Raw genomic sequence first — 72,089 nt, forward strand, 5'->3', positions numbered from 1 at the left:
TATTTACGTCGCCACCTGAACACCAAGCATGCCAGTGCAAGTCAAAAGCCCCTTACATTGTTTATATCGAAATTGGAGGAGTTACAAAACAGCCAAAAACAACTGGAGTCTCATTCATGTGTTGGTCTATAAATGACGCACTATGGGCTTCATATCTGGTTACAGAATAGTGAGAAAGGGGCTACCGCACACAATCACTGAAGACGTGTGCTTGCCAGCTGCCAGAGAGATGGTGGAATGTATGATTGGGGAGAAAGAAGCAAAAAAGTTGTGCATGATCCCGGTGTCCAACAACACTGTGTCGCGCCGCATCGATGCTTTGTCCGAAGACATCCTGGCTACATTAGTCGGTCATTAATTGTAAATTAAATGTGATAATCTGCCTCTGAGCCTGTGCGTGTGTCCTCGCATCCGTATTGCTCTTTAAAAGTGACGCCTTGTGTCACTGAAAGTTATTGAAACTTTGTTGCAGTGTTTCAGGGCGTTTTCACACCTTCAGTTCGTTTGTTCTGATTCAGGGATTAATATGATACAATGTTGCAGTTTGTGTTCACACTGCAACATTTAACAGTGGACTAAATATTGTAAACAAATGCCACGCGCGAGCAAACTGTTCTCTCATTGGTCCGCTTCTTATGCGGCTATAAAGGCTTAAAAGGCTCTGTTGCTTTTTTTATTTTTTTTTATTAAGGGGGGGGGGGGTGCGCGAACCCGGTCGGGATGTAGAAGGGGTTGCGCGGCCTAAAAAGTTTGGGAACCGCTGGACTAGAGGATGTAGAGGGCAAATGCATAATATTATGTTCAGCAAAACATATCCACTTGATGCATCAGGTCAGTGTTTAGAGAAAGGACACCTGCCTTGTAAACTCCTATGGGCCTGATTTGAACACAATAGGCAAAGGTTTTGCTCAAGCTGAATCTGCAATTGGGCGACTGCTACCATCATAACTCCATCTGATCATCCACAACATGACTCAAATATCAAAACATGATCAATACTAAAGCAGCACCGAAAGGAACCCAGTCATTACTTGAAACTGAAACATGTCCTGTTCATCTTCAAAAGAAGTTGGTTTTCAAAATTGTGAGAATTCAGTCTCGCTCTTCTTGGGCTGAAGACTAGTCCTGCGATGCTAAATAGTCTTTCACAGGCTGCTGAGGCAGGTAGAGGTGTGTTCAGCGTCACAGACAGCTTGCACACAGCTGCGAAGGATTCCCCTAATGCTAACGCTAATGCTAACACTAATGCTAACGGCTCCCGTCAATCCTATGGTGTGGTGGTTAGCTATAGCTAACGTTAGCCAACTAGTGCTGCACAACTGTCAACACTTCCTCAGCTCACTAACTCACCAGCGATCCACGGGTGTTGGTCTTCGTCGCCACCGTCGTTTGTTGCGGGAGTAGCAGGTGCTTCCATTTCTGCTTCCATCATGAAATCAGTCATCGTAGAGTGGAATTCTACTCAGGTAGTCGCCCGCTAGCTTATAGCATGTAGCATCCTGGGCATCACTGGGAATCAAAACACCGCGGCTTTGAGAGCACTTGTTTGCAATTGTGCATTAACGTGATTAACCAATGATTTAACTTGCTGCTAGGACCACTGATTCACCAAACCTGCTTGCTTGCAAGTCTGTGTTCCACCACAGTCCCCGACGCTGCTCTCATGATTCATTTTGTTTCTGAAGATAGATTTGATTTTGTAGCGAGTAACGAAGGTTTCAGGGGAAATGTATCGGAGTCAAAGTATCAGTTTTCTTTGCAAAATGTAGTGAAGTAAAAGTAAAAGTCAACAGAAATATAAGTAGTAAAGTAAAGTACAGATACCCAAAAAAACTACTTAAGTACAGTAACGAAGTATTTCTACTTCGTTACTATACACCACTGAATTGTTGGAAATGAAAAATAATATCTGATCTTTTTAATGCACCGCCACCTATAGACAATGAGTAGTATTGTTATAACTGCAGTTTATTCTTTTTGATTGTTCCTGTATTTTTTATGTCTATATATACTTTTAATACTTTGCAATAAACTGCATTAAGGTAAGGGTCACACATACCTGCAGTGGATATTGAAAACCTTAATTAAAAAGCGCCAAATGTTAGCATTTAAACCTTTTGTAAATCATTATCCCACTTATGAACCATCCCGACCCCTCAGGTCGTCTGGGACCGGTCTACTTTCTGTTCCCAGAGATGTCCAGATGTGTGGAGCAGAAAAAAATAATAAAATCTTGCAATTTTACTTTTACTCTGCAGAAATATAAGTGATTGACATGAGATGACTGACATTGTGTGAAGTCTCTGTTATCAGAAAGCACTAATAATGACTTTGTCCAATAGAGCAGCTTGAGTCCACAGTGGTGAAATGTAACTAAATGCATTCAGTCAAGTACTTCTGTACAATGTTGAGGTTCCCATACTTTACTTTCTTGTACTACTTTAGTACATTTCAGAGGCTAATATTGTACTTTTTACTCTTCGACACTCATTTGATATTTAGTTACTTTACAGATTCAGAATACTAAAAATAAATAGAATTAACAAATAATGGATGATGTAGACTTCATTGATCCCTTTACCTGGCAGTAAATTTATACAAAAAAACTGCATCATTAAAGCAATGCACATATTCATGCATTATTATAATCCAATAATAAGTAATGTAGGACTTTAACGTGTATTTATATACTGTGGTACTGCACCTTTGACTTGACTGGAGTCAGAGATCTGAGTAGGTGATGAAAGGTGATGAAAACACATGAAAACACTCAAAGTGAAGTTTCTATAGAGTCTGAAGCAAACACACTTCATATGCAAAGTTGTCTTTATTGAAAAGCAGGAAATGTGCAGAATAATGTGATACAGAGACTTAATATTCAATCATTCATTAACAGTGTTAAAAAACAATGTGAAATAGTTTGATTAATTTCATTGACATCAGGTTTAACAGGAGAAATCATATACTAATGATACTTTCTGATATTACCAGTAGTATTACTGCACGATAATAATCACATTGTTATATAGTGAAAAAGAGAAAAAAGTGAAAGAATCCATCACCAAAAAGATTGAACTGCATTGTTGTATTGAGCCTTTTCATATCAGTCTGATCTCCTTCACCTTCTATTCCATCCTGTCCTCGAATAAAACAGGACTCTTTGATCTAATCAGCAAGTTTAACATTAAACCCATAAACCTTTGATACTTTGTGATACTATTGAGTGACTAATATAATGAATCATCATTTTTACATTGAAAAAGAGAAAAAAAGTGAAAGAGTCCATCACCAAAAAGATTTAACTGCATTGCTGGACTTTTCTTCCCACTTCAGTGAGTGTTGGGAATTCTCAGCTCTGCTACCATGAAGATGGCTTTTTGCTTTCACTGATACACACACAGGTACTGATCGTGGCAACAATTGCATGCGTTGAGATCTTTCTCGATTACAGTGAGACCAGCCTTCGTGTAGTCATCAGCCAAAGCTGTGTTGAGAAGCAGGGCGATGGTCTTAATGGGATTGCTGGATTCCTCCTTCTTGTACCACAGATACACTGGCTTACCACAGGATCCATCGTTGAGGTTGACATTCACAATACTGTAATCTTGCTGCTGATATTCACGATACTCCTTGTCATTGATGGACACTTTCAGATCAGCGAGGGCACCGTTGGGGTCGGTGGTCTGACGGTACCAGATGAAGACCTTGGATCCTCCTGTTCCCCTGTTGGTATTTTCATCCACACGGATGTAATGGTTTCCAAACAGGTCGCCATCTGATCCGTAGGAATCAGTGGCAGTGATGTCGCAGATGTAGGTTTGTTTCTCTCTCTTCACCCAGATGTGGATCAAGGCCCCTTCGGCCTTGCGGTTCAGATTACAGGCCATTCTCTCCCAGCCGAAGCCAAACTTCGAAGCTTCATTGTTTGCATCTGTAGTGACATCAATCTCCACTATGGGAGTATCAAACTCTCCAGACCCTTGGTAGGACCAAAGGTAGATGCAATCACCTCCTGCTCCAGCATTGAGATTTTTATGGATCTTTTTGTACCCTGCACGTGACAATCCAGGAGTCATGTCATCGTTGAATGTAAGTTGAAGGCTAGTGATTGCTTTCCGCCCCTCTTTGTACCAAAGATAGATGCAATTTCCACCTGCTTCTTTGTTCAGATTACCTCGGAGCCGCTTGAAGCCCTTGCCGCTGAGATTTTGCTGCTCTACATCACTCAGGGACACATCAAGTTCTGAGATGTAGGTGGTCATGATGGGTAACTGCATTAAAGAAAGACACATCATGAGTAAACAGTTAGCAGCATGACTACTCCCACCAAGAGAGAAGACGCGCAGACAGTTGTAAAGTGGCTGCAGACAGAACTGATTCCCCGTTACGGAGTGCCGAGATGCATCCGCTCTGATAACGGATCACACTTTAGCAACACCATGCTCGCACAGGTAGAGCAATTTCTGGGAATCACACACCGATTCGGGTCAGTCTATCACCCGCAATCTCAGGGCCTGGTGGAACGAGCGAATCAGACCCTTAAGGCCAAAATTGCCAAAGTTTGCGCGGGCTCCAAATTAACATGGGTTGAGGCCCTGCCCCTGGCCCTTATGGCCATGAGGTCCGGAAAAGGGGGAGAAACACATCTCTCCCCACACGAGATCATGACTGGCCGGCCGATGCCAGGTCCACCCAGAGATGGAGGTCATATGCCACCTCTGGATGTACAGCAGATTGAAATGTCTGACTATATGAGTGCCCTAACTTCTCTTACTGAAGCTCTCTTCAAACAGATCGAGAGGACTCGAGCAGTACCTGAAGCAGCGGCAGCTGGAAAGCAGATACAAGTAGGTGATTGGGTCAGGGTCAAGGTTCACAAGCGCAAGTGGACTGACCCCAGGTGGACTGGGCCGTACGAGGTGAAGGAGGTTACTTCACACTCGGTCCAGGTCAAGGGCAAATCAGGCGCCCCTTGGCACCACCTGACACATTGTGTCCCAGCACCGGTACCAACCAGAACACTGGGAAAAATTCGCACTAATTTGGAAAAATGCACCGAGAGTCTAGACGCTCTCTAGGGGCCCCTCATGTAGACCCCGCCGAGGTGAAGAAAACTATGATGGGGGTGGGGGTGGGTATGGGGATACTTGCTGCCCTCATGTTGTGGGGACTACAAACCATGTATCAGACACACCAGCACCCATCTAATTCTACCGCCCCTTTCCCGAATCAGACTTCTAATTCACCTGCCCCTTTTTCCTGTCCATCCCCAATGACTCACAGCCGAACAAGACGTAACACCCCAACATTGGTCCATACAACAGCATGTAGATCCAAACTCGTTCTGAACTACACAGCCGGTTCCACCAGTGCATACACATTTGATCTGTGCGACGTTGTAACCTGTAACGGCAATATAAGGGGTTGGCGGGGCTATAATGTTTATCTTTGTGGCACACCCCCAATAGTGAAAAGCTGCGAGACTAGCGGCACGCCCCGACCAGTTACGGGCGGGTGGTGCAGTCATTGGGGTCTTGTAACTAAGTACACCGGAAGATGGGTCCCCAATGGTTTGACAACCACCAGCCCAGCGTATAGGTGGTGGAGCAAAATTAGCCTACAGAGAGATTTTAGCGCCACAACTAACCCTCTTACCCTCTCGATAAACAACATCACAGCAAGTCTTTACGGTAACACCAGGGCATGGATCATCTTAGGCGTCGACATCGCACACAAAGATCCCTTGGTCGGTATCCAGATCAACATATTCCCCCAGGTAGAGAATGAACACACCCAGCCCAAGTCTGCCCTAGCATTGGCATCTCCAGCTGCCAACACTCCCGTAGTGTTTTCTCAAGATTATACTGGAATGACTCCCCTGCAGGTCTTGCGAAGGTCCACAGGTTATGGCAATGATAATGTTTGGTTAAATTAGATCACTGATAATGCTAACAGACAAAATATGACAGGGTGCGTGGCCTGCGCCTCCGCCCGACCTGCCATGTTCACCGAACCAGCCCCTCTCTACCCGCAAACTGATCCTCAGGGCTATGCCTGTATGATAGGTCTCACACGACAAGCTACGCCCACAAATTGTACCACACTTGCCGCGATATTTCCACCTATCGTAAATGAAACAAAATTGGGCCAATTTTGAGAGGTCAGGCTAACAGGTACATGTGTTTTAATTTCACAGCAGTCAGACCACAGCTGAATGTGGGCAAAATTTCCCCTGATTGGTGTAATGAGACCCGCGATGGCTCAGACATTGGGCCCTGGGCCAGAGCAGGTTTATTCTACTACTGCGGAGACCTGCGCTTGGTACCTAGAATAGAAGCTAGCAAAACCGTCGGAACTTGTGCAATGGTCAGACTCGGAATGCCCCTTACCCTAATAGGTCATAGATTAGCACGAGCGGACGGTCTAGCCGTTTCTCTCACCAAACGCAGAAGGCAACACATCATCAAGAGAGAAGTTGCCTCAGGCTCCTTCGAGCTTACTGGAGGCCCCACCTATATAGACTCAATAGGCATCCCACAAGGCATTCCTAACGAATACAAACTAGCTGACCAAGTCGCCGCAGGTTTTGAAAACATTCCCATAATCGCATCCTTCTTTCCGATCACTCCCAACAAAAACGTGGACCGCATAAACTATGTCCATTACAATGTCTTGCGTCTTGTTAACCTCACTAGGGACGCCGTTGAAGGCTTAGCCGCACAACTCGCGCCGACCTCTCTTATGGCTATGCAGAATAGAATGGCTTTGGACATGTTGTTAGCTGAAAAAGGGGGTGTCTGCTCAATGTTTGGAGAAATGTGTTGTACCATCATTCCGAACAACACTGCCCCAGATGGTTCGGTCACTCGGGCTTTAAATAGTCTGCGCACCCTCTCGGAAGAAATGCATGCGGCATCAGGCATAGACAATCCCTTCTCTGATTGGATGGAATCCATGTTTGGCAAATGGAAGGCCCTCATCATGTCCATAGCGGTTTCCATTGCGGTTTTCTTAGCTATTCTCATCACCTGTGGCTGTTGTTGCATCCCCTGCCTCCGAACTTTGATAGGCCGTCTTATTACCACAGCTCTCTCCAAGGAAAGGCAGCCGCCTCCACATGGTGCTTATCCACTGTTGAATGGAGACCTGCCGGCCCCTGACCCAGAGGGGTCATGGGACCAGGAAGAAGAACCAGAGTTGTGTTCATTGACTAACTCCCAGTTAGACGACGACACACCAGTCTAAGAAGTTCACACCTAGCAGGTGTGAAAAGGGGGATTTGTAAATAAAATATATTCATTCACTGTTAAATAATATGCGCTATACTTGTAAAGCTTATATTGCGGAGTTGTGAGGTCACTGTAAGTAGGTCAAAAACGCCGAATGGGGCATTCCGTCACCCGTTCGTACGATAGAAACAGATACAGTGGCCCTGAAAGTAACGCTTGCTTAAACCACCAGATTAGGGCAGAAACTGCCATCTTAGAGTAGGAGAAGAGCTCTTTTTATCTATTCACACAGAGACTTCGAAATAGTTTAGAACTGCACCCTTTTCTTTTCTGCACCTTAAGTGTTAACAATATGCTGTACATCAACATTTCACACACACTGACGTTCCAGAGAAGGCGGGTTCCGGACGTGAGCCATTGTGGGTGACGTTGCCCAGTGCTCCATCAGGCTATTTGAATGCTAAAAACAAATCCGCCTCTGCTTTGATTTTGACCAATGGCTCCACAAGAGGAACCAGATGGACACGCCTGCTTACTCTGTATAAGCGCTTTTAGGTTTCACTTTTGCACTCTTTGCCTTTGCTAGGGTCCGTGCACGTTTAACTGCTGGACATAATACTTCTGTCACAAATAAATGTTATTGCTTGAATTGAGCTAAACGCCTCGATCTCAGTCTGTTCACTCGATCTTCATTCTTAACAATACCTCATATCAACAGAGAGCGGACCAAACTATGTGTATGCATGTGTGTGTGTAAACCATACGGTACAAACAATGAATAGACGCTGCCGTATTTACGTCTACGTGACGTTATTGAGTGCTGGTGGAGCTGCTACGATGTTAGCATAGCCTAGCACCGATCCATCAGAGCTCCATTGAGAAGACCAGTAGCCTACAAATCGGGATCATTACGTAGTTATTTCGGAGTCCCTTTTTGTCGGTTTATTGCCGTTGAATCACAGCCAAATCAGTTTATTTAGTGTTCCTACAGCTGTAGTAAACAGCGACCGGTGGCTTGCTAGACAGTGAATACAGCTCGATACAATCCACGGAGCTCCTCTGAACAATATTATGAACCAGACATGACGGCGTTTGGCATTCCGACGTTTGAGGGACTTCCACAACACGTACAAAGCAGCAATTGTCCTTATTCCTTTCATGGTTGACAGCGGAAAGAAATGGCGGCCAGGTGAACGGCTTGCCGGACATTTCAGGGAAAAGCAACTATTCATGAACCATCAAGAGGATCTTGCAATGTCGCTTAGCATCAGACTAGCTTAGCTCCAGTTTACAATTCAAAACAATCCAACACTGCAGACTCCATACAGCACTCAACTTACTCTACCATATGCCAACAAAGGAACATTTAACAAGGCAATATGTCCCCAAAACACAACTTCCAGCTGCCGAAACCCGGGATTGAACCAGACATTTAGATCTTCAGTCTAAAGCTGCGTTCACACCGAACGCGACGAAAATGTCTGTACGTTTTGAAATTGTGACTGTGACGTCATTATTAAATAACCCAGAATATGATTATGCATGACTCATGATTATGAGTGCAACGTGACTGAATGAAATGATGATAAATTATGTAAAAAGTGTTTAGTCTCTCTGACTTTAATTGTATTCATAATAAAAGTTATTGAGGGAAATATCAGATCATGAAAACACAAATCTTTCTAATAAATGAAGAAAGTTGTTTGTGGTCGTTTTGTTGTTCAGACTACAATGAACGTTTATTTAAACCAGATGGTGAATCAGAAACCTAATCGAATATAAAGTTTGAGTTTATTCTGTGATCCGTCCAATCACATAACTGATGAACAATGAGGTGGCTTGTAGGCTGTTCCCGTGCTTCCGCGCTCATGGCTCCTCGGAGATCCCTTCTCCATCCTCGCTCCGCTGAGCTAAATAAGAGCTTTGGGACGGCCGTCAATATGGCGGAGCAGAACAAGTTCCGGTTCAAGCGAGGATCGAGGAGCGAGGATATAACAATTAAGAGACTTGGGATGTACCCTTGGGCTATAGAGAGTCGAAGCTGTGACGTCATGTCCGGGCCAGCCTCTGTTCAGCTTCTGTAGTTCAAATTGAATGAAAGAAATGCTGAATGAGAGACAGCATTGAACTGTTCAATGCTGTCTCTCATTCAGCATTTCTTTCCTCTGTGTCTCTGGTCAAATGTAGACTGTTTCTGGGGTTTAATGTTTGTTGTTGGATGTCCCACAAGCACATGTCTCTGGTCTCCGAGTTTGTCCTCCTTGTCCTCTCTCTTCACTCAGGCTTAATTGTGCTGGGCTATCTTCAAGCCTTGTGTTTGGCAGGACTTTGAGGAAGATGTAAGGATGAAGGAAAAAAAAGGCAACTATAACAAGCACGCGAGGAAGAGAGAATGAGAATGACTTTTATTCCTGTACTTGCTTCAAAAGTGACGATGAATGAAATACTGTTTTATTTTTTATATTGAAGTTAATGTAAAGACATCGGATTAAAATCAACTCAAGTTTAAAATGTTATGTTATACAATGAATAACACTGTTAGGTGTCTCTTGTTTGTGTGGATTAGAACACCATCTGGTGTGCACACAGGATTACTCAAATAGTCCCTTACATGTGGAGATGTGGTTCTGTATGGATTCTGTATGATGACTTTCAGCTGAAATGCACCTTTATTGTAATGCCATACAATCCATGATCTCTCTGAAGCGTAATAGAAAATAGTGGAGCAGTGAGGAAGTTCTGCTGCTGGTGGATGAGCTACATCAGAGAAATCATATAATATTATATAATAATTTGATCAGAAACAAAAGGATCAGGGCTGAAAAAAAGAAGTACTGTGTTAACATGCCCGAGCAGCCATGGAGGCAAATGAGCAGATCAGGAGTACAGAAGAGGTTTCAGCCGCAGCTTCATTTATGTTTACATTCTAATATCACACCAAAGTTTCTACCAGTCTCTCTACACAAACAAAACAAGCTCCTTATAAACACCTTGTCACTCCAATTAGCCCAGCCATACCATCTACAGGTAAGTATACAGATACCAACAATATATGTACAATACATATTTACATGATTTCACCAACCCAAAGATATCATTAATAATTTACAAACATTTACACTCCCTATAAATAGAGGAAATTATCAATACAATTGAACTAAATAAACAGAGCAACACATATCTTTACTTCCCCCCTACCCGCTTCCTGTTGTTGGTACCTTCTGGAACTATAAATGGATGTTCAAGACCCCAGGAAGCTATTTTGCCCGAACACCCTGGGAAGAAGAAACAGGTAGAGGTGAGTTGTTGCAATAGTTATACGAACTTATCTTTAGCTTGGCAATATATATACACTATATTGTTCTGCCACATAACTAATTAGACAGTATTACAATCTGGCCTGTTCAATCAGTCATTGACTGCCGTTGTCTTGTGTTTGTCGTCATAAGGAGATGCACTTATGACTTCTGGTGACTAGTTGTTCTCTCGAAAACCGATGTTGAATACACTTATTGTAAGTCACTTTGGATAAAAGCGTCTGCTAAATCAGGGGTTCTTAACCTTTTTTACCTCGGGGCCCAACTTTTCAAGTACAAAGTGTCCCGGGGCCCACTCTGACTATATGCATCAAAAGTGTCAGACAACCTGTAGGTCATACAGAAACAGAGCAGTGGGCCTTTGGAGTCAGTAAAAATTTAAAATTTTTGTCCGCATAAAATAAAAAAGTATCTTTCAGTATAAATAACTGCCGGTGGCTGTATCTGTACAGGTAAAGGACTGTATAGGGCTGTAACTACACTATCAGTGAACAACTGCCTCAAATTTGAATAAGATTGGACAAAGTATGACCATTCTACAGTGTTTCTTCATGAAGAGATCCAGGCGGAGCTCTAAAAGGACATTTGGAGACCCAAATGGACACATGGTAACCACATGATATTCTGACACACTAAAGGTGTTTCTCCCTTTATATTTTGATATTATATTATTTTCCTTTTATTATTAGCCTTTGCAAATTGCAAAAACTATGTATATATGGTCGAAGACATGGTGTGTGAGTAGCGGACTTGCTGTGCTTAATGGCTGCGACCGAGCGCACGAACGAGAATGAGAATAGCTCAGTTACGCAAACGTTGGTTGACGGCTTATGGAAGAGGAGGATAAGGGTTGTACTATAAGTACTAGCGTTTTCTGAAGCCAGTAGCTCCATGGTAACATCCGCTAGCACGTTGTAATGTGTGTAATGTGTCTTTTTCCGTCGAAATGCTGCAAGATCCGACTTGCAGCGGTTATGGCGACTTTGGACAGTGTGTGTGAGGGCTCCTTTTGTGGAGAAACTATAAGAAATGAAAGAAAATCGATGATTTCTTTGCAAAGATGAGGATTTTGGGCATGCTGGGATACCAAACACGGACATGTTTTGTGACGTATTTGCGCAAACAAGCCGTAGGAACGGGAGGGTATCGAGGATGCCGGTGTTGAACAGGCAAAACCCTTGTTAAATAAATGAGATGATACAATGTGATGATCACAAAGACATTTATTATCATGTGTATGTAAACCTGCATACACAACAAGAAGCCCAACAGGCTTTCCCACGAGCGTTGGATGTTTCGTCGCTTGGTGTCGCTTTATTTTTGAAGGCTTCAGTGCTTCGTTTGATAGCATTATCTCACATTCCACACACTGAGCCCTCGGCTCTGCCTCGTTGCCTCCGTTCACAAAGCCGTACTTAAGAAAGTCAGGGTTGTACTTGCACACACATTTAGACTTTTGGGGGGTATGGCACCACTGTCGTCTTCATTTTTTCTTTTTAATAACTTATCCATAACTTTCGCTACAGGCTAGCGGCTAGCTGAGTGTCTTCTTCTGCTTATTGCAGCTTGTTAAACAACTGACTGACGCATTACCGCCACCAGGTGGTGGGAAGTTATATCGTAACTGAGCGTCTCATGGATAACAGTAATATCTCTGGTGTCTTCAATTGATAACCTATGCGGTCCCGCGGCCCTCGCGGCCCACAGGTGCAAAACTGAAAGTTTTTCGCGGCCCTCTAGGTGGCGCTCGCGGCCCAATCATGGGCCGCGGCCCTATGGTTAAGCATCACTGTGCTAAATGTACATCATAACCTGTTCATTGAAAGTAAAAGTACAAGTAAATGCTGTTAATAAAAAAGCAAAGGGTCAGAATTGTGAGAATTATGAAGTGTATTCTTTTAAGTGCTGTGGCACCATGACCAAGGACATGGAGCTGTGTTGAACATAATTGGGTTGGCTGTGATCCATCCAGGAGCAACAATGTTCAACATAATATATTGTACATAAGTATACTTTTGCATCTACTATGAACTTATCATCATAATTCTCCGAAAAGCAATCTGATACTATGAAGGAGTTGTAACAGTGCGTTTATAAGTATGCTCATTAGACTAGAGCAGGGATTCCCAAAGTGTGGTGCGCGCACCCCTGGGGGTGCGCGAGCTGCCTCTAGGGGGTGCGCGAGAGGAAAAGTGTAATGGCGGTCTGATGGTGTAATAATATTAAATATAAAAAAAAATGTAATTTTAATTTAAAAAGTGGGATTTTTCACAAAATAAAAACATGAATTATAAAAATTCCCTTTGTAAGATTTTAAATTAAAAACGTACAATTTAATAAATGCACTTGAGCTCCTTCCGGCAGTCTTGCCACCTGCCGCCAGTCGTACACACTAGCGAGCCTAGCTTGTGCAGCTAACGTCAGCTAACAGCGAACTTCATGCATTCAGCAACATTCATTTAAACATGCTAAACTGGCTGAAATCGGGGAAACTGTCAAGTGGGACATCTGAAGCTATCAGTCGTAAAAGAGGAGAGGGACAGAGAGAGAGAGAGGAATCGGAGGCGAGGGGAACGGAGAGGTGCGTTGGGGAGAGACCGGGAGAAGAAATCGAGCCAGAGTCAGAGGAAGATGAGACGGAGGAAACCGAAAAGGAGGAAGGGATAGCACAGACAAATCGGGAGCACATCGGCCCATCGCGGAGTCAAGGTGAAGAAAGAGGAAACGAGAGTGAGCATCAGACTGGGAAAACAAGAGGAAATATGATGAAAAGTATCTGTGTCTGGGCTTCACTTGGATTGGCAACGCAGATTGCCCAAAGCCACAGTGCGTGGTGTGCAGCGAGGTTCTGGCTAACAGTCTGAAGCTCTTATTTACGTCGCCACCTGAACACCAAGCATGCCAGTGCAAGTCAAAAGCCCCTTACATTGTTTATATCGAAATTGGAGGAGTTACAAAACAGCCAAAAACAACTGGAGTCTCATTCATGTGTTGGTCTATAAATGACGCACTATGGGCTTCATATCTGGTTACAGAATAGTGAGAAAGGGGCTACCGCACACAATCACTGAAGACGTGTGCTTGCCAGCTGCCAGAGAGATGGTGGAATGTATGATTGGGGAGAAAGAAGCAAAAAAGTTGTGCATGATCCCGGTGTCCAACAACACTGTGTCGCGCCGCATCGATGCTTTGTCCGAAGACATCCTGGCTACATTAGTCGGTCATTAATTGTAAATTAAATGTGATAATCTGCCTCTGAGCCTGTGCGTGTGTCCTCGCATCCGTATTGCTCTTTAAAAGTGACGCCTTGTGTCACTGAAAGTTATTGAAACTTTGTTGCAGTGTTTCAGGGCGTTTTCACACCTTCAGTTCGTTTGTTCTGATTCAGGGATTAATATGATACAATGTTGCAGTTTGTGTTCACACTGCAACATTTAACAGTGGACTAAATATTGTAAACAAATGCCACGCGCGAGCAAACTGTTCTCTCATTGGTCCGCTTCTTATGCGGCTATAAAGGCTTAAAAGGCTCTGTTGCTTTTTTTATTTTTTTTTATTAAGGGGGGGGGGGGTGCGCGAACCCGGTCGGGATGTAGAAGGGGTTGCGCGGCCTAAAAAGTTTGGGAACCGCTGGACTAGAGGATGTAGAGGGCAAATGCATAATATTATGTTCAGCAAAACATATCCACTTGATGCATCAGGTCAGTGTTTAGAGAAAGGACACCTGCCTTGTAAACTCCTATGGGCCTGATTTGAACACAATAGGCAAAGGTTTTGCTCAAGCTGAATCTGCAATTGGGCGACTGCTACCATCATAACTCCATCTGATCATCCACAACATGACTCAAATATCAAAACATGATCAATACTAAAGCAGCACCGAAAGGAACCCAGTCATTACTTGAAACTGAAACATGTCCTGTTCATCTTCAAAAGAAGTTGGTTTTCAAAATTGTGAGAATTCAGTCTCGCTCTTCTTGGGCTGAAGACTAGTCCTGCGATGCTAAATAGTCTTTCACAGGCTGCTGAGGCAGGTAGAGGTGTGTTCAGCGTCACAGACAGCTTGCACACAGCTGCGAAGGATTCCCCTAATGCTAACGCTAATGCTAACACTAATGCTAACGGCTCCCGTCAATCCTATGGTGTGGTGGTTAGCTATAGCTAACGTTAGCCAACTAGTGCTGCACAACTGTCAACACTTCCTCAGCTCACTAACTCACCAGCGATCCACGGGTGTTGGTCTTCGTCGCCACCGTCGTTTGTTGCGGGAGTAGCAGGTGCTTCCATTTCTGCTTCCATCATGAAATCAGTCATCGTAGAGTGGAATTCTACTCAGGTAGTCGCCCGCTAGCTTATAGCATGTAGCATCCTGGGCATCACTGGGAATCAAAACACCGCGGCTTTGAGAGCACTTGTTTGCAATTGTGCATTAACGTGATTAACCAATGATTTAACTTGCTGCTAGGACCACTGATTCACCAAACCTGCTTGCTTGCAAGTCTGTGTTCCACCACAGTCCCCGACGCTGCTCTCATGATTCATTTTGTTTCTGAAGATAGATTTGATTTTGTAGCGAGTAACGAAGGTTTCAGGGGAAATGTATCGGAGTCAAAGTATCAGTTTTCTTTGCAAAATGTAGTGAAGTAAAAGTAAAAGTCAACAGAAATATAAGTAGTAAAGTAAAGTACAGATACCCAAAAAAACTACTTAAGTACAGTAACGAAGTATTTCTACTTCGTTACTATACACCACTGAATTGTTGGAAATGAAAAATAATATCTGATCTTTTTAATGCACCGCCACCTATAGACAATGAGTAGTATTGTTATAACTGCAGTTTATTCTTTTTGATTGTTCCTGTATTTTTTATGTCTATATATACTTTTAATACTTTGCAATAAACTGCATTAAGGTAAGGGTCACACATACCTGCAGTGGATATTGAAAACCTTAATTAAAAAGCGCCAAATGTTAGCATTTAAACCTTTTGTAAATCATTATCCCACTTATGAACCATCCCGACCCCTCAGGTCGTCTGGGACCGGTCTACTTTCTGTTCCCAGAGATGTCCAGATGTGTGGAGCAGAAAAAAATAATAAAATCTTGCAATTTTACTTTTACTCTGCAGAAATATAAGTGATTGACATGAGATGACTGACATTGTGTGAAGTCTCTGTTATCAGAAAGCACTAATAATGACTTTGTCCAATAGAGCAGCTTGAGTCCACAGTGGTGAAATGTAACTAAATGCATTCAGTCAAGTACTTCTGTACAATGTTGAGGTTCCCATACTTTACTTTCTTGTACTACTTTAGTACATTTCAGAGGCTAATATTGTACTTTTTACTCTTCGACACTCATTTGATATTTAGTTACTTTACAGATTCAGAATACTAAAAATAAATAGAATTAACAAATAATGGATGATGTAGACTTCATTGATCCCTTTACCTGGCAGTAAATTTATACAAAAAAACTGCATCATTAAAGCAATGCACATATTCATGCATTATTATAATCCAATAATAAGTAATGTAGGACTTTAACGTGTATTTATATACTGTGGTACTGCACCTTTGACTTGACTGGAGTCAGAGATCTGAGTAGGTGATGAAAGGTGATGAAAACACATGAAAACACTCAAAGTGAAGTTTCTATAGAGTCTGAAGCAAACACACTTCATATGCAAAGTTGTCTTTATTGAAAAGCAGGAAATGTGCAGAATAATGTGATACAGAGACTTAATATTCAATCATTCATTAACAGTGTTAAAAAACAATGTGAAATAGTTTGATTAATTTCATTGACATCAGGTTTAACAGGAGAAATCATATACTAATGATACTTTCTGATATTACCAGTAGTATTACTGCACGATAATAATCACATTGTTATATAGTGAAAAAGAGAAAAAAGTGAAAGAATCCATCACCAAAAAGATTGAACTGCATTGTTGTATTGAGCCTTTTCATATCAGTCTGATCTCCTTCACCTTCTATTCCATCCTGTCCTCGAATAAAACAGGACTCTTTGATCTAATCAGCAAGTTTAACATTAAACCCATAAACCTTTGATACTTTGTGATACTATTGAGTGACTAATATAATGAATCATCATTTTTACATTGAAAAAGAGAAAAAAAGTGAAAGAGTCCATCACCAAAAAGATTTAACTGCATTGCTGGACTTTTCTTCCCACTTCAGTGAGTGTTGGGAATTCTCAGCTCTGCTACCATGAAGATGGCTTTTTGCTTTCACTGATACACACACAGGTACTGATCGTGGCAACAATTGCATGCGTTGAGATCTTTCTCGATTACAGTGAGACCAGCCTTCGTGTAGTCATCAGCCAAAGCTGTGTTGAGAAGCAGGGCGATGGTCTTAATGGGATTGCTGGATTCCTCCTTCTTGTACCACAGATACACTGGCTTACCACAGGATCCATCGTTGAGGTTGACATTCACAATACTGTAATCTTGCTGCTGATATTCACGATACTCCTTGTCATTGATGGACACTTTCAGATCAGCGAGGGCACCGTTGGGGTCGGTGGTCTGACGGTACCAGATGAAGACCTTGGATCCTCCTGTTCCCCTGTTGGTATTTTCATCCACACGGATGTAATGGTTTCCAAACAGGTCGCCATCTGATCCGTAGGAATCAGTGGCAGTGATGTCGCAGATGTAGGTTTGTTTCTCTCTCTTCACCCAGATGTGGATCAAGGCCCCTTCGGCCTTGCGGTTCAGATTACAGGCCATTCTCTCCCAGCCGAAGCCAAACTTCGAAGCTTCATTGTTTGCATCTGTAGTGACATCAATCTCCACTATGGGAGTATCAAACTCTCCAGACCCTTGGTAGGACCAAAGGTAGATGCAATCACCTCCTGCTCCAGCATTGAGATTTTTATGGATCTTTTTGTACCCTGCACGTGACAATCCAGGAGTCATGTCATCGTTGAATGTAAGTTGAAGGCTAGTGATTGCTTTCCGCCCCTCTTTGTACCAAAGATAGATGCAATTTCCACCTGCTTCTTTGTTCAGATTACCTCGGAGCCGCTTGAAGCCCTTGCCGCTGAGATTTTGCTGCTCTACATCACTCAGGGACACATCAAGTTCTGAGATGTAGGTGGTCATGATGGGTAACTGCATTAAAGAAAGACACATCATGAGTAAACAGTTAGCAGCATGACTGTGCGTCTTCAGGTGAGCTCCAATATCATCACTACAAATTTAAATATCAGTGCTGAAATATGGATCACCATAATGACATCTAACGTAAATAGCTTTTTAAATGTGCATGCATAATGCCACCATTTACACTATTCACAGTGAATATAGTCAATTAAGATCTGAAATAGAAAACTTTATGTTCCACAACCATAAAACATGACATTCTTGAAGACTTACGTGTGTGCTGATAGTCAGTGATAGAGCGGCAGGAAGAAGTCAGCTGGTCCTCTGGATTCTGTTGTACTCACTGCAGGTCAGCTGCCTTTATATAGAGAGATGCTCTTTCCCATTGTGCAAGTCTTTCCTGTCATGAGTCATATTCCAAAGAAAGTAGTATGTTGTCAAACCAGAGTGGTACCTTGATAACCTTTAAGTAATATCAACAAACTCCACCTCTAAACTCTTGCCAAATCAAGCACAACAAATCCCTTGTTCCACGGCTCATGTGTGTTGCCTTAACCTTCCAGCAGGTCAGTCATTGTGCAATCGTTACCTGTAGGAGTCATATTCCAAAGAATTTCTTATTTTTCTAAATACCGTGTCATAACAGATACAACACACGTTAGTTACCTTGAATTACATTCTCACGCTCAGCCTCTGACTTTCTGCCATCCACGGCCAGTGATGTTTGGATCTCACTGCTTGTGTTTGCTTGAACCTGAATCATTATCCTTCTCACGGGCCAGTCTCAGTCTCAAAGACCCAAATAAGTCCAGCACTTGAAGTCAATGTCTGTCCTGCTGACCAGAACATAGTAAACGTCCTGAAAAGCATTGCATCTCTCTGAGCCTGTGTTTGTTTGTTGTCCCACAAACACATGAGCATCCAAGCTGTGTGCCTCTCTCTCTCTCTCTCTCTCTCTCTCTCTCTCTCGCGTGTCCTGTGCTGGTCCATCAGCACGCTTTGTGTTCTTATCAAGTGTTTGGTCCAGTTCTGTGTAAGTCACACCTGCTTTGAGAAAGTAACTGTTTCCTTGTTGGGACAGAATCAGCTTTATTCTTGTTGCTTGCACTCCTGACGAATGCCAACAATATTATAAATAATTGGGAAATATATTATCCAAAGTTCAAATCAATGAAAATAATCCAATAAAACTACCCTTTTTATGAACTCTACATGTTGAATCAGCTAACTTATTATTTTTTTATTTAAATAATTTCGACGTCATAAGGAATTCTCAAGGTAATGTTGTTTTTACAAGGAATAAAAGTAAAGTATTTTTCATTAATTTTTCACACAAGTGAAAAATGTCCCTTCATCAGTTTATTAAATGATGTCCTACAAGCACATGTCTCTGGTCTGGCACATGTCTATGCCCACCAGGACTAACTAACATTCACACACATTCACACACCGTAGTCAGAGCTACGAGTGTCTTGCCCAAGGACACATCGACATGCGGCAAGTGGAGCCGGAGATCGAACCGCCGATTCTCTGATTGAACGACGACCCTGCTCTCCACTGAGCCACAATCACCCTTGTAAGTACACTTTTGAATGCAGTACTTGTACTGGTATTTCTACAACATGTAGCTGATTGTTTCATTTGTTATCTGTGAGGAGTCATATTCTAAAGTATATAATATCTTATCAAACTATTGATATCTTGATTACCTTTCAGTAAATATCATCAAACTCAACCTCTGAATTCTTTCCAAAACAATCACCAGAGCTACCTTGTTCCAATGCTCATGTGTTTATTGTGTGTTTATTGATATGTGTTCATATGAACCAGTCCAACCTTCCATGCACAATGGGACACATGGGTGACCCCCGTGTCTGTTGGACACGTCCTCAGCGGGGCTGCTGGTAAACAAACAGTGAGTTATTTGAAGACGTCTGAAGACAAAAGTGTTTATTTATTCACCAACGCTCTCTTCTGACGTCATGTTTCAAACTTCTTATCTGTGACCTCGGCTGTGTAAAGCTCTCTACAGTGTTGGGCCCTCTCTGTGCTGCTGTTACCCTTCTGACGGGTCAGTCTCAATGAATCGAATGAGTCTGGCTCTTAAAGTCAATGTCTGTCATGCTGATGAGATCATAGGTTCTCCTTCTTGTCCTGTGCTGGTCCATCAGCACGCTTTGGGTTCTTCTCATGTGTTTGGTCCAGTTCTGTGTAAGTCACACCTGCTTTGAATAAGTTAACAACTGTTTCCTTGTTGGGCCAGAATCAGCTTTATTCTTGTTGTTTGCATTCAGCTAACGTGTTAATCATCATGACTAATGATAGTTTGTTCAAACATGCAGCTTGAAAGAAGTCTGAGCTCTCTTAAAAAGCATTTTTACATCATGAGGAACTTCTTAAGTTAAAAGACTGGGTAAAGGATTTTCACTTGTATTTGTTACACTTTTTACAAAGTTGTCTTCATTGAAATGTGCAGAATAAAGTGATACAGAGACGTAACATTCAATCATTCATAAACATTTTCCGATCACATCCCCTTCCTCAGGAATGACCTTTCTGCTCACATCAAACAGTGAGGCCTTTAAATCCTGAATTAAAACTCATCTTTTGGTCTTAACCTTCAGTTATTTGCTTTTTCTTTGATGACTTCAGGCCTCTTATCTGTTGCCAGTAATGCAATTGTTCCCTGTCTGAGGATTCCAAAGAATATTTCATTGTACCTGTTGCCATTAACCTTCCAGCAGATCAGTCATTGTGCATTCATTACCTGTAGGAGTCATGTTCCAAAGAATTGTTATTTTCTAAAGACTGTGTCACAACAGATAAAACACACCTTAGTTACCTTTAATTCCATTCTCACACTCAGCCTGTGACTTCCTGCCATAAGTCCTGAAGCTATCTTGGTCCACGGCCAGTGATGTTTGGATCTCACTGCTTGTTTGTTTCCTTTCTCCTATGAGTGAATGGTGGGCTTGAGTTTTGCCTCTTGTGTGTTTCTGTAGTCTTTCTTCTTCCAGAGGAGTGAACTATGAAGGGAGATTGACGTCGTAGTGAGCTATGTTGAGCCTAAAGCTGGAGTTTTTGATGTCACGATGGTGACTTTATTTTAACCACTAGATCACCATGGTAACTTACGACTAATCTGCTCCGGTGTAAAAATGTTCAGTGTATCAGTTATACTTACTTCTTCAGCATTTCTTTCCTCTGTGTCTCTGATCAAATGTTTCTGGGGTTTACTGTTTGTTGTTGGATGTCGTACATGCACATGTCTCTGGTCTCCTAGTTTGTCCTCTCTTGTCACTCAGGCCTAATTGTGCTGACATATATTCAAGCCTTGTGTTTGGCAGGAGTTTGAGGAAGAAGGAAGGATGAAGGGGAGAACCCAACTATAACAAACACGCCTACAAATGGTCCCTTTTAGTGTTGTTCAGTTCTGTGTAAGGTTAGTTATTGTGAACGTACTGAAACCCTGGACCATTTATCACAGAATTCCACTTTTCTTCCTGTACTGGCTTCAAAACTGAAAACACAAGAAATAAACTTTTGGTTTGTTGTATAGAAACAAAGCATTAGCTTTAATATTGTGTTCTCGACCACGTCGGGTAGACACAAGACATCCGTTTTAAATTATCTTAAGTTTCAAGATGTTATGTTCCACTATAAATAACACCATTGATTACATGTCACTTGTTTGTATGGAATTAAAGACCATCTGGTGTGCACACAGAGGATTACTCAAATAGTCCCTTACATGTGGATAGTTAGAAATGTTTAGTTTTCTATATGTTTTTGGGTTAAATGCAACATGATTGTAAGTAATAGGAAAGTGAATTAGTAAAGTAATTTAACAACATTGTTGGACTGTGCCTTTTCATATCTGTCTGATATCAGTTGCTTACTCTTTGATTTAATCAGCAAGTTTAACATTAAAACCCATAAACCATTGTCACTTTGTGATATTGTTGAGGGACTGTAGTATAATCAATCATCATTTTAATATAATGAATATAATCATTTTTACATTGCCATTGTTATGCCGATGACACCCAGCTGGTCTTGTCATAGCACCCCGGTTGTCACGCCCGAGGGGCAGATCGGAGACTCAAGTGCAGACACAGACACTGGAGACGAGGTGGAGTTTAAAGTGAAAGTTCTTTACTTAAAAAGTCAAACACAAACTCAAAGTTACTTTAAAAGGGAGCAGGCAGAAATAGAAAAAGAATATAAAAAATTGGCTGATTCCAACCCGCCACAGGGCTCTGGGGGACAGGCAGGAGGGCGGTCGGACGGGAAGGAGGAATCCGGACACAGGATCTCGGGTGGGCGACCTGACTGCCAGAGTTGCTCTGGACCCAGGTGCTCAGGCGGATTTTTTATCTGTGAGGAGTCATATTCTAAAGTATATAATATCTTATCAAACTATTGATATCTTGATTACCTTTCAGTAAATATCATCAAACTCAACCTCTGAATTCTTTCCAAAACAATCACCAGAGCTACCTTGTTCCAATGCTCATGTGTTTATTGTGTGTTTATTGATATGTGTTCATATGAACCAGTCCAACCTTCCATGCACAATGGGACACATGGGTGACCCCGTGTCTGTTGGACACGTCCTCAGCGGGGCTGCTGGTAAACAAACAGTGAGTTATTTGAAGACGTCTGAAGACAAAAGTGTTTATTTATTCACCAACGCTCTCTTCTGACGTCATGTTTCAAACTTCTTATCTGTGACCTCGGCTGTGTAAAGCTCTCTACAGTGTTGGGCCCTCTCTGTGCTGCTGTTACCCTTCTGACGGGTCAGTCTCAATGAATCGAATGAGTCTGGCTCTTAAAGTCAATGTCTGTCATGCTGATGAGATCATAGGTTCTCCTTCTTGTCCTGTGCTGGTCCATCAGCACGCTTTGGGTTCTTCTCATGTGTTTGGTCCAGTTCTGTGTAAGTCACACCTGCTTTGAATAAGTTAACAACTGTTTCCTTGTTGGGCCAGAATCAGCTTTATTCTTGTTGTTTGCATTCAGCTAACGTGTTAATCATCATGACTAATGATAGTTTGTTCAAACATGCAGCTTGAAAGAAGTCTGAGCTCTCTTAAAAAGCATTTTTACATCATGAGGAACTTCTTAAGTTAAAAGACTGGGTAAAGGATTTTCACTTGTATTTGTTACACTTTTTACAAAGTTGTCTTCATTGAAATGTGCAGAATAAAGTGATACAGAGACGTAACATTCAATCATTCATAAACATTTTCCGATCACATCCCCTTCCTCAGGAATGACCTTTCTGCTCACATCAAACAGTTGAGGCCTTTAAATCCTGAATTAAAACTCATCTTTTGGTCTTAACCTTCAGTTATTTGCTTTTTCTTTGATGACTTCAGGCCTCTTATCTGTTGCCAGTAATGCAATTGTTCCCTGTCTGAGGATTCCAAAGAATATTTCATTGTACCTGTTGCCATTAACCTTCCAGCAGATCAGTCATTGTGCAATCATTACCTGTAGGAGTCATGTTCCAAAGAATTGTTATTTTCTAAAGACTGTGTCACAACAGATAAAACACACCTTAGTTACCTTTAATTCCATTCTCACACTCAGCCTGTGACTTCCTGCCATAAGTCCTGAAGCTATCTTGGTCCACGGCCAGTGATGTTTGGATCTCACTGCGTGTTTGTTTCCTTTCTCCTATGAGTGAATGGTGGGCTTGAGTTTTGCCTCTTGTGTGTTTCTGTAGTCTTTCTTCTTCCAGAGGAGTGAACTATGAAGGGAGATTGACGTCGTAGTGAGCTATGTTGAGCCTAAAGTTGGAGTTTTTGATGTCACGATGGTGACTTTATTTGAACCACTAGATCACCATGGTAACTTACGACTAATCTGCTCCGGTGTAAAAATGTTCAGTGTATCAGTTATACTTACTTCTTCAGCATTTCTTTCCTCTGTGTCTCTGATCAAATGTTTCTGGGGTTTACTGTTTGTTGTTGGATGTCGTACATGCACATGTCTCTGGTCTCCTAGTTTGTCCTCTCTTGTCACTCAGGCCTAATTGTGCTGACATATATTCAAGCCTTGTGTTTGGCAGGAGTTTGAGGAAGAAGGAAGGATGAAGGGGAGAACCCAACTATAACAAACACGCCTACAAATGGTCCCTTTTAGTGTTGTTCAGTTCTGTGTAAGGTTAGTTATTGTGAACGTACTGAAACCCTGGACCATTTATCACAGAATTCCACTTTTCTTCCTGTACTGGCTTCAAAACTGAAAACACAAGAAATAAACTTTTGGTTTGTTGTATAGAAACAAAGCATGAGCTTTAATATTGTGTTCTCGACTGCGTCGGGTAGACACAAGACATCTCAAGTTTAAAAATGTTGTTTTAATTCAATTTATTTTTGTATAGCCCAAAATCACAAATTACAAATTTCCCAAATACAAATATCATAGGTTTAGATATCCTCTGTCCCAGGACCCTCACATCAGAACAGGAAGAACTCCCCCAAAAAACCCTTTAACAGGGAGAAAAGAGGGAGAGACCTTAGGGAGAGAGGAGGGAGGAGGGATCCTTCTCCCAGGATGGACTGAAGTGCAATAGAATACAGTACAATAGAGTACAATAGTGTACAGAATGAACAACATAACAGAGTTACAACACATTCGATGTATATGACAGAACCACGGCAGGAGGCACGACCAGGTCCAGGTGTAACCAGGATCCACAGAACCTGTGAGGTGAGAAAGCACAGAGACTCTGGTGAAGAATAAGCATGTTACATGTTGCTTGTTCGGATGGATTAGAACACCATCTGGTGTGCACACAGAGGATTACTCAAATAGTCCCTTACATGTGGAGATGTGGTTAGAAAGGTTTATTCTGTATGATGACTTTCAGCTGAAATGCACCTTTATTGTATTCATTTCTAATCCACAAACTCTACTCTCTAAAGTGTAATATAGCAAAGACAATGGTAAGTAACTAAGTAATGCAGTTTTTTTTGTAAAAACTGCATTATTTCTCTATTTTCCTCCGTGACTTTTCTTTTTTTGGATTTATCCATTGATAGTTTACCGAGGGCGAGGGTCTGAAAATCATGATTAGCCACCTGCAGGGAAAGGCTTGACATGTCAAACATACTTTTAAGGCCACCGTCACTTCCAATCTCCAGCAGCTGATCTTCCTGTCGCCACATGCAGAGCGGGGTTGGCACATCAGAATTACTCCTGATGTTGTCTGTTAAATGAAGATTTCTTTTTTCTTGGAAGTTGTAGCTCTTCTTCTGTCTCCTTAGTGGCCTTTCCCTCTTTGCAAAGAAGCTCTCCAAAAGTTATTTACTCATTTTCGCTAGTTTGTGGGCTTCATTTTTGAGGTTACGTATCACGTGACCGAGACAAACGTCTTGACATGTCAAGAGGCACAGGCGGATGAAATTGCAAGAGAATCCGGTCAGTTTTCAAAATAAAACTTCTTTCAGACTCTGATAATCAATAAAACGGAAATATTATAATATTTATTATTTCTGTGCGGCCCGGTACCAAATGATCCACGGCCCGGTACCGGTCCGCGGCCCGGTTGGGGACCACTGACTTAGAAAATGATGCTGAAACTTGTGGACGGAGATTGTTTAAAAAAAAAACGTATTCGTGTGGATGTAGACTCAGGGAGCCGCAACAGAGGGGCTGAAGAGCCGCATGCAGCTCGCGAGCCGCAGGTTGCCGACCCCTGGACTAGGGGAAGGATTGGAAGGAGAGGGGGTGAGAGAGGGAGCCTTATTTTTTGTTGACCGCTATTTCACGCTGTTTCATGTTATTTTTACACGTTATTCACATTAATACTGACAAATTATTTGAGTTATGATTGTATGCTATCTAGAAACAACATTTATTTGTTGCCCACAAATAAACACTCGAAACTCATCCACTGGATTCCGGAAGTCATTTACGTTACAGCCACCGCGTCCGCAAGTTTAAATCTCCCCTGCTCAGCCTCTCGGTGACTAATGGAAAGTTGCCGATCGTCACCTACACAGAGTATAGTTATTGTTATTCAATGGTGTCATTATTTACCAATAATAAACCACACGGGGAGATACAGATACAGTCTTCTTATAAAAGTAAGGTGTCTCAGAAATATGCGACATTGCAAATGTTTTTTTTCTGTTTTTTTCAGAGCATCCAAAACCTGTTACAGTACACAACCAGTCCTCATCTTTCAGCATCAACATCTTCATCACTGAACTGCATAATCATTCAGAAAACAGGTCATTGTGTTTTTTGCAATACAACCCCAAGTCCTCATGGTTTTTTTCGTCTTCCTCTCACTTTTTTGATCCCTTTTTGCATTATTTTACAACGAGATGGTCACAGTCGGCAAATATATCGAGACAAAAAGAGTGGCACTATTGCAAACTTGCAGGAGTATGGAACGATCAACTGTGTCCTAATACTGAGCATGCGTTTTGTCAATCTGCTCCTGCCATGTTATCATTTTTTATATATATTTTTCAGACAGGTTTTATTTATAAGACTAAAATCTACCATTTGTCATGCAGAGAACGCACAATTCACATCACTTGGAATGCAATGTCTAATACAGCTACAGAGAGTCTAGTTGCACATTGTCTAAACAGTAACTCAGGGTGATTGCGATGAAGGAAAATGTACCAACGACTGCCTTTTGATTGTAAGTGCTCTATGCGATCCCATTCGTCTTTACCATCGCTGAGTCAACCATTACTCCCGTTTGTCCCCTCAGTCTTGTTGGGACGTAAAGGAGCGTGTTTGGGTTATCAGCATTTAAGAAACTGAATTCTTGACATCAATAGAATTATTGATGTATGTAACAATTATTAATGACTATTAATAACAACGGGGCACCACCCTGCGAACAGGGACCAATAACCAAACGATAAAACTAAGTCTCATAATTAGTAGTCACTCATAATGTCAATAGTCTGCGTATGACTATACATTCAGTGACAGTGAAGGTTTTAAGTTCGAGCACAGGCTACTACATACAGTCTTATCAAATACATATGCACAAGTAATCACAGACGACTGCTCCTTAAAGTATAACAGAGTTTATTAAATCAAAATAATAAATGATCAAATCAATTAATATTGCAACCAACAAACGTTATCATACAATTTTATATGCCTAAACTAAAGAATGAATAAAATGGATGAGGGTGTATGTCTGTGTGTGTGTGTGTGTGTATGTGTGGGTCTGTGGGTGAAAAGGAAGGCGAGTCTTACAGCTACCGCTAAAGACTACAAAGATGGCGGCGTCGAGTGACGCGGGCCAAAAGGGGAGGGGCCTTAAGATACTACAGCTAAAAACTACAAAGATGGCGGAGTCGAGTGACGCGGGCCAAAATGGCAGTGAGACTGCTGTACGTAATCACGTGTGCCTGGGCACACATGTGTTGTGAGGCGATCGTTTGAACGGGGTTTCCCCAGGGGCAGAGATAGGAGCTGTGTGTGCGTGTTACGTGAGAGGAGGAAGAAAGAAAAAAAAGGAGCGAGAACTCGACGTGCGTCACACTTCGGCGTGCGATGTTGTAGGGAGCCTGAGTTTGCTGGTTCTATCACGCATAAGTATACCGCTGTCGTCTTTGAACTGCCAGTAACATATGCCGTGATAAGCCACGCACCTCAGCTCACTCACAGAGTCGAGTTAATGAAAAGAGAACTCCCACACGGAGTGGAAGACAATGAATGAAAATAATCCCAAATAAACAGTCATAGCAGTTAATACACTAATACAGCGGAGCTTCTCTGGTCCGTAATGATTGCGCAATATCTCAATATCACGCGACAGTAACTTAAACACACAAAAACACGGGAATATCAACATATAAATGAATGGCCTGAATTAAACTTACGTTAATTTAAGCTAAGCTATGCCCAGATGCCAAGAATTGTCGATGCGTCGTTGCAACGTTGAAGTGTGTTCGTGGCAAAGCGGTCCGTTTTCCTCATCGGGAAGGGGGAGCAGGGGGAGCTTGCTTGCAACGCGGCTTTGCCGGCGCTGTGTTGTCGTGGCGTGAGCTCGCTCTGGAGCGAAACGCAGATGTGATCTATCCTCGCTGCAGGGAGGACAGTTTAACTTCGGCTGAGACGACGTGGTCCGTACGTCTCCCGGTAATCATCGGTCAGGAGAGGATTAGACGTCTTCCTGCCGGAGTGTGCACAAAAAGAAAAAGAAGCAAAAAGCGGAGAACGGCTCGCTGAAGCGGATTCGTTATCGCGGGCGGAGTGGGCCTTTACTCAGCGTGGAACACGGCTGTTTCGTCCAGCGAAATGGCTTGTGACCTGTCAGGGTTTGAGGAGGGGAGAAGGGCCGCTGCTTCCTCGTGGCCAGCGTCGCGCTGGCGGGGAAGCTGGATCGTCTGTGGCCTGGACGGGGGGTCCGGGCGAAGAGAGTGTTTGCGTGCCTCCTGTTACCCCGGAGGGATAGTTGGAAAAAGCATGGAGGTGTGATCTGCAGGCACTTTTGTTGGACAGTGGTTGAACAACAGGGGTCCTGGGGTCTCTTGGCCTTCGGCCAATGAGATTGCAGCGGTGCATTCAGGTGACCATGGTTTTTTGGGGGGGGGGGGGGGGGGGAATTTACACCAGAGTGTGAAATTCCTCCCGAGGAGGTTTGCTCTTATCAAACTACAAATCAGGATGAAACCTTTGCTTGACAAAGTGAAGGCCTGATTCTCTTTGTTCACAGCACATGTTTAAGCCATATGGTCAGACCCCAACAGTCTCAACACCAAAATAAGGAGCATGCCAGTAGCCTACATGGAATGACATAGTTCGACTAAGACGATACTGAGATACTGAAAAGAAAAAAAGAATCAAAACAAACAGCTTGTAAGGCAAGGCAAGTTTATTTGTATAGCACATTTCAACAACAAGGTAATTCAAAGTGCTTCACATAAAACCATTAAAAGCATCAAAACATAAGGCAAAAGAAAAGGAGATTTAAAAACAATTAAAGAAACCGTGTAAGAAATAAAATGCAGTAGTAAAATGCAGAAATGCAGGAAATTGATGAATATATTAATTGAATGTGGTTCAATTAAAGGCAGCAGCAAACAGAAAAGTCTTCAATCTTGATTTAAAGGAGCTGAGGGTCTCAGCAGACCTGCAGCTTTCTGGGACTTTGTTCCAGATATGTGGAGCAGAAAAACTGAACGCTGCTTCTCCATGTTTAGTTCTGACTCTGGGAACAGAAAGTAGACCGGTCCCAGACGACCTGAGGGGTCGGGATGGTTCATAAGGTAGCAGCAGATCAGAGATGTAGTTTGGCCCTAAACCATTCAGTGCTTTGTAAACCAACAGCAGGATTTTAAAGTCAATTCTTTGTTGGACAGGAAGCCAGTGCAAAGACATCAGAACTGGGGTGATGTGATCCACCCTCCTGGTCTTAGTGAGGACTCGAGCTGCAGCGTTCTGAATCAGCTGCAGCTTTCTGACGGACTTTTTACAGAGACCTGTAAACACACCGTTACAGTAGTCCAGTCTGCTGAAGATAAATGCGTGGACAAGTTTTTTGTATTGCATTAAAGAAAGACAAATCATGAGGAAACATGACAAGTTAGCAGCATGACTGTGCCTTTTCAGGTGTGCTGCAATATAATCACAACAAATTAAAATTCACAAATTAAAATGATGTATAAAATAAAATTATAAAAAATTAATAAATAAATAAAAACATGAAATGAAGGAGGTGCCAGCCTAAGAGCAGCATAAAAAGCAGCAGAAAAACTGAGAGTGGGGGGGCCTTCTCCCCACCCCAAATAGAGAATGGGAACGTCAGAGAGCTGACAGAAGAAGACCTCATTACAAAATCAGCAAAGGCTGACAGAGAGGAATGCTAGAATGAGTTCTTGTAGCCACTGATACTGTTTCATTGAATTGAAATTGTTGTTTGTGAATCTTGTGTGAAAAACCAGAAATAAAAACACAGCCTTACCATTAGTAAGTGACTGAAACCAAAACAGTGTTCTGGTCCTTTAAAACAATGTACCCCTCTTCCCCTGTCCGTTAATAGTGCGATAAGATGTGACGACTGAAACATGCAGATGAGTTTAAGGTGAGTTCCCTGGGTGAAGACTTGGCAGTGTTAGGGGCAGGAGTATGAAGGTAGATTTGTGTCTTTATTTTTCAAAAGCAAAAAAAAGTTTCAAAAGCAAAAGAAAGTTTCAAAAGCAAAAATAAAAGTTTTAAAAGCAAAAAAAAAAAGTTTCAAAAGCAAAAAAAAAAGTTTTAAAAGCAAATATATAAACTGAGAATAATTTATTTGTTCAAAAAATAAAAGCTTTGGTTTTGAATCCAAAAGTTTTGAAACTAAAAGTTTTGAAACTCAAAGTTTTGAAACTCAAAGTTTTGAAACTAAAAGTTGTGAAACCAAAAGTTTTGAAGCCAAAAGCTGAGTTGGGTGTAGTGGGCGGGGCATACGCTGCTGAATGTATCAGGAGTTTCTATTGGTCCGTTTGACTTGCGTCTCGTATCTGCATCATCTACACAAACGGGAGGTTACGTGACATGGAGGTAAGTTGACTGCTCTGTTTTGTCAAAATGATTGTAAATATAGCAGCACTTCACTTTCTTCTCATGTTGTTCGTGTCGTGGAGTCTCTTTTTAAGAACGACATGGAGGGCTGCTGTGTTGACATGTAGCCCCACTGTGGGCGAACGTTACATGCACCTGAGGCATCTATGTTAGCTAAGGTTAGCTACACATGTATGACACAATTTAAAACCAATCCTATGAGCTTGGTTCTCTCTGACCGAGGTAGGTACAGATGACGACACTGTATCTAAAAACGACATGCGTCTTATGACTACACTGGTCAGACACCGAAGAAAACTTTTACTACTTCTGCCACCTCTGCTTGAAACGTCCCTTATTTGTTCAAACGCACCACCTTGTGGCGGAACTGTGCAGTACACACACATACATGATAGTCGATAAATTGGCAATTATGAACGCAGGCTCTGGGAAAATACTTTAAATCAGTGTATTTTAGATCACATATATGCCTCGCATGGAAATTAACATGCATGTGCTACAACTCTATTATTTTTATTCATAGGTTCTTGTGTGCAATTGTAAATAAACCTATTAAATTAGTTGAATTGATTAACACAAACATATTAAGTTTTGGGTTCCTGCTGACAAGTACGAATCATGTAACAGTCAAAGGTACCCAAAACATTATCAGTTGACCCCATACAAAGGCTTGTATCATTTTATACTTGATAATTAACAAAATTGTACCACTTGTGCCTTTATAATAAGCTCCAGAGAGTAAAATAGTGACACAAAACGCATTAAACTTACATTTAAACGTGTCTGTGCATTATGGAGGGGTTCTGTATATTTGTTAAATCATTCCATTGTTTAGTTTGTTGGCAATGACTGGCTTTTCTTGTTATACGATATGACTATATGGTCTGTGTATTTATAATAATCCAGTGTGGTCATAATTCCCTTTTCTACAGAATGGAACCTCTTCCACAAAGAGCTTTTGTTCAGGTATGTTGACCTCTCTCCTCAAAATGTAATTCATCTGCATATACACATCTAAACATGTTTTGATACCACTGCTGGTCAGGGATCGGCTTTCTGCAGTAATCACAAGGGAGCCAATTGATGTTGATTACCTGCACATGGTTATCTCTCAGGAATTGCAGTTTCTTCGAGCAGGGGCAGTCTATATGGATATTCCTCAGTGTGTAGTAGATGGTTTACAAAATCTAAGTGAAGTGATCAAGTCTCACATTTCAAACAGCACTGTTGCTCCATTACTTGACAGTGTAGCTGTAGTTGAATGTGTCAGGATCCAGGATCCCTGTCTGACCCGGTGTGTGTTTCCCCTGATCTCCTCTCCTCATGTGTTCTGTCATTCCCCCGTTTGTTATTGTGTGCCATGTGCTCTGTGTTTGTCCTCTGCCTCCAGACACCTCCCATGGCCGCACCCTTGATTGTGCACAGCTGAGGACACTCCAGCCGATCACCTCCTGCAGCCTGACACACCAGACTCAGGGCCCACTAATGAGTCTCCTGTCACTACATAAGCTCTGGCCCTGCAGTCTGGGGTTGTCAGGTCGTACCGTCTTTCACCTGCTGAAACCCGTGGCATCCTCTGCCCTCCTTGTGTTTGTGGATTTCACTCCGCCGCTCTGCCCTCCTTGTGGTCCACGGATTACACTCTGCCGCTCTGCCCTCCTTGTGGTCTACGGATTACACTCCGCCGCTCTGCCCTCCTTGTGTTAAACGGACTACACTCGCCGTCAAGCTGCCAGCCTCCGGTGTCGAGCCACGGGACTCACACCGTCGATCTGTCTACTCTCTGGTATCGAGCCACGGGACTTCACGCCGTCAACCCACCAGCCCTCCGGTGTCGAGCCACGGGCCTCACACCGTCGATCGGTCTACTCTCTGGTATCGAGCCACGGGACTTCACGCCGTCAACCCACCAGCCCTCCGGTGTCGAGCCACCGGCCTCACACCGTCGATCTGCCACTCGGGTGTCGGACCACGGGCTCCACACCTTCACCCAGTCTAAATAAAGCCTGTTAATATTCACTTCTGTCTCCTGTGGTCTTGCGTTTGGGTCCTACCTGTGAACTCCCGTGACAGAATGGAATGGTACTGTGGGTCGAGCAAAATTTAGCATTAATACCCAAGTCCTTGAAAATCTTCTAAGCATGAACCTACCAATGACCACTCTGGCTACTGCCCATGGCATTTCAAGATCCACACTTTACAGGAGGATGAGGGAGCATAATCTCTCAGTCAGAAACACCTACTCTGATATATCAGACATTGTACTTGATCAAAAGGTGAGATCTACCTGATGCAGGATATCTGCTTGTAAAAGGGTCTCTACTGGCTATGGCAATGGCTATATTCATAATTAATGTATGTGTTTGGTCCATCTCAGATCCTGCAAGCAGAACACTTGCATGATGAGGAACCTGATCCAGAGCATGGGGTCACTGTAGCAGAGATGCCGTGCCCCTTGTCAGCTGAAGGTCTTGCTGCAGTGCAGCAAGTAAACCCCACCGTCGATTCCTCTTCTTTTGGACGGGACATCTATATGCATGTCCTTCAACTGGCCTCATTTTTTGGATGAAGTTTGATTGATATACTTGATGCACATCTCATGTGCTTATTCTAAAACCAGTATGCACTTTTAACTGATCACAAATAAAGCACAGTAAATAGATACTTATGTGTTTATTTTGCTCACTCACATTATAACAAGGTGGCATAAATGGCTGCAGTATAAAATGATTCTGGAACATTTTGTTTGTTTCACTAAAGAATAGAAAACATAAAGAATAAGCACAAGTGAAACACAGAACCATGCTCTTGCCAACAACTATTTAACACATTTATCACACTCTATTAAATCCTGCACCAGACTTAATGGCAGTTTGCAGGAGTGTTTTAAAAGATTCATCATCTTGAATGTGATGGTGTCTGTGAGAGCACTGACACTTGGGTAACACACAGCGTGGTTAGGCATGGCGTTCAGACACCAATGATCAAATTTCACTGTGAGTTTGAATGTTTGCCGATCTTCCAAAAGCAGATGTCTGTGAGCTTGACCAGTCATCCACTGCATGACTGAGGATACAGTCAAAGCCTCTCCTGCAGTGTCGCCATCAGTTTGTGCATCGTGAAGAGAAATACAAAGTGTAGACCAGAATAAATCTCTCCAGTCATTTTATATGCAAACAGTTAAATATGATGCTCATTAAGACAGTTCTATGGTATAGAATTAGGGTGGAAATCTAAACTTTCAATCACAAATAATTATTTTAAATGAATGGTTGGACATACCGTCAAGTTCTAGGAGGAAATCTTGGAAGTGCTCCAAGATTTTTGATTCCTTCACTTGCTTACTTGAACCACTTACACTCAACTCCGGGGCCAGATGGGTCATGATGTAATGTGAGTCCACCTACATTTCAAACATAGTGATACACAATGAGATTCCTCAAAACTTAGCTAGTTAAGAAGCAGAAAGGAAGTTATGGAAATACTATGTAGTACAACTAGTACAACACTCAAAGCAACACTCGTGCAAACTGAGTCGTCGTCTCTGAAGATGAAGAGACTGCAACACTCTTCTGGCTTTGTCTGCATCACTTTGATGAGGTCACACACTTTCAGGACCTCACGCAGTTGCTGAAGCATGGGCATGCGCTTAGTCTTCACATGAAGTCGAATCGCCCTGAATACAGAAAAAATGATTTAAAGGGAAATAATCTCCAAGTCAAGCTGTCCAGGTGTAGTAGTTAAGCCTTTCGGGCAGCAGGCTGAGGAAAATGGCCTTGAACAAGGCTTTGCTACTACATGTAGACAACGATATACATTTCCTTTTAACCCGACATGGACATGTCAGTAAAATACATTTTGAGCATTGTAATTGGAGTGCCTTGGCCTCTAGCTCATTTCTCTTTACTCAAAATAAATGTTTCACATTGAAGCCAAAGAGCACCCTAGAAACAATAACCGATTATCATTATCCTTAAATTTCTCAAAGAAAAAATAAAACACACAAGGCCTATGATTATCTGAGGCCACACTTTATCTTATCTTCATCACGTTTAATACAAGACAGTAACATGGTTGTAACCTCGTCATCTGTACCTACCTCGGTCAGAGAGAACCAAGCTCATAGGATTTGTTTTAAATTGTGTCATACATGTGTAGCTAACCTTAGCTAACATAGATGCCTCAGGTGCATGTAACGTTCGCCCACAGTGGGGCTACATGTCAACACAGCAGCCCTCCATGTCGTTCTTAAAAAGAGACTCCACGACACGAACAACATGAGAAGAAAGTGAAGTGCTGCTATATTTACAATCATTTTGACAAAACAGAGCAGTCAACTTACCTCCATGTCACGTAACCTCCCGTTTGTGTAGATCAGGGATTCCCAAAGTGGGGTGCGCGCACCCCTGGGGGTGCGCGAGCTGCCTCTAGGGGGTGCGCGAGAGGAAAAGTGTAATGGCGGTCTGATGGTGTAATAATATTAAATATTTAAAAAAAATGTAATTTTAATTTAAAAACTGTCAGGTGGGACATCTGAAGCTATCAGTCGTAAAAGAGGAGAGGGACAGAGAGAGAGAGAGGAATCGGAGGCGAGGGGAACGGAGAGGTGCGTTGGGGAGAGACCGGGAGAAGAAATCGAGCCAGAGTCAGAGGAAGATGAGACGGCGCAGACTGGGAAAAAAAGAGGAAATATGATGAAAAGTATCTGTGTCTGGGCTTCACTTGGATTGGCAATGCAGATTGCCCAAAGCCACAGTGCGTGGTGTGCAGTGAGGTTCTGGCTAACAGTCTGAAGCTCTTATTTACGTCGCCACCTGAACACCAAGCATGCCAGTGCAAGTCAAAAGCCCCTTACATATTTTAATATCGAAATTGGAGGAGTTACAAAACAGCCAAAAACAACTGGAGTCTCATTCATGTGTTGGTCTATGAATGACGCACTACGGGCTTCATATCTGGTTACAGAATAGCGAGAAAGGGGCTACCGCACACAATCACTGAAGACGTGAGCTTGCCAGCTGCCAGAGAGATGGTGGAATGTATGATTGGGGAGAAAGAAGCAAAAAAGTTGGACATGATCCCGGTGTCCAACAACACTGTGCATCGATGCTTTGTCCGAAGACATCCTGGCTACATTAATTGTAAATGAAATGTGATAATCTGCCTCTGAGCCTGTGCATGTGTGCTCGCCATCCTGATTGCTCTTTAAAAGTGACGCCTTGTGTCACTGAAAGTTATTGAAACTTTGTTGCAGTGTTTCAGGGCGTTTTCACACCTTCAGTTCGTTTGCTTTGTTGCAGTTGCTCCTTTGTTCGGTTTGTGTTCACACTGCAACATTTAACAGCTGACTAAATCTTGTAAACAAATGCCACGCGCGAGCAAACTGTTCACTCATTGGTCCGATTCTTATGCGGCTATGAAGGCTTAAAAGGCTCTGTTGCTTCTTTCTTTTTTTTTTATTATTAAGGGGGGGGGGGGGGTGCGCGAACCCGGTCGGGATGTAGAAGGGGGTGCGCGGCCTAAAAAGTTTGGGAACTGCTGGTGTAGATGATGCAGATACGAGACGCAAGTCAAACGGACCAATAGAAACTCCTGATACATTCAGCAGCGTATGCCCCGCCCACTACACCCAACTCAGCTTTTGGCTCAAAACTTTTGGTTTCACAACTTTTGGCTTCAAAACTTTTAGTTTCAAAACTTTTGGTTTCACAACTTTTAGTTTCAAAACTTTTAGTTTCAAAACTTTTAGTTTCAAAATGTTTGGATTCAAAACCAAAGCTTTTATTTTTTTAACAAATAAATTATTCTCAGTTTATATATTTGCTTTTAAAACTTTTTTTTTGCTTTTGAAACTTTTATTTTTGCTTTTGAAACTTTTTTTTGCTTTTGAAAAATAAAGACACAAATCTACCTTCATACAGGAGCCGCTCACGCTACAGAACTCACTCAAAACCAAACTAAATGAGAAATGCAAGCTGCAAGCAGCATTGATCGGGCCCTCCCAACTTCACGCACGTTGAGGGTACTGCCAGGACTCTGGTTGACGCGGCCATGCATTTCTGTGACCATCATACATTGCGTGCACGAGTTAACTGGTTGACGCGGCCATGCATTTCTGTGACCATCATACATTGCGTGCACGAGTTAAACGGTATTTCCTGGTACTGGCAGGGCTCTGGTTGACGCGGCCATGCATTTCTGTGACCATCATACATTGCGTGCACGAGTTAAACGGTATTTCCTGGTACTGGCAGGGCTCTGGTTGACGCGGCCATGCATTTCTGTGACCATCATACATTGCGTGCACGAGTTAAACGGTATTTCCTGCGTAGACCAGCAGCGTAGCAAGATCTTGTTGCCAGGTCTTAAGCCTCAAATGTTTTGAGTGTACCTCCGATACAATCATAAATGTCAGCCTGTTAAGATCATTAAGAAAATGAATGAGTGTGAATGCGCTTCAGTGTTTGTAACATAACAGACTGTCAGTTTACTGGGATTGTCACGGGAGTTCACAGGTAGGACCCAAACGCAAGACCACAGGAGACAGAAGTTAAATATTAACAGGTTTTATTCAGAATGTGTGTGAAGGTGTGGAGCCCTTGGTCCGACACCAGAGAGTAGGCAGATCGACGGTGTGAGTCCCGTGGCTCGACACCGGAGGGCTGGCAGCTTGATGGCGTGTGTAGTCCGTTTAACACAAGGAGGGCAGAGCGGCGGTGTGTAGTCCGTAACCACCAAGGAGGGCAGAGGATGCCACGGGGTTGAAGCCGGTGAAATACGGTACGACCTGACAACCCCAGACTGCGGACCAGAGTTTATATAGTGACAGGGGAATCATTAGTGGGACCTGAGTCTGGTGTGTCAGGCTGCAGGAGGTGGTACGATGATAATAATAAACATCAGAATAACAATAGCTCCTACGCTCCGACTACGTCGGTGCTCTGGCCCTAATGAGAAGCTGCCAGGATACAAAGATAAACTACCAACGACACACCAGAAAAATTTGAGTTAAATATTTATCCTGAATATGAGAATGCTTGATTCACCCCACGTCAACAATCTCATTTATTTACAATAAATAATAGAGATGAAATAATAGAAAATAGTGGAGCAGGAAGGAAGTTCTGCTGCTGGTGGATGACACAGATAAATCATACAACATTTAAATATGTAACAGACTAACACTAGCATTAGCTAACGTGTTATTCATCATGGCCAACAATAGTTTGTACAAACGTGTGTCAGAAGGTGTTGCTGCACTGCAGTCATCTGGATCTACTCTGAACCAGCATGAGTCCACAGTGGTGAAATGTAACTCAATACATTGAGTCAAGTACTTCTGTACAATGTTGAGGTTGCTGTACTTTACACATCTTGTACTACTCTGCTACATTTCAGAGGATAATCTTCATGTATTTACTTCAATACACTTATTAGATACCTTTAGTTTGTTTACAGATTCAGAGTAATAACAATAAATATAATCAAATAAATGATGTTGACTTTATTTTTGCTACCCGGTAGTATATAAAGTAAAACACTGCAACATTAAAGCAATGTACATGTTGATGTATTGACAATTATAATTCAATGATATAATTCTTATTCTGAAATGGGCCCTTCTGTATAATGTTTGCTTTTACTGTTGGTACTTAAGTATATTTTGATGTTAGTACTTTTTTACTTCAATTGAAGTAAACTTTTGAATGCAGGACGTTTACTTGTATTTCTACACTGTGGTACTGCTACTTTTACTTGAGTCAGAGATCTGAGTACTTCTTCCACCACTGTGAGTCCAAAACATCACTTCATTGATCCCTTGCTACCTGGCAGTAAATATAGTAAAAGAACTGCATTATTAAAGCAATGTACATTGTCATGCATTATTAATTATAACCAGAAAGTAATGTAGGACTTTAACGTGTATTTATATACTGTGGTACTGCACCTTTGACTTGACTGGAGTCAGAGATCTGAGTAGGTGACGAAAGGTGATGAAAACACATGAAAACACTCAAAGTGAAGTTTCTATAGAGTCTGAAGCAAACACACTTCATATGCAAAGTTGTCTTTATTGAAAAGCAGGAAATGTGCAGAATAATGTGATACAGAGACTTAATATTCAATCATTCATTAACAGTGTTAAAAAACAATGTGAAATAGTTTGATTAATTTCATTGACATCAGGTTTAACAGGAGAAATCATATACTAATGATACTTTCTGATATTACCAGTAGTATTACTGCACGATAATAATCACATTGTTATATAGTGAAAAAGAGAAAAAAGTGAAAGAATCCATCACCAAAAAGATTGAACTGCATTGTTGTATTGAGCCTTTTCATATCAGTCTGATCTCCTTCACCTTCTATTGCATCCTGTCCTCGAATAAAACAGGACTCTTTGATCTAATCAGCAAGTTTAACATTAAACCCATAAACCTTTGATACTTTGTGATACTATTGAGTGACTAATATAATGAATCATCATTTTTACATTGAAAAAGAGAAAAAAAAGTGAAAGAGTCCATCACCAAAAAGATTTAACTGCATTGCTGGACTTTTCTTCCCACTTCAGTGAGTGTTGGGAATTCTCAGCTCTGCTACCATGAAGATGGCTTTTTGCTTTCACTGATACACACACAGGTACTGAGCGTGGCAACAATTGCCTGCGTTGAGATCTTTCTCGATTACAGTGAGACCACACAGGTTCTGAGCGTGGCAACAATTGCCTGCGTTGAGATCTTTCTCGATTACAGTGAGACCACACAGGTTCTGAGCGTGGCAACAATTGCCTGCGTTGAGATCTTTCTCGATTACAGTGAGACCAGCCTTCGTGTAGTCATCAGCCAAAGCTGTGTTGAGAAGCAGGGCGATGGTCTTAATGGGATTGCTGGATTCCTCCTTCTTGTACCACAGGTACACTGGGTTACCACCGGATCCATCGTTGAGGTTGACATTCACAATACTGTAATCTTGCTGCTGATATTCACGATACTCCTTGTCATTGATGGACACATTCAGATCAGCGAGGGCAAGCTTGGGGTCGGTGGTCTGACGGTACCAGATGAAGACCTTGGATCCTCCTGTTCCCCTGTTGGTATTTTCATCCACACGGATGTAATGGTTTCCAAACAGGTCGCCATCTGATCCGTAGGAATCAGTGGCAGTGATGTCGCAGATGTAGGTTTGTTTCTCTCTCTTCACCCAGATGTGGATCAAGGCCCCTTCGGCATTGCGGTTCAGATCACAGGCCAGTCTCTCCCAGCCGAAGCCAAACTTCGAAGCTTCATTGTTTGCATCTGTAGTGACATCAATCTCCACTATGGGAGTATCAAACTCTCCAGACCCTTGGTAGGACCAAAGGTAGATGCAATCACCTCCTGCTCCAGCATTGAGATTTTTATCGATCTTTTTGTACCCTGCACGTGACAATCCAGGAGTCATGTCATCGTTGAATGTAAGTTGAAGGCTAGTGATTGCTTTCCGCCCCTCTTTGTACCAAAGATAGATGCAATTTCCACCTGCTTCTTTGTTCAGATTACCTCGGAGCCGCTTGAAGCCCTTGCCGCTGAGATTTTGCTGCTCTACATCACTCAGGGACACATCAAGTTCTGAGATGTAGGTGGTCATGATGGGTAACTGCATTAAAGAAAGACACATCATGAGTAAACAGTTAGCAGCATGACTGTGCGTCTTCAGGTGAGCTCCAATATCATCACTACAAATTTAAATATCAGTGCTGAAATATGGATCACCATAATGACATCTAACGTAAATAGCTTTTTAAATGTGCATGCATAATGCCACCATTTACACTATTCACAGTGAATATAATCAATTAAGATCTGAAATAGAAAACTTTATGTTCCACAACCATAAAACATGACATTCTTGAAGACTTACGTGTGTGCTGACAGTCAGTGATAGAGCGGCAGGAAGAAGTCAGCTGGTCAGCTGCCTTTATATAGAGAGATGCTCTTTCCCATTGTGCAAGTCTTTCCTGTCATGAGTCATATTCCAAAGAAAGTAGTATGTTGTCAAACCAGAGTGGTACCTTGATAACCTTTAAGTAATATCAACAAACTCCACCTCTAAACTCTTGCCAAATCAAGCACAACAAATCCCTTGTTCCACGGCTCATGTGTGTTGCCTTAACCTTCCAGCAGGTCAGTCATTGTGCAATCGTTACCTGTAGGAGTCAACAAACTCCACCTCAACAAACTCCACCTCTAAACTCTTGCCAAATCAAGCACAACAAATCCCTTGTTCCACGGCTCATGTGTGTTGCCTTAACCTTCCAGCAGGTCAGTCATTGTGCAATCGTTACCTGTAGGAGTCATATTCCAAAGAATTTCTTATTTTTCTAAATACCGTGTCATAACAGATACAACACACGTTAGTTACCTTGAATTACATTCTCACGCTCAGCCTCTGACTTTCTGCCATCCACGGCCAGTGATGTTTGGATCTCACTGCTTGTGTTTGCTTGAACCTGAATCATTATCCTTCTCACGGGCCAGTCTCAGTCTCAAAGACCCAAATAAGTCCAGCACTTGAAGTCAATGTCTGTCCTGCTGACCAGAACATAGTAAACGTCCTGAAAAGCATTGCATCTCTCTGAGCCTGTGTTTGTTTGTTGTCCCACAAACACATGAGCATCCAAGCTGTGTGCCTCTCTCTCTCTCTCTCTCTCTCGCGTGTCCTGTGCTGGTCCATCAGCACGCTTTGTGTTCTTATCAAGTGTTTGGTCCAGTTCTGTGTAAGTCACACCTGCTTTGAGAAAGTAACTGTTTCCTTGTTGGGACAGAATCAGCTTTATTCTTGTTGCTTGCACTCCTGACGAATGCCAACAATATTATAAATAATTGTGAAATATATTATCCAAAGTTAAAATCAATGAAAATAATCCAATAAAACTACCCTTTTTATGAACTCTACATATTGAATCAGCTAACTTATTATTTTTTTGTTTAAATAATTTCGACGTCATAAGGAATTCTCAAGGTAATGTTGTTTTTACAAGGAATAAAAGTAAAGTATTTTTCATTAATTTTTCACATAAGTCCAAAATGTCCCTTCATCAGTTTATTAAATGATGTCCTACAAGCACATGTCTCTGGTCTCCCTACGTCTATCATGAAAAGAAGCAGAACATGAACACACACACACACTGTGTAAAGCTCTCTCCAGTGTTGGGCCCTCTCTGTGCTGCTGTTACCCTTCTGACGGGTCAGTCTCAGTGAATCTAATAATAATAATAACAATCTAATAATACACATACATGACGTCACAGCTTCGACTCTCTATAGGATAGAGAGTCGAAGCTGTGACGTCATGTCCGGGTCAGCCTCTGTTCCACCAGCTTCTGTAGTTCAATGCTGTCTCTTATTCAGCATTTCTTTCCTCTGTGTCTCTGGTCAAATGTAGACTGTTTCTGGGGTTTAATGTTTGTTGTTGGATGTCCCACAAGCACATGTCTCTGGTCTCCGAGTTTGTCCTCCTTGTCCTCTCTCTTCACTCAGGCTTAATTGTGCTGGGCTATCTTCAAGCCTTGTGTTTGGCAGGACTTTGAGGAAGACGTAAGGATGAAGGAAAAAAAAGGCAACTATAACAAGCACGCGAGGAAGAGAGAATGAGAATGACTTTTCTTCCTGTACTTGCTTCAAAAGTGATGATAAATGAAATAGTTTTATTTTTAAATATTAAAGTTAATGTAAAGACATCGGATTAAAATCAACTCAAGTTTAAAATGTTATGTTCTACAATGAATACCACGATGAGGTGTCTCTTGTTTGTGTGGATTAGAACACCATCTGGTGTGCACACAGGATTACTCAAATAGTCCCTTACATGTGGAGATGTGGTTTGAAAGGTTGATTCTGTGAAATGCACCTTTATTGTAGTGATTTACAATCTATGATCTCTCTGAAGCGTAATCGAAAATAGTGGAGCAGGAAGGAAGTTCTGCTGCTGGTGGATGACATCAGATAAATCATACAACATTTAAATATGTAATAGACTAACACTAGCATTAGCTAACGTGTTATTCATCATGGCCAACAATAGTTTGTACAAACGTGTGTCAGGAGGTGTTGCTGCACTGCAGTCATCTGGATCTACTCTGAACCAGCATGAGAGTCCACAGTGGTGAAATGTAACTCAATACATTGAGTCAAGTACTTCTGTACAATGTTGAGGTTGCTGTACTTTATACATCTTGTACTACTCTGCTACATTTCAGAGGCTAATATTGTAATTTGTATTTTCCTACACTTATTGGATATCTTTAGTTACTTTACAGATTCAGAGTAATACAACTACATGATCAACAGATTAATGATGATGTAGACTTTATTGATCCTTTGCTACCTGGCACTATATAAAGTAAAGTACTGCAACATTAAAGCAATGTACACATTGATGCTTTAATAATTATAATTCAATAATATAATTATTATTCTGAAATGGCCCTTCTGTATCATGTCTTCTTTTACTTTTAGTACGATATATAGTTTGATGTTGGTACTTTTACTCTTTCACACTACATGTCGTCATTCACCCATTCACTCCCATTCATACACTGATGCCCACCAGGAATAACTAACATTCACACACATTCACACACCGTAGTCAGAGCTACGAGTGTCTTGCCCAAGGACACATCGACATGCGGCAAGTGGAGCCGGTGATCGAACCGCCGATTCTCTGATTGAACGACGACCCTGCTCTCCACTGAGCCACAATCACCCTTGTAAGTACACTTTTGAATGCAGTACTTGTACTGGTATTTCTACAACATGTAGCTGATTGTTTCATTTGTTATCTGTGAGGAGTCATATTCTAAAGTATATAATATCTTATCAAACTATTGATATCTTGATTACCTTTCAGTAAATATCATCAAACTCAACCTCTGAATTCTTTCCAAAACAATCACCAGAGCTACCTTGTTCCAATGCTCATGTGTTTATTGTGTGTTTATTGATATGTGTTCATATGAACCAGTCCAACCTTCCATGCACAATGGGACACATGGGTGACCCCGTGTCTGTTGGACACGTCCTCAGCGGGGCTGCTGGTAAACAAACAGTGAGTTATTTGAAGACGTCTGAAGACAAAAGTGTTTATTTATTCACCAACGCTCTCTTCTGACGTCATGTTTCAAACTTCTTATCTGTGACCTCGGCTGTGTAAAGCTCTCTACAGTGTTGGGCCCTCTCTGTGCTGCTGTTACCCTTCTGACGGGTCAGTCTCAATGAATCGAATGAGTCTGGCTCTTAAAGTCAATGTCTGTCATGCTGATGAGATCATAGGTTCTCCTTCTTGTCCTGTGCTGGTCCATCAGCACGCTTTGGGTTCTTCTCATGTGTTTGGTCCAGTTCTGTGTAAGTCACACCTGCTTTGAATAAGTTAACAACTGTTTCCTTGTTGGGCCAGAATCAGCTTCATTCTTGTTGTTTGCATTCAGCTAAGGTGTTAATCATCATGACTAATGATAGTTTGTTCAAACATGCAGCTTGAAAGAAGTCTGAGCTCTCTTAAAAAGCATTTTTACATCATGAGGAACTTCTTAAGTTAAAAGACTGGGTAAAGGATTTTCACTTGTATTTGTTACACTTTTTACAAAGTTGTCTTCATTGAAATGTGCAGAATAAAGTGATACAGAGACGTAACATTCAACCATTCATAAACATTTTCATATCACATCCCCTTCCTCAGGAATGACCTTTCTGCTCACATCAAACAGTTGAGGCCTTTAAATCCTGAATTAAAACTCATCTTTTGGTCTTAACCTTCAGTTATTTGCTTTTTCTTTGATGACTTCAGGCCTCTTATCTGTTGCCAGTAATGCAATTATTCCCTGTCTGAGGATTCCAAAGAATATTTCATTGTACCTGTTGCCATTAACCTTCCAGCAGCTCAGTCATTGTGCAATCATTACCTGTAGGAGTCATGTTCCAAAGAATTGTTATTTTCTAAAGACTGTGTCACAACAGATAAAACACACCTTAGTTACCTTTAATTCCATTCTCACACTCAGCCTGTGACTTCCTGCCATAAGTCCTGAAGCTATCTTGGTCCACGGCCAGTGATGTTTGGATCTCACTGCTTGTTTGTTTCCTTTCTCCTATGAGTGAATGGTGGGCTTGAGTTTTGCCTCTTGTGTGTTTCTGTAGTCTTTCTTCTTCCAGAGGAGTGAACTATGAAGGGAGATTGACGTCGTAGTGAGCTATGTTGAGCCTAAAGCTGGAGTTTTTGATGTCACGATGGTGACTTTATTTTAACCACTAGATCACCATGGTAACTTACGACTAATCTGCTCCGGTGTAAAAATGTTCAGTGTATCAGTTATACTTACTTCTTCAGCATTTCTTTCCTCTGTGTCTCTGATCAAATGTTTCTGGGGTTTACTGTTTGTTGTTGGATGTCGTACATGCACATGTCTCTGGTCTCCTAGTTTGTCCTCTCTTGTCACTCAGGCCTAATTGTGCTGACATATATTCAAGCCTTGTGTTTGGCAGGAGTTTGAGGAAGAAGGAAGGATGAAGGGGAGAACCCAACTATAACAAACACGCCTACAAATGGTCCCTTTTAGTGTTGTTCAGTTCTGTGTAAGGTTAGTTATTGTGAACGTACTGAAACCCTGGACCATTTATCACAGAATTCCACTTTTCTTCCTGTACTGGCTTCAAAACTGAAAACACAAGAAATAAACTTTTGGTTTGTTGTATAGAAACAAAGCATTAGCTTTAATATTGTGTTCTCGACCACGTCGGGTAGACACAAGACATCCGTTTTAAATTATCTTAAGTTTCAAGATGTTATGTTCCACTATAAATAACACCATTGATTACATGTCACTTGTTTGTATGGAATTAAAGACCATCTGGTGTGCACACAGAGGATTACTCAAATAGTCCCTTACATGTGGATAGTTAGAAATGTTTAGTTTTCTATATGTTTTTGGGTTAAATGCAACATGATTGTAAGTAATAGGAAAGTGAATTAGTAAAGTAATTTAACAACATTGTTGGACTGTGCCTTTTCATATCTGTCTGATATCAGTTGCTTACTCTTTGATTTAATCAGCAAGTTTAACATTAAAACCCATAAACCATTGTCACTTTGTGATATTGTTGAGGGACTGTAGTATAATCAATCATCATTTTAATATAATGAATATAATCATTTTTACATTGCCATTGTTATGCCGATGACACCCAGCTGGTCTTGTCATAGCACCCCGGTTGTCACGCCCGAGGGGCAGATCGGAGACTCAAGTGCAGACACAGACACTGGAGACGAGGTGGAGTTTAAAGTGAAAGTTCTTTACTTAAAAAGTCAAACACAAACTCAAAGTTACTCTAAAAGGGAGCAGGCAAAAATAGAAAAAGAATATAAAAAATTGGCTGATTCCAACCCACCACAGGGCTCTGGGGGACAGGCAGGAGGGCGGTCGGACGGGAAGGAGGAATCCGGACACAGGATCTCGGGTGGGCGACCTGACTGCCAGAGTTGCTCTGGACCCAGGTGCTCAGGCGGATTTTTTATCTGTGAGGAGTCATATTCTAAAGTATATAATATCTTATCAAACTATTGATATCTTGATTACCTTTCAGTAAATATCATCAAACTCAACCTCTGAATTCTTTCCAAAACAATCACCAGAGCTACCTTGTTCCAATGCTCATGTGTTTATTGTGTGTTTATTGATATGTGTTCATATGAACCAGTCCAACCTTCCATGCACAATGGGACACATGGGTGACCCCGTGTCTGTTGGACACGTCCTCAGCGGGGCTGCTGGTAAACAAACAGTGAGTTATTTGAAGACGTCTGAAGACAAAAGTGTTTATTTATTCACCAACGCTCTCTTCTGACGTCATGTTTCAAACTTCTTATCTGTGACCTCGGCTGTGTAAAGCTCTCTACAGTGTTGGGCCCTCTCTGTGCTGCTGTTACCCTTCTGACGGGTCAGTCTCAATGAATCGAATGAGTCTGGCTCTTAAAGTCAATGTCTGTCATGCTGATGAGATCATAGGTTCTCCTTCTTGTCCTGTGCTGGTCCATCAGCACGCTTTGGGTTCTTCTCATGTGTTTGGTCCAGTTCTGTGTAAGTCACACCTGCTTTGAATAAGTTAACAACTGTTTCCTTGTTGGGCCAGAATCAGCTTTATTCTTGTTGTTTGCATTCAGCTAACGTGTTAATCATCATGACTAATGATAGTTTGTTCAAACATGCAGCTTGAAAGAAGTCTGAGCTCTCTTAAAAAGCATTTTTACATCATGAGGAACTTCTTAAGTTAAAAGACTGGGTAAAGGATTTTCACTTGTATTTGTTACACTTTTTACAAAGTTGTCTTCATTGAAATGTGCAGAATAAAGTGATACAGAGACGTAACATTCAATCATTCATAAACATTTTCCGATCACATCCCCTTCCTCAGGAATGACCTTTCTGCTCACATCAAACAGTGAGGCCTTTAAATCCTGAATTAAAACTCATCTTTTGGTCTTAACCTTCAGTTATTTGCTTTTTCTTTGATGACTTCAGGCCTCTTATCTGTTGCCAGTAATGCAATTGTTCCCTGTCTGAGGATTCCAAAGAATATTTCATTGTACCTGTTGCCATTAACCTTCCAGCAGCTCAGTCATTGTGCATTCATTACCTGTAGGAGTCATGTTCCAAAGAATTGTTATTTTCTAAAGACTGTGTCACAACAGATAAAACACACCTTAGTTACCTTTAATTCCATTCTCACACTCAGCCTGTGACTTCCTGCCATAAGTCCTGAAGCTATCTTGGTCCACGGCCAGTGATGTTTGGATCTCACTGCTTGTTTGTTTCCTTTCTCCTATGAGTGAATGGTGGGCTTGAGTTTTGCCTCTTGTGTGTTTCTGTAGTCTTTCTTCTTCCAGAGGAGTGAACTATGAAGGGAGATTGACGTCGTAGTGAGCTATGTTGAGCCTAAAGCTGGAGTTTTTGATGTCACGATGGTGACTTTATTTTAACCACTAGATCACCATGGTAACTTACGACTAATCTGCTCCGGTGTAAAAATGTTCAGTGTATCAGTTATACTTACTTATTCAGCATTTCTTTCCTCTGTGTCTCTGATCAAATGTTTCTGGGGTTTACTGTTTGTTGTTGGATGTCGTACATGCACATGTCTCTGGTCTCCTAGTTTGTCCTCTCTTGTCACTCAGGCCTAATTGTGCTGACATATATTCAAGCCTTGTGTTTGGCAGGAGTTTGAGGAAGAAGGAAGGATGAAGGGGAGAACCCAACTATAACAAACACGCCTACCAATGGTCCCTTTTAGTGTTGTTCAGTTCTGTGTAAGGTTAGTTATTGTGAACGTACTGAAACCCTGGACCATTTATCACAGAATTCCACTTTTCTTCCTGTACTGGCTTCAAAACTGAAAACACAAGAAATAAACTTTTGGTTTGTTGTATAGAAACAAAGCATGAGCTTTAATATTGTGTTCTCGACTGCGTCGGGTAGACACAAGACATCTCAAGTTAAAAAATGTTGTTTTAATTCAATTTCTTTTTGTATAGCCCAAAATCACAAATTACAAATTTCCCAAATACAAATATCATAGGTTTAGATATCCTCTGTCCCAGGACCCTCACATCAGAACAGGAAGAACTCCCCCAAAAAACCCTTTAACAGGGAGAAAAGAGGGAGAGACCTTAGGGAGAGAGGAGGGAGGAGGGATCCTTCTCCCAGGATGGACTGAAGTGCAATAGAATACAGTACAATAGAGTACAATAGTGTACAGAATGAACAACATAACAGAGTTACAACACATTCGATGTATCTGACAGAACCACGGCAGGAGGCACGACCAGGTCCAGGTGTAACCAGGATCCACAGAACCTGTGAGGTGAGAAAGCACAGAGACTCTGGTGAAGAATAAGCATTTTACATGTTGCTTGTTCGGATGGATTAGAACACCATCTGGTGTGCACACAGAGGATTACTCAAATAGTCCCTTACATGTGGAGATGTGGTTAGAAAGGTTTATTCTGTATGATGACTTTCAGCTGAAATGCACCTTTATTGTATTCATTTCTAATCCACAAACTCTACTCTCTAAAGTGTAATATAGCAAAGACAATGGTAAGTAACTAAGTAATGCAGTTTTTTTGTAAAAACTGCATTATTTCTCTATTTTCCTCCGTGACTTTTCTTTTTTTGGATTTATCCATTGATAGTTTACCGAGGGCGAGGGTCTGAAAATCATGATTAGCCACCTGCAGGGAAAGGCTTGACATGTCAAACATACTTTTAAGGCCACCGTCACTTCCAATCTCCAGCAGCTGATCTTCCTGTCGCCACATGCAGAGCGGGGTTGGCGCATCAGAATTACTCCTGATGTTATCTGTTAAATGAAGATTTCTTTTTTCTTGGAAGTTGTAGCTCTTCTTCTGTCTCCTTAGTGGCCTTTCCCTCTTTGCAAAGAAGCTCTCCAAAAGTTATTTACTCATTTTCGCTAGTTTGTGGGCTTCATTTTTGAGGTTACGTATCACGTGACCGAGACAAACGTCTTGACATGTCAAGAGGCACAGGCAGATGAAATTGCGAGAGAATCCGGTCAGTTTTCAAAATAAAACTTCTTTCAGACTCTGATAATCAATAAAACGGAAATATTATAATATTTATTATTTCTGTGCGGCCCGGTACCAAATGATCCACGGCCCGGTACCGGTCCGCGGCCCGGTTGGGGACCACTGACTTAGAAAATGATGCTGAAACTTGTGGACGGAGATCGTTTTAAAAAAAACGTATTCGTGTGGATGTAGACTCAGGGAGCCGCAACAGAGGGGCTGAAGAGCCGCATGCAGCTCGCGAGCCGCAGGTTGCCGACCCCTGGACTAGGGGAAGGATTGGAAGGAGAGGGGGTGAGAGAGGGAGCCTTATTTTTTGTTGACCGCTATTTCACGCTGTTTCATGTTATTTTTACACGTTATTCACATTAATACTGACAAATTATTTGAGTTATGATTGTATGCTATCTAGAAACAACATTTATTTGTTGCCCACAAATAAACACTCGAAACTCATCCACTGGATTCCGGAAGTCATTTACGTTACAGCCACCGCGTCCGCAAGTTTAAATCTCCCCTGCTCAGCCTCTCGGTGACTAATGGAAAGTTGCCGATCGTCACCTACACAGAGTATAGTTATTGTTATTCAATGGTGTCATTATTTACCAATAACAAACCACACGGGGAGATACAGATACAGTCTTCTTATAAAAGTAAGGTGTCTCAGAAATATGCGACATTGCAAATGTTTTTTTTCTGTTTTTTTCAGAGCATCCAAAACCTGTTACAGTACACAACCAGTCCTCATCTTTCAGCATCAACATCTTCATCACTGAACTGCATAATCATTCAGAAAACAGGTCATTGTGTTTTTTGCAATACAACCCCAAGTCCTCATGGTTTTTTTCGTCTTCCTCTCACTTTTTTGATCCCTTTTTGCATTATTTTACAACGAGATGGTCACAGTCGGCAAATATATCGAGACAAAAAGAGTGGCACTATTGCAAACTTGCAGGAGTATGGCACGATCAACTGTGTCCTAATACTGAGCATGCGTTTTGTCAATCTGCTCCTGCCATGTTATCATTTTTTATATATATTTTTCAGACAGGTTTTATTTATAAGACTAAAATCTACCATTTGTCATGCAGAGAACGCACAATTCACGTCACTTGGAATGCAATGTCTAATACAGCTACAGAGAGTCTAGTTGCACATTGTCTAAACAGTAACTCAGGGTGATTGCGATGAAGGAAAATGTACCAACGACTGCCTTTTGATTGTAAGTGCTCTATGCGATCCCATTCGTCTTTACCATCGCTGAGTCAACCATTACTCCCGTTTGTCCCCTCAGTCTCAACACCAAAATAAGGAGCATGCCAGTAGCCTACATGGAATGACATAGTTCGACTAAGACGATACTGATACTGAAAAGAAAAAAAGAATCAAAACAAACAGCTTGTAAGGCAAGGCAAGTTTATTTGTATAGCACATTTCAACAACAAGGTAATTCAAAGTGCTTCACATAAAACCATTAAAAGCATCAAAACATAAGGCAAAAGAAAAGGAGATTTAAAAACAATTAAAGAAACCGTGTAAGAAATAAAATGCAGGAAATTGATGAATATATTAATTGAATGTGGTTCAATTAAAGGCAGCAGCAAACAGAAAAGTCTTCAATCTTGATTTAAATGAGCTGAGGGTCTCAGCAGACCTGCAGCTTTCTGGGACTTTGTTCCAGATATGTGGAGCAGAAAAACTGAACGCTGCTTCTCCATGTTTAGTTCTGACTCTGGGAACAGATAGTAGACCGGTCCCAGACGACCTGAGGGGTCGGGATGGTTCATAAGGTAGCAGCAGATCGGAGATGTAGTTTGGCCCTAAACCATTCAGTGCTTTGTAAACCAACAGCAGGATTTTAAAGTCAATTCTTTGTTGGACAGGAAGCCAGTGCAAAGACCTCAGAACTGGAGTGATGTGATCCACCCTCCTGGTCTCAGTGAGGACTCGAGCTGCAGCGTTCTGACAGACTTTTTACAGAGACCTGTAAACACACCGTTACAGTAGTGCAGTCTGCTGAAGATAAATGCGTGGACAAGTTTTTTGTATTGCATTAAAGAAAGACAAATCATGAGGAAACATGACAAGTTAGCAGCATGACTGTGCCTTTTCAGGTGTGCTGCAATATAATCACAACAAATTAAAATTCACAAATTAAAATGACGTATAAAATAAAATTATAAAAAATAAATAAATAAATAAAAACATGAAATGAAGGAGGTGCCAGCCTAAGAGCAGCATAAAAAGCAGCAGAAAAACTGAGAGTGGGGGGGCCTTCTCCCCACCCCAAATAGAGAATGGGAACGTCAGAGAGCTGACAGAAGAAGACCTCATTACAAAATCAGCAAAGGCTGACAGAGAGGAATGCTAGAATGAGTTCTTGTAGCCACTGATACTGTTTCATTGAATTGAAATTGTTGTTTGTGAATCTTGTGTGAAAAACCAGAAATAAAAACACAGCCTTACCATTAGTAAGTGACTGAAACCAAAACAGTGTTCTGGTCCTTTAAAACAATGTACCCCTCTTCCCCTGTCCGTTAATAGTGCGATAAGATGTGACGACTGAAACATGCAGAGGAGCTTAAGGTGAGTTCCCTGGGTGAAGACTTGGCAGTGTTAGGGGCAGGAGCCGCTCACGCTACAGAACTCACTCAAAACCAAACTAAATGAGAAATGCAAGCTGCAAGCAGCATTGATCGGGCCCTCCCAACTTCACGCACGTTGAGGGTACTGGCAGGACTCTGGTTGACGCGGCCATGCATTTCTGTGACCATCATACATTGCGTGCACGAGTTAAACGGTATTTCCTGGTACTGGCAGGGCTCTGGTTGACGCGGCCATGCATTTCTGTGACCATCATACATTGCGTGCACGAGTTAAACGGTATTTCCTGCGTAGACCAGCAGCGTAGCAAGATCTTGTTGCCAGGTCTTAAGCCTCAAATGTTTTGAGTGTACCTCCGATACAATCATAAATGTCAGCCTGTTAAGATCATTAAGAAAATGAATGAGTGTGAATGCGCTTCAGTGTTTGTAACATAACAGACTGTCAGTTTACTGGGATTGTCACGGGAGTTCACAGGTAGGACCCAAATGCAAGACCACAGGAGACAGAAGTTAAATATTAACAGGTTTTATTCAGAATGTGTGTGAAGGTGTGGAGCCCGTGGTCCGACACCAGAGAGTAGGCAGATCGACGGTGTGAGTCCCGTGGCTCGACACCGGAGGGCTGGCAGCTTGATGGCGTGTGTAGTCCGTTTAACACAAGGAGGGCAGAGCGGCGGTGTGTAGTCCGTAACCACCAAGGAGGGCAGAGGATGCCACGGGGTTGAAGCCGGTGAAATACGGTACGACCTGACAACCCCAGACTGCGGACCAGAGTTTATATAGTGACAGGGGAATCATTAGTGGGACCTGAGTCTGGTGTGTCAGGCTGCAGGAGGTGGTACGATGATAATAATAAACATCAGAATAACAATAGCTCCTACGCTCCGACTACGTCGGTGCTCGGGCCCTAATGAGAAGCTGCCAGGATACAAAGATAAACTACCAACGACACACCAGAAAAATTTGAGTTAAATATTTATCCTGAATATGAGAATGCTTGATTCACCCCACGTCAACAATCTCATTTATTTACAATAAATAATAGAGATGAAATAATAGAAAATAGTGGAGCAGGAAGGAAGTTCTGCTGCTGGTGGATGACATCAGATAAATCATACAACATTTAAATATGTAACAGACTAACACTAGCATTAGCTAACGTGTTATTCATCATGGCCAACAATAGTTTGTACAAACGTGTGTCAGAAGGTGTTGCTGCACTGCAGTCATCTGGATCTACTCTGAACCAGCATGAGAGTCCACAGTGGTGAAATGTAACTCAATACATTGAGTCAAGTACTTCTGTACAATGTTGAGGTTGCTGTACTTTATACATCCTGTACTACTCTGCTACATTTCAGAGGATAATCTTCATGTATTTACTTCAATACACTTATTAGATACCTTTAGTTTGTTTACAGATTCAGAGTAATAACAGTAAATATAATCAAATAAATGATGTTGACTTTATTTTTGCTACCCGGTAGTATATAAAGTAAAACACTGCAACATTAAAGCAATGTACATGTTGATGCATTGATAATTATAATTCAATAATATAATTCTTATTCTGAAATGGGCCCTTCTGTATAATGTTTGCTTTTACTGTTGGTACTTAAGTATATTTTGATCTTAGTACTTTTTTACTTCAATTGAAGTAAACTTTTGAATGCAGGACGTTTACTTGTATTTCTACACTGTGGTACTGCTACTTTTACTTGAGTCAGAGATCTGAGTACTTCTTCCACCACTGTGAGTCCAAAACATCACTTCATTGATCCCTTGCTACCTGGCAGTAAATATAGTAAAAGAACTGCATTATTAAAGCAATGTACATTGTCATGCATTATTAATTATAACCAGAAAGTAATGTAGGACTTTAACGTGTATTTATATACTGTGGTACTGCACCTTTGACTTGACTGGAGTCAGAGATCTGAGTAGGTGATGAAAGGTGATGAAAACACATGAAAACACTCAAAGTGAAGTTTCTATAGAGTCTGAAGCAAACACACTTCATATGCAAAGTTGTCTTTATTGAAAAGCAGGAAATGTGCAGAATAATGTGATACAGAGACTTAATATTCAATCATTCATTAACAGTGTTAAAAACAATGTGAAATAGTTTGATTAATTTCATTGACATCAGGTTTAACAGGAGAAATCATATACTAATGATACTTTCTGATATTACCAGTAGTATTATTGCACGATAATAATCACATTGTTATATAGTGAAAAAGAGAAAAAAGTGAAAGAATCCATCACCAAAAAGATTGAACTGCATTGTTGTATTGAGCCTTTTCATATCAGTCTGATCTCCTTCACCTTCTATTCCATCCTGTCCTCGAATAAAACAGGACTCTTTGATCTAATCAGCAAGTTTAACATTAAACCCATAAACCTTTGATACTTTGTGATACTATTGAGTGACTAATATAATGAATCATCATTTTTACATTGAAAAAGAGAAAAAAAGTGAAAGAGTCCATCACCAAAAAGATTGAACTGCATTGCTGGACTTTTCTTCCCACTTCAGTGAGTGTTGGGAATTCTCAGCTCTGCTACCATGAAGATGGCTTTTTGCTTTCACTGATACACACACAGGTACTGAGCGTGGCAACAATTGCCTGCGTTGAGATCTTTCTCGATTACAGTGAGACCAGCCTTCGTGTAGTCATCAGCCAAAGCTGTGTTGAGAAGCAGGGCGATGGTCTTAATGGGATTGCTGGATTCCTCCTTCTTGTACCACAGGTACACTGGGTTAGCACCGGATCCATCGTTGAGGTTGACATTCACAATACTGTAATCTTGCTCCTGATATTCACGATACTCCTTGTCATTGATGGACACTTTCAGATCAGCGAGGGCACCGTTGGGGTCGGTGGTCTGACGGTACCAGATGAAGACCTTGGATCCTCCTGTTCCCCTGTTGGTATTTTCATCCACACGGATGTAATGGTTTCCAAACAGGTCGCCATCTGATCCGTAGGAATCAGTGGCAGTGATGTCGCAGATGTAGGTTTGTTTCTCTCTCTTCACCCAGATGTGGCTCAAGGCCCCTTCGGCATTGCGGTTCAGATCACAGGCCAGTCTCTCCCAGCCGAAGCCAAACTTCGAAGCTTCATTGTTTGCATCTGTAGTGACATCAATCTCCACTATGGGAGTATCAAACTCTCCAGACCCTTGGTAGGACCAAAGGTAGATGCAATCACCTCCTGCTCCAGCATTGAGATTTTTATGGATCTTTTTGTACCCTGCACGTGACAATCCAGGAGTCATGTCATCGTTGAATGTAAGTTGAAGGCTCGTGATTGCTTTCCGCCCCTCTTTGTACCAAAGATAGATGCAATTTCCACCTGCTTCTTTGTTCAGATTACCTCGGAGCCGCTTGAAGCCCTTGCCACTGAGATTTTGCTGCTCTACATCACTCAGGGACACATCAAGTTCTGAGATGTAGGTGGTCATGATGGGTAACTGCATTAAAGAAAGACACATCATGAGTAAACAGTTAGCAGCATGACTGTGCGTCTTCAGGTGAGCTCCAATATCATCACTACAAATTTAAATATCAGTGCTGAAATATGGATCACCATAATGACATCTAACGTAAATAGCTTTTTAAATGTGCATGCATAATGCCACCATTTACACTATTCACAGTGAATATAGTCAATTAAGATCTGAAATAGAAAACTTTATGTTCCACAACCATAAAACATGACATTCTTGAAGACTTACGTGTGTGCTGACAGTCAGTGATAGAGCGGCAGGAAGAAGTCAGCTGGTCCTCTGGATTCTGTTGTACTCACTGCAGGTCAGCTGCCTTTATATAGAGAGATGCTCTTTCCCATTGTGCAAGTCTTTCCTGTCATGAGTCATATTCCAAAGAAAGTAGTATGTTGTCAAACCAGAGTGGTACCTTGATAACCTTTAAGTAATATCAACAAACTCCACCTCTAAACTCTTGCCAAATCAAGCACAACAAATCCCTTGTTCCACGGCTCATGTGTGTTGCCTTAACCTTCCAGCAGGTCAGTCATTGTGCAATCGTTACCTGTAGGAGTCATATTCCAAAGAATTTCTTATTTTTCTAAATACCGTGTCATAACAGATACAACAGACGTTAGTTACCTTGAATTACATTCTCACGCTCAGCCTCTGACTTTCTGCCATCCACGGCCAGTGATGTTTGGATCTCACTGCTTGTGTTTGCTTGAACCTGAATCATTATCCTTCTCACGGGCCAGTCTCAGTCTCAAAGACCCAAATAAGTCCAGCACTTGAAGTCAATGTCTGTCCTGCTGACCAGAACATAGTAAACGTCCTGAAAAGCATTGCATCTCTCTGAGCCTGTGTTTGTTTGTTGTCCCACAAACACATGAGCATCCAAGCTGTGTGCCTCTCTCTCTCTCTCTCTCTCTCTCTCTCTCTCTCTCTCTCTCTCTCTCTCTCTCTCTCTCTCTCTCTCTCTCTCGCGTGTCCTGTGCTGGTCCATCAGCACGCTTTGTGTTCTTATCAAGTGTTTGGTCCAGTTCTGTGTAAGTCACACCTGCTTTGAGAAAGTAACTGTTTCCTTGTTGGGACAGAATCAGCTTTATTCTTGTTGCTTGCACTCCTGACGAATGCCAACAATATTATAAATAATTGTGAAATATATTATCCAAAGTTCAAATCAATGAAAATAATCCAATAAAACTACCCTTTTTATGAACTCTACATATTGAATCAGCTAACTTATTATTTTTTTGTTTAAATAATTTCGACGTCATAAGGAATTCTCAAGGTAATGTTGTTTTTACAAGGAATAAAAGTAAAGTATTTTTCATTAATTTTTCACATAAGTCCAAAATGTCCCTTCATCAGTTTATTAAATGATGTCCTACCAGCACATGTCTCTGGTCTCCCTACGTCTATCATGAAAAGAAGCAGAACATGAACACACACACACACACACACTGTGTAAAGCTCTCTCCAGTGTTGGGCCCTCTCTGTGCTGCTGTTACCCTTCTGACGGGTCAGTCTCAGTGAATCTAATAATAATAATAACAATCTAATAATACACATACATGACGTCACAGCTTCGACTCTCTATAGGATAGAGAGTCGAAGCTGTGACGTCATGTCCGGGTCAGCCTCTGTTCCACCAGCTTCTGTAGTTCAATGCTGTCTCTTATTCAGCATTTCTTTCCTCTGTGTCTCTGGTCAAATGTAGACTGTTTCTGGGGTTTAATGTTTGTTGTTGGATGTCCCACAAGCACATGTCTCTGGTCTCCGAGTTTGTCCTCCTTGTCCTCTCTCTTCACTCAGGCTTAATTGTGCTGGGCTATCTTCAAGCCTTGTGTTTGGCAGGACTTTGAGGAAGACGTAAGGATGAAGGAAAAAAAAGGCAACTATAACAAGCACGCGAGGAAGAGAGAATGAGAATGACTTTTCTTCCTGTACTTGCTTCAAAAGTGACGATAAATGAAATACAGTTTTATTTTTAAATATTAAAGTTAATGTAAAGACATCGGATTAAAATCAACTCAAGTTTAAAATGTTATGTTCTACAATGAATAACACGATGAGGTGTCTCTTGTTTGTGTGGATTAGAACACCATCTGGTGTGCACACAGGATTACTCAAATAGTCCCTTACATGTGGAGATGTGGTTAGAAAGGTTGATTCTGTGAAATGCACCTTTATTGTAGTGATTTACAATCTATGATCTCTCTGAAGCGTAATCGAAAATAGTGGAGCAGGAAGGAAGTTCTGCTGCTGGTGGATGACATCAGATAAATCATACAACATTGAAATATGTAACAGACTAACACTAGCATTAGCTAACGTGTTATTCATCATGGCCAACAATAGTTTGTACAAACGTGTGTCAGAAGGTGTTGCTGCACTGCAGTCATCTGGATCTACTCTGAACCAGCATGAGAGTCCACAGTGGTGAAATGTAACTCAATACATTGAGTCAAGTACTTCTGTACAATGTTGAGGTTGCTGTACTTTATACATCTTGTACTACTCTGCTACATTTCAGAGGCTAATATTGTAATTTGTATTTTCCTACACTTATTGGATATCTTTAGTTACTTTACAGATTCAGAGTAATACAACTACATGATCAACAGATTAATGATGATGTAGACTTTATTGATCCTTTGCTACCTGGCACTATATAAAGTAAAGTACTGCAACATTAAAGCAATGTACACATTGATGCTTTAATAATTATAATTCAATAATATAATTATTATTCTGAAATGGCCCTTCTGTATCATGTCTTCTTTTACTTTTAGTACGATATATAGTTTGATGTTGGTACTTTTACTCTTTCACACTACATGTCGTCATTCACCCATTCACTCCCATTCATACACTGATGCCCACCAGGAATAACTAACATTCACACACATTCACACACCGTAGTCAGAGCTACGAGTGTCTTGCCCAAGGACACATCGACATGCGGCAAGTGGAGCCGGTGATCGAACCGCCGATTCTCTGATTGAACGACGACCCTGCTCTCCACTGAGCCACAATCACCCTTGTAAGTACACTTTTGAATGCAGTACTTGTACTGGTATTTCTACAACATGTAGCTGATTGTTTCATTTGTTATCTGTGAGGAGTCATATTCTAAAGTATATAATATCTTATCAAACTATTGATATCTTGATTACCTTTCAGTAAATATCATCAAACTCAACCTCTGAATTCTTTCCAAAACAATCACCAGAGCTACCTTGTTCCAATGCTCATGTGTTTATTGTGTGTTTATTGATATGTGTTCATATGAACCAGTCCAACCTTCCATGCACAATGGGACACATGGGTGACCCCGTGTCTGTTGGACACGTCCTCAGCGGGGCTGCTGGTAAACAAACAGTGAGTTATTTGAAGACGTCTGAAGACAAAAGTGTTTATTTATTCACCAACAACACCATTCTTCTGACGTCATGTTTCAAACTTCTTATCTGTGACCTCGGCTGTGTAAAGCTCTCTACAGTGTTGGGCCCTCTCTGTGCTGCTGTTACCCTTCTGACGGGTCAGTCTCAATGAATCGAATGAGTCTGGCTCTTAAAGTCAATGTCTGTCATGCTGATGAGATCATAGGTTCTCCTTCTTGTCCTGTGCTGGTCCATCAGCACGCTTTGGGTTCTTCTCATGTGTTTGGTCCAGTTCTGTGTAAGTCACACCTGCTTTGAATAAGTTAACAACTGTTTCCTTGTTGGGCCAGAATCAGCTTCATTCTTGTTGTTTGCATTCAGCTAAGGTGTTAATCATCATGACTAATGATAGTTTGTTCAAACATGCAGCTTGAAAGAAGTCTGAGCTCTCTTAAAAAGCATTTTTACATCATGAGGAACTTCTTAAGTTAAAAGACTGGGTAAAGGATTTTCACTTGTATTTGTTACACTTTTTACAAAGTTGTCTTCATTGAAATGTGCAGAATAAAGTGATACAGAGACGTAACATTCAATCATTCATAAACATTTTCCGATCACATCCCCTTCCTCAGGAATGACCTTTCTGCTCACATCAAACAGTTGAGGCCTTTAAATCCTGAATTAAAACTCATCTTTTGGTCTTAACCTTCAGTTATTTGCTTTTTCTTTGATGACTTCAGGCCTCTTATCTGTTGCCAGTAATGCAATTGTTCCCTGTCTGAGGATTCCAAAGAATATTTCATTGTACCTGTTGCCATTAACCTTCCAGCAGATCAGTCATTGTGCATTCATTACCTGTAGGAGTCATGTTCCAAAGAATTGTTATTTTCTAAAGACTGTGTCACAACAGATAAAACACACCTTAGTTACCTTTAATTCCATTCTCACACTCAGCCTGTGACTTCCTGCCATAAGTCCTGAAGCTATCTTGGTCCACGGCCAGTGATGTTTGGATCTCACTGCTTGTTTGTTTCCTTTCTCCTATGAGTGAATGGTGGGCTTGAGTTTTGCCTCTTGTGTGTTTCTGTAGTCTTTCTTCTTCCAGAGGAGTGAACTATGAAGGGAGATTGACGTCGTAGTGAGCTATGTTGAGCCTAAAGCTGGAGTTTTTGATGTCACGATGGTGACTTTATTTTAACCACTAGATCACCATGGTAACTTACGACTAATCTGCTCCGGTGTAAAAATGTTCAGTGTATCAGTTATACTTACTTCTTCAGCATTTCTTTCCTCTGTGTCTCTGATCAAATGTTTCTGGGGTTTACTGTTTGTTGTTGGATGTCGTACATGCACATGTCTCTGGTCTCCTAGTTTGTCCTCTCTTGTCACTCAGGCCTAATTGTGCTGACATATATTCAAGCCTTGTGTTTGGCAGGAGTTTGAGGAAGAAGGAAGGATGAAGGGGAGAACCCAACTATAACAAACACGCCTACAAATGGTCCCTTTTAGTGTTGTTCAGTTCTGTGTAAGGTTAGTTATTGTGAACGTACTGAAACCCTGGACCATTTATCACAGAATTCCACTTTTCTTCCTGTACTGGCTTCAAAACTGAAAACACAAGAAATAAACTTTTGGTTTGTTGTATAGAAACAAAGCATTAGCTTTAATATTGTGTTCTCGACCACGTCGGGTAGACACAAGACATCCGTTTTAAATTATCTTAAGTTTCAAGATGTTATGTTCCACTATAAATAACACCATTGATTACATGTCACTTGTTTGTATGGAATTAAAGACCATCTGGTGTGCACACAGAGGATTACTCAAATAGTCCCTTACATGTGGATAGTTAGAAATGTTTAGTTTTCTATATGTTTTTGGGTTAAATGCAACATGATTGTAAGTAATAGGAAAGTGAATTAGTAAAGTAATTTAACAACATTGTTGGACTGTGCCTTTTCATATCTGTCTGATATCAGTTGCTTACTCTTTGATTTAATCAGCAAGTTTAACATTAAAACCCATAAACCATTGTCACTTTGTGATATTGTTGAGGGACTGTAGTATAATCAATCATCATTTTAATATAATGAATATAATCATTTTTACATTGCCATTGTTATGCCGATGACACCCAGCTGGTCTTGTCATAGCACCCCGGTTGTCACGCCCGAGGGGCAGATCGGAGACTCAAGTGCAGACACAGACACTGGAGACGAGGTGGAGTTTAAAGTGAAAGTTCTTTACTTAAAAAGTCAAACACAAACTCAAAGTTACTCTAAAAGGGAGCAGGCAAAAATAGAAAAAGAATATAAAAAATTGGCTGATTCCAACCCGCCACAGGGCTCTGGGGGACAGGCAGGAGGGCGGTCGGACGGGAAGGAGGAATCCGGACACAGGATCTCGGGTGGGCGACCTGACTGCCAGAGTTGCTCTGGACCCAGGTGCTCAGGCGGATTTTTTATCTGTGAGGAGTCATATTCTAAAGTATATAATATCTTATCAAACTATTGATATCTTGATTACCTTTCAGTAAATATCATCAAACTCAACCTCTGAATTCTTTCCAAAACAATCACCAGAGCTACCTTGTTCCAATGCTCATGTGTTTATTGTGTGTTTATTGATATGTGTTCATATGAACCAGTCCAACCTTCCATGCACAATGGGACACATGGGTGACCCCGTGTCTGTTGGACACGTCCTCAGCGGGGCTGCTGGTAAACAAACAGTGAGTTATTTGAAGACGTCTGAAGACAAAAGTGTTTATTTATTCACCAACGCTCTCTTCTGACGTCATGTTTCAAACTTCTTATCTGTGACCTCGGCTGTGTAAAGCTCTCTACAGTGTTGGGCCCTCTCTGTGCTACTGTTACCCTTCTGACGGGTCAGTCTCAATGAATCGAATGAGTCTGGCTCTTAAAGTCAATGTCTGTCATGCTGATGAGATCATAGGTTCTCCTTCTTGTCCTGTGCTGGTCCATCAGCACGCTTTGGGTTCTTCTCATGTGTTTGGTCCAGTTCTGTGTAAGTCACACCTGCTTTGAATAAGTTAACAACTGTTTCCTTGTTGGGCCAGAATCAGCTTTATTCTTGTTGTTTGCATTCAGCTAACGTGTTAATCATCATGACTAATGATAGTTTGTTCAAACATGCAGCTTGAAAGAAGTCTGAGCTCTCTTAAAAAGCATTTTTACATCATGAGGAACTTCTTAAGTTAAAAGACTGGGTAAAGGATTTTCACTTGTATTTGTTACACTTTTTACAAAGTTGTCTTCATTGAAATGTGCAGAATAAAGTGATACAGAGACGTAACATTCAATCATTCATAAACATTTTCCGATCACATCCCCTTCCTCAGGAATGACCTTTCTGCTCACATCAAACAGTTGAGGCCTTTAAATCCTGAATTAAAACTCATCTTTTGGTCTTAACCTTCAGTTATTTGCTTTTCCTTTGATGACTTCAGGCCTCTTATCTGTTGCCAGTAATGCAATTGTTCCCTGTCTGAGGATTCCAAAGAATATTTCATTGTACCTGTTGCCATTAACCTTCCAGCAGATCAGTCATTGTGCAATCATTACCTGTAGGAGTCATGTTCCAAAGAATTGTTATTTTCTAAAGACTGTGTCACAACAGATAAAACACACCTTAGTTACCTTTAATTCCATTCTCACACTCAGCCTGTGACTTCCTGCCATAAGTCCTGAAGCTATCTTGGTCCACGGCCAGTGATGTTTGGATCTCACTGCTTGTTTGTTTCCTTTCTCCTATGAGTGAATGGTGGGCTTGAGTTTTGCCTCTTGTGTGTTTCTGTAGTCTTTCTTCTTCCAGAGGAGTGAACTATGAAGGGAGATTGACGTCGTAGTGAGCTATGTTGAGCCTAAAGCTGGAGTTTTTGATGTCACGATGGTGACTTTATTTTAACCACTAGATCACCATGGTAACTTACGACTAATCTGCTCCGGTGTAAAAATGTTCAGTGTATCAGTTATACTTACTTCTTCAGCATTTCTTTCCTCTGTGTCTCTGATCAAATGTTTCTGGGGTTTACTGTTTGTTGTTGGATGTCGTACATGCACATGTCTCTGGTCTCCTAATTTGTCCTCTCTTGTCACTCAGGCCTAATTGTGCTGACATATATTCAAGCCTTGTGTTTGGCAGGAGTTTGAGGAAGAAGGAAGGATGAAGGGGAGAACCCAACTATAACAAACACGCCTACAAATGGTCCCTTTTAGTGTTGTTCAGTTCTGTGTAAGGTTAGTTATTGTGAACGTACTGAAACCCTGGACCATTTATCACAGAATTCCACTTTTCTTCCTGTACTGGCTTCAAAACTGAAAACACAAGAAATAAACTTTTGGTTTGTTGTATAGAAACAAAGCATTAGCTTTAATATTGTGTTCTCGACCACGTCGGGTAGACACAAGACATCCGTTTTAAATTATCTTAAGTTTCAAGATGTTATGTTCCACTATAAATAACACCATTGATTACATGTCACTTGTTTGTATGGAATTAAAGACCATCTGGTGTGCACACAGAGGATTACTCAAATAGTCCCTTACATGTGGATAGTTAGAAATGTTTAGTTTTCTATATGTTTTTGGGTTAAATGCAACATGATTGTAAGTAATAGGAAAGTGAATTAGTAAAGTAATTTAACAACATTGTTGGACTGTGCCTTTTCATATCTGTCTGATATCAGTTGCTTACTCTTTGATTTAATCAGCAAGTTTAACATTAAAACCCATAAACCATTGTCACTTTGTGATATTGTTGAGGGACTGTAGTATAATCAATCATCATTTTAATATAATGAATATAATCATTTTTACATTGCCATTGTTATGCCGATGACACCCAGCTGGTCTTGTCATAGCACCCCGGTTGTCACGCCCGAGGGGCAGATCGGAGACTCAAGTGCAGACACAGACACTGGAGACGAGGTGGAGTTTAAAGTGAAAGTTCTTTACTTAAAAAGTCAAACACAAACTCAAAGTTACTCTAAAAGGGAGCAGGCAAAAATAGAAAAAGAATATAAAAAATTGGCTGATTCCAACCCGCCACAGGGCTCTGGGGGACAGGCAGGAGGGCGGTCGGACGGGAAGGAGGAATCCGGACACAGGATCTCGGGTGGGCGACCTGACTGCCAGAGTTGCTCTGGACCCAGGTGCTCAGGCGGATTTTTTATCTGTGAGGAGTCATATTCTAAAGTATATAATATCTTATCAAACTATTGATATCTTGATTACCTTTCAGTAAATATCATCAAACTCAACCTCTGAATTCTTTCCAAAACAATCACCAGAGCTACCTTGTTCCAATGCTCATGTGTTTATTGTGTGTTTATTGATATGTGTTCATATGAACCAGTCCAACCTTCCATGCACAATGGGACACATGGGTGACCCCGTGTCTGTTGGACACGTCCTCTGCGGGGCTGCTGGTAAACAAACAGTGAGTTATTTGAAGACGTCTGAAGACAAAAGTGTTTATTTATTCACCAACGCTCTCTTCTGACGTCATGTTTCAAACTTCTTATCTGTGACCTCGGCTGTGTAAAGCTCTCTACAGTGTTGGGCCCTCTCTGTGCTGCTGTTACCCTTCTGACGGGTCAGTCTCAATGAATCGAATGAGTCTGGCTCTTAAAGTCAATGTCTGTCATGCTGATGAGATCATAGGTTCTCCTTCTTGTCCTGTGCTGGTCCATCAGCACGCTTTGGGTTCTTCTCATGTGTTTGGTCCAGTTCTGTGTAAGTCACACCTGCTTTGAATAAGTTAACAACTGTTTCCTTGTTGGGCCAGAATCAGCTTTATTCTTGTTGTTTGCATTCAGCTAACGTGTTAATCATCATGACTAATGATAGTTTGTTCAAACATGCAGCTTGAAAGAAGTCTGAGCTCTCTTAAAAAGCATTTTTACATCATGAGGAACTTCTTAAGTTAAAAGACTGGGTAAAGGATTTTCACTTGTATTTGTTACACTTTTTACAAAGTTGTCTTCATTGAAATGTGCAGAATAAAGTGATACAGAGACGTAACATTCAATCATTCATAAACATTTTCCGATCACATCCCCTTCCTCAGGAATGACCTTTCTGCTCACATCAAACAGTTGAGGCCTTTAAATCCTGAATTAAAACTCATCTTTTGGTCTTAACCTTCAGTTATTTGCTTTTCCTTTGATGACTTCAGGCCTCTTATCTGTTGCCAGTAATGCAATTGTTCCCTGTCTGAGGATTCCAAAGAATATTTCATTGTACCTGTTGCCATTAACCTTCCAGCAGATCAGTCATTGTGCAATCATTACCTGTAGGAGTCATGTTCCAAAGAATTGTTATTTTCTAAAGACTGTGTCACAACAGATAAAACACACCTTAGTTACCTTTAATTCCATTCTCACACTCAGCCTGTGACTTCCTGCCATAAGTCCTGAAGCTATCTTGGTCCACGGCCAGTGATGTTTGGATCTCACTGCTTGTTTGTTTCCTTTCTCCTATGAGTGAATGGTGGGCTTGAGTTTTGCCTCTTGTGTGTTTCTGTAGTCTTTCTTCTTCCAGAGGAGTGAACTATGAAGGGAGATTGACGTCGTAGTGAGCTATGTTGAGCCTAAAGCTGGAGTTTTTGATGTCACGATGGTGACTTTATTTTAACCACTAGATCACCATGGTAACTTACGACTAATCTGCTCCGGTGTAAAAATGTTCAGTGTATCAGTTATACTTACTTCTTCAGCATTTCTTTCCTCTGTGTCTCTGATCAAATGTTTCTGGGGTTTACTGTTTGTTGTTGGATGTCGTACATGCACATGTCTCTGGTCTCCTAGTTTGTCCTCTCTTGTCACTCAGGCCTAATTGTGCTGACATATATTCAAGCCTTGTGTTTGGCAGGAGTTTGAGGAAGAAGGAAGGATGAAGGGGAGAACCCAACTATAACAAACACGCCTACAAATGGTCCCTTTTAGTGTTGTTCAGTTCTGTGTAAGGTTAGTTATTGTGAACGTACTGAAACCCTGGACCATTTATCACAGAATTCCACTTTTCTTCCTGTACTGGCTTCAAAACTGAAAACACAAGAAATAAACTTTTGGTTTGTTGTATAGAAACAAAGCATGAGCTTTAATATTGTGTTCTCGACTGCGTCGGGTAGACACAAGACATCTCAAGTTTAAAAATGTTGTTTTAATTCAATTTATTTTTGTATAGCCCAAAATCACAAATTACAAATTTCCCAAATACAAATATCATAGGTTTAGATATCCTCTGTCCCAGGACCCTCACATCAGAACAGGAAGAACTCCCCCAAAAAACCCTTTAACAGGGAGAAAAGAGGGAGAGACCTTAGGGAGAGAGGAGGGAGGAGGGATCCTTCTCCCAGGATGGACTGAAGTGCAATAGAATACAGTACAATAGAGTACAATAGTGTACAGAATGAACAACATAACAGAGTTACAACACATTCGATGTATATGACAGAACCACGGCAGGAGGCACGACCAGGTCCAGGTGTAACCAGGATCCACAGAACCTGTGAGGTGAGAAAGCACAGAGACTCTGGTGAAGAATAAGCATTTTACATGTTGCTTGTTCCGATGGATTAGAACACCATCTGGTGTGCACACAGAGGATTACTCAAATAGTCCCTTACATGTGGAGATGTGGTTAGAAAGGTTTATTCTGTATGATGACTTTCAGCTGAAATGCACCTTTATTGTATTCATTTCTAATCCACAAACTCTACTCTCTAAAGTGTAATATAGCAAAGACAATGGTAAGTAACTAAGTAATGCAGTTTTTTTGTAAAAACTGCATTATTTCTCTATTTTCCTCCGTGACTTTTCTTTTTTTGGATTTATCCATTGATAGTTTACCGAGGGCGAGGGTCTGAAAATCATGATTAGCCACCTGCAGGGAAAGGCTTGACATGTCAAACATACTTTTAAGGCCACCGTCACTTCCAATCTCCAGCAGCTGATCTTCCTGTCGCCACATGCAGAGCGGGGTTGGCGCATCAGAATTACTCCTGATGTTGTCTGTTAAATGAAGATTTCTTTTTTCTTGGAAGTTGTAGCTCTTCTTCTGTCTCCTTAGTGGCCTTTCCCTCTTTGCAAAGAAGCTCTCCAAAAGTTATTTACTCATTTTCGCTAGTTTGTGGGCTTCATTTTTGAGGTTACGTATCACGTGACCGAGACAAACGTCTTGACATGTCAAGAGGCACAGGCGGATGAAATTGCAAGAGAATCCGGTCAGTTTTCAAAATAAAACTTCTTTCAGACTCTGATAATCAATAAAACGGAAATATTATAATATTTATTATTTCTGTGCGGCCCGGTACCAAATGATCCACGGCCCGGTACCGGTCCGCGGCCCGGTTGGGGACCACTGACTTAGAAAATGATGCTGAAACTTGTGGACGGAGATCGTTTAAAAAAAAACCGTATTCGTGTGGATGTAGACTCAGGGAGCCGCAACAGAGGGGCTGAAGAGCCGCATGCAGCTCGCGAGCCGCAGGTTGCCGACCCCTGGACTAGGGGAAGGATTGGAAGGAGAGGGGGTGAGAGAGGGAGCCTTATTTTTTGTTGACCGCTATTTCACGCTGTTTCATGTTATTTTTACACGTTATTCACATTAATACTGACAAATTATTTGAGTTATGATTGTATGCTATCTAGAAACAACATTTATTTGTTGCCCACAAATAAACACTCGAAACTCATCCACTGGATTCCGGAAGTCATTTACGTTACAGCCACCGCGTCCGCAAGTTTAAATCTCCCCTGCTCAGCCTCTCGGTGACTAATGGAAAGTTGCCGATCGTCACCTACACAGAGTATAGTTATTGTTATTCAATGGTGTCATTATTTACCAATAACAAACCACACGGGGAGATACAGATACAGTCTTCTTATAAAAGTAAGGTGTCTCAGAAATATGCGACATTGCAAATGTTTTTTTTCTGTTTTTTTCAGAGCATCCAAAACCTGTTACAGTACACAACCAGTCCTCATCTTTCAGCATCAACATCTTCATCACTGAACATGAGCGAACCCGGTCGGGATGTAGAAGGGGTTGCGCGGCCTAAAAAGTTTGGGAACCGCTGGACTAGAGGATGTAGAGGGCAAATGCATAATATTATGTTCAGCAAAACATATCCACTTGATGCATCAGGTCAGTGTTTAGAGAAAGGACACCTGCCTTGTAAACTCCTATGGGCCTGATTTGAACACAATAGGCAAAGGTTTTGCTCAAGCTGAATCTGCAATTGGGCGACTGCTACCATCATAACTCCATCTGATCATCCACAACATGACTCAAATATCAAAACATGATCAATACTAAAGCAGCACCGAAAGGAACCCAGTCATTACTTGAAACTGAAACATGTCCTGTTCATCTTCAAAAGAAGTTGGTTTTCAAAATTGTGAGAATTCAGTCTCGCTCTTCTTGGGCTGAAGACTAGTCCTGCGATGCTAAATAGTCTTTCACAGGCCGCTGAGGCAGGTAGAGGTGTGTTCAGCGTCACAGACAGCTTGCACACAGCTGCGAAGGATTCCCCTAATGCTAACGCTAATGCTAACACTAATGCTAACGCTGCGCTCTCTCGGCTCCCGTCAATCCTATGGTGTGGTGGTTAGCTATAGCTAACGTTAGCCAACTAGTGCTGCACAACTGTCAACACTTCCTCAGCTCACTAACTCACCAGCGATCCACGGGTGTTGGTCTTCGTCGCCACCGTCGTTTGTTGCGGGAGTAGCAGGTGCTTCCATTTCTGCTTCCATCATGAAATCAGTCATCGTAGAGTGGAATTCTACTCAGGTAGTCGCCCGCTAGCTTATAGCATGTAGCATCCTGGGCATCACTGGGAATCAAAACACCGCGGCTTTGAGAGCACTTGTTTGCAATTGTGCATTAACGTGATTAACCAATGATTTAACTTGCTGCTAGGACCACTGATTCACCAAACCTGCTTGCTTGCAGTCTGTGTTCCACCACAGTCCCCGACGCTGCTCTCATGATTCATTTTGTTTCTGAAGATAGATTTGATTTTGTAGCGAGTAACGAAGGTTTCAGGGGAAATGTATCGGAGTCAAAGTATCAGTTTTCTTTGCAAAATGTAGTGAAGTAAAAGTAAAAGTCAACAGAAATATAAGTAGTAAAGTAAAGTACAGATACCCAAAAAAACTACTTAAGTACAGTAACGAAGTATTTCTACTTCGTTACTATACACCACTGAATTGTTGGAAATGAAAAATAATATCTGATCTTTTTAATGCACCGCCACCTATAGACAATGAGTAGTATTGTTATAACTGCAGTTTATTCTTTTTGATTGTTCCTGTATTTTTTATGTCTATATATACTTTTAATACTTTGCAATAAACTGCATTAAGGTAAGGGTCACACATACCTGCAGTGGATATTGAAAACCTTAATTAAAAAGCGCCAAATGTTAGCATTTAAACCTTTTGTAAATCATTATCCCACTTATGAACCATCCCGACCCCTCAGGTCGTCTGGGACCGGTCTACTTTCTGTTCCCAGAGATGTCCAGATGTGTGGAGCAGAAAAAAAAAATAAAATCTTGCAATTTTACTTTTACTCTGCAGAAATATAAGTGATTGACATGAGATGACTGACATTGTGTGAAGTCTCTGTTATCAGAAAGCACTAATAATGACTTTGTCCAATAGAGCAGCTTGAGTCCACAGTGGTGAAATGTAACTAAATGCATTCAGTCAAGTACTTCTGTACAATGTTGAGGTTCCCATACTTTACTTTCTTGTACTACTTTAGTACATTTCAGAGGCTAATATTGTACTTTTTACTCTTCGACACTCATTTGATATTTAGTTACTTTACAGATTCAGAATACTAAAAATAAATAGAATTAACAAATAATGGATGATGTAGACTTCATTGATCCCTTTACCTGGCAGTAAATTTATACAAAAAAACTGCATCATTAAAGCAATGCACATATTCATGCATTATTATAATCCAATAATAAGTAATGTAGGACTTTAACGTGTATTTATATACTGTGGTACTGCACCTTTGACTTGACTGGAGTCAGAGATCTGAGTAGGTGATGAAAGGTGATGAAAACACATGAAAACACTCAAAGTGAAGTTTCTATAGAGTCTGAAGCAAACACACTTCATATGCAAAGTTGTCTTTATTGAAAAGCAGGAAATGTGCAGAATAATGTGATACAGAGACTTAATATTCAATCATTCATTAACAGTGTTAAAAAACAATGTGAAATAGTTTGATTAATTTCATTGACATCAGGTTTAACAGGAGAAATCATATACTAATGATACTTTCTGATATTACCAGTAGTATTACTGCACGATAATAATCACATTGTTATATAGTGAAAAAGAGAAAAAAGTGAAAGAATCCATCACCAAAAAGATTGAACTGCATTGTTGTATTGAGCCTTTTCATATCAGTCTGATCTCCTTCACCTTCTATTCCATCCTGTCCTCGAATAAAACAGGACTCTTTGATCTAATCAGCAAGTTTAACATTAAACCCATAAACCTTTGATACTTTGTGATACTATTGAGTGACTAATATAATGAATCATCATTTTTACATTGAAAAAGAGAAAAAAAGTGAAAGAGTCCATCACCAAAAAGATTTAACTGCATTGCTGGACTTTTCTTCCCACTTCAGTGAGTGTTGGGAATTCTCAGCTCTGCTACCATGAAGATGGCTTTTTGCTTTCACTGATACACACACAGGTACTGATCGTGGCAACAATTGCATGCGTTGAGATCTTTCTCGATTACAGTGAGACCAGCCTTCGTGTAGTCATCAGCCAAAGCTGTGTTGAGAAGCAGGGCGATGGTCTTAATGGGATTGCTGGATTCCTCCTTCTTGTACCACAGATACACTGGCTTACCACAGGATCCATCGTTGAGGTTGACATTCACAATACTGTAATCTTGCTGCTGATATTCACGATACTCCTTGTCATTGATGGACACTTTCAGATCAGCGAGGGCACCGTTGGGGTCGGTGGTCTGACGGTACCAGATGAAGACCTTGGATCCTCCTGTTCCCCTGTTGGTATTTTCATCCACACGGATGTAATGGTTTCCAAACAGGTCGCCATCTGATCCGTAGGAATCAGTGGCAGTGATGTCGCAGATGTAGGTTTGTTTCTCTCTCTTCACCCAGATGTGGATCAAGGCCCCTTCGGCCTTGCGGTTCAGATTACAGGCCATTCTCTCCCAGCCGAAGCCAAACTTCGAAGCTTCATTGTTTGCATCTGTAGTGACATCAATCTCCACTATGGGAGTATCAAACTCTCCAGACCCTTGGTAGGACCAAAGGTAGATGCAATCACCTCCTGCTCCAGCATTGAGATTTTTATGGATCTTTTTGTACCCTGCACGTGACAATCCAGGAGTCATGTCATCGTTGAATGTAAGTTGAAGGCTAGTGATTGCTTTCCGCCCCTCTTTGTACCAAAGATAGATGCAATTTCCACCTGCTTCTTTGTTCAGATTACCTCGGAGCCGCTTGAAGCCCTTGCCGCTGAGATTTTGCTGCTCTACATCACTCAGGGACACATCAAGTTCTGAGATGTAGGTGGTCATGATGGGTAACTGCATTAAAGAAAGACACATCATGAGTAAACAGTTAGCAGCATGACTGTGCGTCTTCAGGTGAGCTCCAATATCATCACTACAAATTTAAATATCAGTGCTGAAATATGGATCACCATAATGACATCTAACGTAAATAGCTTTTTAAATGTGCATGCATAATGCCACCATTTACACTATTCACAGTGAATATAGTCAATTAAGATCTGAAATAGAAAACTTTATGTTCCACAACCATAAAACATGACATTCTTGAAGACTTACGTGTGTGCTGATAGTCAGTGATAGAGCGGCAGGAAGAAGTCAGCTGGTCCTCTGGATTCTGTTGTACTCACTGCAGGTCAGCTGCCTTTATATAGAGAGATGCTCTTTCCCATTGTGCAAGTCTTTCCTGTCATGAGTCATATTCCAAAGAAAGTAGTATGTTGTCAAACCAGAGTGGTACCTTGATAACCTTTAAGTAATATCAACAAACTCCACCTCTAAACTCTTGCCAAATCAAGCACAACAAATCCCTTGTTCCACGGCTCATGTGTGTTGCCTTAACCTTCCAGCAGGTCAGTCATTGTGCAATCGTTACCTGTAGGAGTCATATTCCAAAGAATTTCTTATTTTTCTAAATACCGTGTCATAACAGATACAACACACGTTAGTTACCTTGAATTACATTCTCACGCTCAGCCTCTGACTTTCTGCCATCCACGGCCAGTGATGTTTGGATCTCACTGCTTGTGTTTGCTTGAACCTGAATCATTATCCTTCTCACGGGCCAGTCTCAGTCTCAAAGACCCAAATAAGTCCAGCACTTGAAGTCAATGTCTGTCCTGCTGACCAGAACATAGTAAACGTCCTGAAAAGCATTGCATCTCTCTGAGCCTGTGTTTGTTTGTTGTCCCACAAACACATGAGCATCCAAGCTGTGTGCCTCTCTCTCTCTCTCTCTCTCTCTCTCTCTCTCTCTCTCTCTCTCTCTCTCTCTCTCTCTCGCGTGTCCTGTGCTGGTCCATCAGCACGCTTTGTGTTCTTATCAAGTGTTTGGTCCAGTTCTGTGTAAGTCACACCTGCTTTGAGAAAGTAACTGTTTCCTTGTTGGGACAGAATCAGCTTTATTCTTGTTGCTTGCACTCCT

This window comes from Melanostigma gelatinosum (assembly GCF_949748355.1).
Source record: "Melanostigma gelatinosum genome assembly, chromosome: 19".
Lineage (NCBI taxonomy): Eukaryota > Metazoa > Chordata > Actinopteri > Perciformes > Zoarcidae > Melanostigma > Melanostigma gelatinosum.